This window comes from Nomascus leucogenys, chromosome 23 (assembly GCF_006542625.1).
Source record: "Nomascus leucogenys isolate Asia chromosome 23, Asia_NLE_v1, whole genome shotgun sequence".
Lineage (NCBI taxonomy): Eukaryota > Metazoa > Chordata > Mammalia > Primates > Hylobatidae > Nomascus > Nomascus leucogenys.
Genome location: NC_044403.1, coordinates 17466906 through 17538994, shown reverse-complemented (window position 1 = coordinate 17538994; position 72089 = coordinate 17466906). Strand labels below are relative to the sequence as shown.

Sequence of the window (72089 nt, the reverse complement as noted above, 5' to 3'; positions counted from 1 at the left end):
AGTTTTAATGTAGTGATATACCATTTACTTTACCATGTGCAAGTTTTACTATTGTTTAGGAAATTTTTCTGCATTTTGCAGTTGTAAAGATATCCTATATTTTATTTTATAATTTCTAGAGTTTTACCTTTTATATTTGCCTTAAATATACAACTAGTGGCCAGGTGCAGTGACTCACACTTATAATCCCAACACTTTGGAAGATGAGGTGGGAGGATCACTTGAGCCCAGGAGTTCAAGGCCAACCTGGGCAACATAGTAAGAGTTCCATCTCTGCAAAAAATTTAAAAATTAACCTGGCGCACACCTGTAGCCCCAGCTACTTGAGAGGCTGAGGTAGGAGGATCACTTGAGCCTGGGAAGTCAAGGCTGCAATGAACTATGATCACATCACTGTACTCCAGCCTGGGTGACAGAGCAAGACACTGTCTCAAAAAAAGAATATATATATATATATAATATATATATACTATATATATTACTATTATATAATATTATTATATATAATAGTTATATATAGTATATATACGAAGAGTAATATATATTTATAAAACTGGTAGCTGATTTTAGGGTATGATATGGGTTAAGAATCAAATTTATTTATTCCCTTATAGATAGCCATTTGTCCCAGGCCCGCTCATTGAATAAATGGTATTCTCCCCAGTGACTTTTAATTTCTGTTTCAAATTATTTGTGTGGGATTATTTTAGGATTATTTATTCTTTTCCATTATTCTGCTTATCTACTCTCATGCAAATGCCACACGTCCTAACTATTATAGATTTAATAAAAATGTTGAGTGTCAGGTAGGACAAATCTCCCACTCCTTGTTCTGCTGATTGATGATTACCTTGGATATTCTTTTTTCTTTGTTACTCTATCTTAACTTCAGAATCAGACGATTGTGCTGTTCTACTGTCTTTGTAGATTTGTAGATTTCATTGCCTTTATAGATGAATTGGAGGGAGAATTTTAGCTCCAGTTCTTTGTTTTTAAATTTACTTAAACATAATTCTTTTATATAATTTGACTTTAAATCTGACTTTAATTCTTTTCTGTTTTTATATGATTTAAGTCTGACTTTAATATTTTTCTGTGTTTACATGATTTGTAATTTTGGTTCAAATGTAAACAAAGAAAAGTAAAGAGGTAGGTAACCTGGAAGGAATTGTTTAAAAAAGAAGAAAAGGAGTTTTTGCTGTTGCTTAAACGATGTCTATATATTGTTGCTTAAAAGACAAATCCGTACATTGAGAAAAAAATAACTTTAGCTGGAAACAAGGAAAGTGTGAATCATAAAAGAGAGAGTGAGGATCAAAGCATATGCCTGACCTCCTTGAAGAGTGAGGTGAGGAAGAGGAGGCCGGGCTGGCTCCCGGCTGGCTCAGACTGGCTTAGGAACCTCTCAGCTGTATTCTGGAGCAATCCCTGAGGGAGAGAGCTGAGGATCTTGAGATAAATAGTGAGGGTGGGGTAGAATGAATTCATTATGTAAATAATAGTTGCAAGCCAGATGTTCATAGCTTGGGTAGCTTGGGTGTACCTTACTTGCCTGAGGCAGTTGTACAATGCATTTTGAGCTAGTTTTCATATCCTCAGGGGCCTTGCTATCAAATTCCAAAATTACTCCCTCTCCTTAGACAGCTTGCCTCACAACTGCTGAAAAAAGAAACCGTTAGGATGGTCTCATATTGAGGAAATTTTGGTAAAGTGTGTTACATGCAAACAGGAAGAGTGCAGGAATTAAGCAATCCAGATAATTACTGTCATGAATGTTGCATGGTGTGAAAAAGAGAAAAGATACTGCTTTTCAGTGTTTATACCAAAGTACATAAAATGAAAAAGGAATGCCACAGAGCTAATTTTTTTTTTTAACCCAAGCAGGCTTTTAACTGCTCAGATCCCATAAAAATCAAAAGGACGAATGTGACTTAAACTTGCTTTACTGAAGCACATTTTCACAACCTGGTATTTAAATTGAGCTTTGGGGCACTCAAATAATCCCACAGGCATGTAAAATCTGATACTATATCTGCATCTAAGTATACTGCTCTGGGATTTAGAATCCCAATTGGCAACCTGGGAAAACCATATTACTTACACTTGCTCAAATAGTCTCTAATTAGTTCTTCTGACCTTCTTGTATACTAATAAATGGCCCATTACAGAACATTAAAACTGAATCCTTTCTATTAAAAAAATGATTTCCTTGCAAGTGAACATGCTCTAGGTTTAATGTACAATGTTAGTTAACATTAGGTTGTTCTAATGTACAGTGAATGCTTTCCAGTAGGAAGTGATTGTAGCACTAATTAGGCTTTCTGGTTCAGTCAATTAGCTGAGAGGGGGGTGAGTCTTCCTACTGTGATCTAGATATTGCTTATATTCTTAGTTTGTTTTTGGTCTGTTACTTTGTGATCAAAAGAGCTGAAAACACTAATGTGAAATTGTATAATGAGCCTTGGAAAATTATGAGTCTGAAGAGACATTTGGATCACCTCATCAGATCAATTTTCAAGTTTTATTTGGTTGGTGGCATGAACAGGCTCATTTGATAGAACTTCTTTTGGATTCTGGCTGCACCCTCATTCCATCCAAAGCTGTGTGGCTCCCTTAGTACATTGTCACACATAGTAGGGGTCCAGGAGTTATGTTTTAGATTAATATTGTTAAATACTCTGGGTGGCCAGTGATGAAAATTTCTGAAACATTTTCCTAAGAAGTCAATAAACACACATTTATTGAGCACCCATATGTGGCCAGGATTGTGCATGAGCAGCTCTAAGCAAATGCAAAAGAAGCATTAAATCTGTTGGTAGGAAACAATACAGGGAAAATATTAAATATTTATTTGAAATTCCTATATTTACTCCTACCAACCTCAGGAGGAAGTGTTCTTTGCTTCTTAGCTAGTAATAGTTTTGGAGAGGAATATTGGATAAACTGAGAGTGGCCAAGTTACTTAAGAACAGGGAAAGCTGTTTGTAAGTTTCCAGTGGAAGCGTAGGATGCTGAGAATGAAGTTTTTGGTGTTGCAAAAAAAAAAAAAATAATTAACACAGGAACAAATGATTTCTCAGCAAGGCAGGCTTTCCTTTCTGCAGAAAGGGTGCTACTCAATAGCTGTCCAGCCACGAGAGCACACCGAACAAAGGAGACAGAGTTATTTATAATCTGACATGTCTGCCCTACTGTTGTGTCCAATTTCCATTGGCGGGAATAGGACCTCCCATTTTACACATTACCCAATTGGCTATTAGTTTAAAACTTTTTAAATTGGGTAATGGGAACAGAAGAAAGAAAGAAAAGGAAGTTGCCCAGGGATAGTTAAGGAAGCATCTCCAAATAAGGAATGGCATGCACTGTGGGCTGTGGCTTGTCTAGTTCTGTCCAGGCATGCTGGAGCAAGCTAGGACAGCTGATTTGGAATATATGTATATACTTTATATACTAATAGTGGATAGCAATCTTATAGTAAGAAATTGTGGCTTTTTGTAATCTTTGAAGAGGAACTTTCCCATTTCTCACAAGGAGGCTAGAAGTGGCCAGAGAATGGAGTGAGAAAAGCCAAAATGGTGATGAACTTTGCATGAGAAGGCAGAGCATGGAGCAGAAAAGAGAGAGAGAAGTTGCTCTAAGGAGTGGATCTTAGAGTACTCCTACAGAGTCAAAGAGAAATATATAGTGAATTTTAAATAAATTCCTACCTGGTAATATGTGAGGTAAACGACTTCCTTGTCTTTCCAGGAAGCCCTCAGTAAAAATATCTCTTTATGAAGTTTTTGGAGTCTGATTTGTTGAGAGGTTTGGACATAGGACTTAGACTGGTCTTAAGAACTGGTTACATTCAAATTATAGTAATATTGAAAGAAACATAACAGGATATACTCAAGTACTCATTTATCTAGCATAAACTATAAATATAGGAATTGTTTTTGCCACCAAAGTTGGACACATGATTTGAAAAATGTGATTTACCTGTACTTATTTAGTTGATTGGTAATTAAAATTTCTGAAATATTTATCTACTCAACCAATAAACATATCCGTTGAGCACTTATATGTGTCCAGAATGAACTGTGCATAACAAGCCCTAAGGAAATTTAAAAAGATGTGCTAAATGTGGCTCCTTGAAACAACATAATACAGATTATTTTAGGTAATTATAAACTGTCTTAGATTGGGGCTATCTCAGAAAACCCAGACCATAGGCTCACTAACTACATGCTATCAGGAGGTTAAGCAGGAGATCAGAGAAGGTTTTAATAAAGCAACCACGGCCAGGCGTGGTGGCTCAAGCCTGTAATCCCAGCACTTTGGGAGGCAGAGGGGGGCGGATCACGAGGTCAGGAGATCGAGACCATGGTGAAACCCCGTCTCTACTAAAAATACAAAAAATTAGCTGGGTGCAGTGGCGGGCGCCTGTAGTCCCAGCTACTCGGGAGGCTGAGGCGGGAGAATGGTGTGAACCCGGGAGGCAGAGCTTGCAGTGAGCCGAGATTGCGCCACTGCACTCCAGCCTGGGCGACAGAGCGAGACTCCATCTCAAAAAATAAAAAATAAAAATAAATAAATAAATAAATAATAAAGCAACCACTTTTTTTTTTTTCTGATTTTCTATGGTGGGAATTTTACTGAATTAATATTTATTGAGCACCTAGTAGGTGCCAGGTGCCATGCTAGGCCCCAGCACATAGAAAAGGCATTAAGCATGCCCTTCAGAAAAGCGTGGTCAAAGGAGGAAAGAGAGAGGGCAAGACATACAAACAAATATTATGGTAAATGAAATAAAAGTCATGATAGCTGTTACTGCAAGTTTAGCCTGACTGACACCATGACCTTGTTGAGCTAGGCTTTGGCCATCCAGGTGCAGAGGTAGGAATCCTGATGATTAGGCAGGGATAGCAAGTGAGGTCAAAGGAATTGGTGAAGGATGTTGAATAAATAGAAATGTACAAGGGACAGGAAGTAACTGCAGGAAAGAGATCTTCATTCCATGGCATGAAGTCTAGTAGAGGTTTGGGACTTAGTTGGTACCCAGCATTGCAAGAGTTTCCCAACTGCACTTCTTATTTTCAGTCCAGGCTCATAATTAGCAAGTGAATCTTCTTTAAAATACGGCACATACATGCTGTCCTCTCAAAGGTCTCACAGTTGTTTAAGAGCATAATTCCCGACTTTTTCTGACATTCAAGATCATCTACAATTTAGCCCCAACATACAATTTTGACCTACAAGAACAGCATTTTTATATATTACAACCACATAAATTTATCTCTCTTTACTCCTCCACAAATATGCTCAACTTTAGTCATGCTTGACTTCTTTATTGTCTCTGTGTCTTTTTAAAAAATTCCTAATTGCTAAAAACCCTTTTCTAATACTGTTCTTTCATGAAGTTCCTCCAGGTCCCCCTTGACTCCCACCCACAATAAGTGATTTCTTTCTCAGCTGAATATACATTGTAATTGGTTTCTCTCTATGGTATATTCTGTCTTACATTATTATTATTTACTTATATCTATGTTTTTTAACCTCTGATTATGAGATTCTTATTGTAATCAACTTTTGATCTTTCCTCTCCTCATACTCATAGCAACTAATATAATGTAAGACTATCAATTACAGTTAAAATAAACAAAATTGAGTGTTTGATGGAGTTGATAGTGAGAGACTTGAAGATCCAAAGCAGAAATGCAGGAGAGATACTGAGTTGTGATCCACTGGAGGGCTGATTGAAGAATCTCTCTTTCTCCTCTCCTCTTTTCCCCATGCGCTCTACTCAGAGAGGGAGAGAGAGAGAGAGACAGACAGAGAGAGAGAGAGAGAGAGTGTGTGTGTGTGTGTGTGTGTGTGTGTGTGGTGGTGGGGGTCTTCTTAATATGTAAATGGAGACTAGGAAATCTAAAAGTATTAGTAGCTGTGAGTAGGCAAAACCACTATAACCTTATTTATTGTGTAATGAGATGGACAGCTTCATTTAAACACTGTGAATAATAAAAAATGATTTTAGGGGGGATTTCAATATACAGTTTTTCAGCAGTTTCAATTAATGGATATAAAGTATTTTCAATGCCAGCACTTTCTGAGAATAAATTTTATCCTAAAGACTTGTGTCTCCTACTTGCATGAGAATTTTTTTTAACACAAAACTACTATTTTTTAAAAAACAAAATTATTTTGGGGTAGAGTAGAGCATCTGTGAATACAGGTAGAAAACTTGAATTCAGTACTTGAATAATGAAAGATAAGAAAAAGGAAAAAGTAGAAAGGAAGATGAGTATAAAATAAAACAGCATACTCATTCAAATCAATGGTGAGAATCTGCATTTGCTAATGTATTTCCAGCTATAGCTAGTTTACTACTCAAGGTGCTTTCCTCATGCCTGTAGAAAGTAGGTATCTTTTTGTATGTGGAAAATGAGGTTGAGAAAGATCGTGTAATCTACTCTCATTTTCTTTCTTGCTATAGCTTTTGCTCTTTTCCCTGAAGCACTCATTACTCTATATTCTTCCTATAGTCTATACTTCTGCTCTCTTGCTCTATTCTATACTTTTGGCTAATGTTTCTTCCCTAGATCCTGCTCTAAAACAGCAAGTTGTCCAAATGAAGATATTCTTATCTAATATTTACACAAATTTCATTTGTTCTGATCCCTTCTCCCTCCGCTATTCTGACACGGGTGTCCAAGGGAGAGAATACAGTCATGGGTTCTTAGTTTCTGTTTCTGGTTGGGCCGGTAAAGCCCCTTCCTCATCCTTCTTTTCTACTTATCACTAGAGACAGAAACTAAAAACCATGGCTTCAGGCTGCTAAAAGCCTAAAACAAAACAAAACAGAACAATAACAACAACCAAATAAGGTGGGTTGGACAAGCTTCATACAACATTGCTATTGATCTTCATTTAATCTGTGGTTTTTTAATCAGTATTATTATTCCTGTTTATCTGATTAGAGGAAAGAGGCACAGAAAATTTGTGAGATTTTCCCCAAGTTACATTCCGCTATGGGTTGAATTGTGTTTCCCCTCCCACTTCCCCACTCCCTACCCCCACCTTTTTAAACTGACATATTAAAGTCCTAACCCACAATACTTCAGAATGGGATCTTATTTGGAAACACATTTTGGATGTAATTAGTTAAGATGAGGTCATATTAGAGGAAAATAGTCCCCTAATGCAATATGACTAGTGTCCTTATAAAAAGGGGAAATTTGGAGACAAACACGCCACAGGAAAAACGCCATGTGAAGATGAAGGCAGTGATCAGGGTGATGCTTCTACATACCAAGGGACATCAAAGCTTCAGAAAACCATGAGAAGCCAGGGAAGAGGCATGGGGCAGATCCTTCCTTACAGCCTCGGAAGGAACCAACACTGATGATATCTTTATCTTGGACTTCTAGCCTCCAGAGCTGTGAGACAATTAATTTCTGCTGTTTAACCCACCCCATTTATGGCACTTTGTGATGGCACCCTTGGCAAACTAATACAGATTCCAATCCAGAACACTCAAGTCCTGTGCTCTTTCCACTACATCATGGCTGCATCTTCTGAGTGAATATTTCTTGGACTTGGGCCTTAAGGCCTAAGTCCTTAATGCAAAGTTAGTGGGAACTACAGACGTGAAAAGGATTTTTTTCTGCCATGGTGTCCTAGAAAGTTTTATTGAGAAGACATCATTTGCTAGAGGCCTTAATCAATAAGTTGGAGTTTACCAGATATAGGCAGATTGGTTAAGGTGAGGGAGTCTAAGTAGAAGAAATACCATATCTTGCATCCAAAGATAAGAAAGGAGGGACATAGTCGATTAAATAATGATTTGGGAGCAGTAGATAGATTAAGAAAAAGTCCTGAGTAGGCAGTAAAGAATGTAGAGGTTTTGATATTTTAGAAATATTTGTAGAGGATTGATATTTTTAGAAAAAAACAGTTCTTACCACAAGGATAGACTTGAAGGGAAGCCACAGGAAGCTGTTGTAATTGTTATGATTCTAGACCCAACTTATGCATCAGCCTAGCTCAACTTAGTTCCGCCAATACCCCAACCCAGACCTCACTTATTTGCCTCTCTTACTGGGCAGAGAGGCCCTAACAACATCCTTCACCAGGCCCATGAATCCTCTGTCACAGCCAGAGTCATCTCATCTCTTATAGTACCAAACTTCTTAGCACATGGTATGGTTTGGCTCTGTGCTGCCACCCAAATATCATCTTGTAGCTCCCATAATTCCCACGTGTTGTGGGAGGGCCCAGGTGGGAGATAACTGAATCATGGGGGTGGGTCTTTCCTGTGCTGTTCTTGTGATAGTGAATGTGTCTCATGAGATCTGATGGTTTTAAAAATGGGAGTTCCTCTGAGCAAGCTCTCTTTGCCTGCTGTCATCCACATAAGAAGAAACTTGCTTCTCCTTGCCTTCCACCATGATTGTGAGGCTTCCCCAGCCGTGTGGAACTGTAAGTCCAGTTAAACCCCTTTCTTTTGTAAATTTCTCAGTCTTGGGTGTGTCCTTATTAGCAGCATGAAAATGGACTAATATAATAAATTGGTACCAGTAGAGTGGGGTGCTGCTGAAAAGATACCTGAAAATGTGGAAGCAACTTTGGAACTGGGTAACAGGCAGAGGTTGAAACAGTTTGGAGGGCTTGGAAGAAGAGAGGAAAATGTGGGAAAGTTTGGAACTTCCTAGAGACTTGTTGAATGGCTTTGACCAAAATGCTGATAGCGATATGGACAATAAAGTCCAGGCTGAGGTGGTCTCAGATGGAAATGATGAACTTTTTGGGAACTGGAGCAAAGGTGACTCTGTTATATTTTAGCAAAGAGACTGGTGACATTTTTCACCCACCCTATTATCTGCAGGGATGTTGGGATTTCATTATGCCAGGGGTCAGATGATAGTACTTAAACATCAGAGACAAGATGAATTTTATTACAGAATTGGAAGTAAAGGTAACACATTGTGAAAGTCAAGGTTCCTTTACCTGCAGGATTCTGTGGCAATGGTCAATATGTCGTGGAATGACTAAGAGTGAGATACAGGAACAGGTAATGTATTGCTCACTTTGTATATAAAAAATAAAAATAAAGACAGTGGCAAGGAGAACTTAGTTGCTAACAAGGGAAAATTGAGTTATAGGCATTCAGAGACTCCTGGCTAGTGGTTGGTTCCTGGACTTGTCCAGCAAATAAGAGGTCGGGGAGGAATAATCCTAACAGAATAAGGACAAGACATTGGGAGGTGGGTCTTTGAGGACGGGCATAAGGTGAGTAAACCTTTGTTTCTCATGCTCACTAGAAAGCAACACCTCAGCACGGACTGTAAGTACCAAGGTGAACAAGTGGCCCTGTCCTGTAGTTATCATACAGCACTGCTCTTAGTACCCAGTACTTCTCTAGTGGGCCTGTAACCTGAGTGGCCATGAGGCAGAGATGGAGTCTAAAAATGAGTTCAACAACACGGCCTTCCTCTTAATGAAGGCTAATCTAGCTACTGGCAGTGTGGAATGCACAATTTGCCAGCAGGAGTGACTAATACTTAGCCCTGGATTGGCACCATTTTTTGGAGGAATGACCAGCCCACATAGTGCCAGGTCAATTACATTGATCCCCTTCTCTCTTGGAGGGAGCAATTCATCCTTACCAGAAGCAATAATAGATCAAATAATGTGAATTTGTAAATACTGGACGATTTTTGACCTATATTAGTGACTATTTAAGACCAAAAACATGATTCTGGACGTGGATATGGCAGACAGAACAATGCTCCTCTCTTCCCCAAACATATCTACATCCAATCCCCAAAACCTGTGAACATATTAGGTCCTGTGGTAAAGGAGAATTAAGGTTGCAGATGGAATTAAACTTACTAATCAGCCGACCTTAAGATGAGAAGAGTTGACTCATTACGGGTGTGGTGGCTCAACCTGTAATCCCAGCACTTTGGGAGGCTGAGATGGGTGGATCACCTGAGGTCAGGAGTTCAAGACCAGCCTGGCCAACATGGTGAAACCCCATCTCTACTAAAAATACAAAAATTAGCTGGGCATGGTGGCATGTGCCTGTAATCCCAGCTACTTGGCTGGGATTTACTGGATTCACTCCTGAGGCAGGAGAATGACTGGAACCTGGGAGGTGAAGGTTGCAGTGAGCCAAGATAGCACCACTGCACTCTAGCCTGGGTGACAGAGCAAGACTCCATCAAAAAAAAAAAAAAAAAAAAAAAAAGAGTATCCTGGATTTTTCAGGTGGCTTAATAGCTAATTATTGGGGTCCTTAAAATTGGAAGACAGAATCAGAAGAGAGATGCCAATGTGAAGACTCAGCTCAACCTTGATAGATAAAGAAGGGGATCATGCGTCAAAGAATGTGGGAAGCCTTTAGAAGCCAGAAACCGCAAGGAAACAGATTCTTCCTGTAGAGAAATGCAGAAAGGAATGTATCCTATTGACTTGATCCTAGACCAGTGAAATCCATATTGGACTTCTGATCTATAGAACTGTGAGATAATTAATTTGTGTTGTTTTAAGCCAGTGAATTGTGATAATTTGTCATAGCTTTAATAGAAAACAAATATAGTGAGTTTGTTTTTTCTGCCTGTAGTGCAAATCCCAGCCTTACATTCCAAGCCTTTACAGAAAGCCTTATCCATTGACGTGGTATGCCACACAACATTGCTTTGGGCCCAGAGATCCATTTTTTGGCAAAGGAGGTGCACCACTGGGCTCATTCACATGAAACTGATGTGTGTTCCTCATAACTTGTATATAGACAGCTTGATAACATGTGGAATAGGCTCAGTTAAGGCACCAGCTCAGGGGCAACTTTTAAGAGGTTGGTGCAATGTATGTGCTGCACCTACAACCTGAACATGGAACCATGTCCCTGATAGCAAGAATATTTAAGATGAAGAAAAAGGAGAGATACGTAGGATTTGTTCATTCTCACTGCACTTCCATTCTCCCACATGCCTCTTATCCTAGAAAAGTTAGGCTTTGTTAGGTTGGAACTAAAATCTCTACATACTGCTTAGCTACTTTAGGGTTTCCCTGCCAGTAGATCATCAGGCAAAAAGGAGTTACCCTATAGACTAGTCTAATTGATCCCAACTACTATCAGGAACTAGGGTTTCTACTACACAGTGGGGGTAGGATGTGGGGATTCACTGGCTCTTCCCTTGGTGCTTCAGTGCACTCTGATATTTGTTAACAGGCAATTGTAGCAATAACAGCCTGACAATGACAAGATGACTAAGACCTCAGATCCTTACAGAATGAAGGTCTGGGTCACCTTATGAGACAAGAAATCTAGATCAGCTGGAAATCTGGCTAAGGACAAAGAAAATCTAGAATGGGTAAGGGAAGGGAGAGGTGATGAATGAATGTCAATAGGGCTTTCGGATCAGCTAAAGCAGCTAGAAGTGAAGCTTGGGTTGCTAATCCTCTACATGTTGTTTTAGAAGATGGCAACTGGCTCAGTCTTGGAAGATTACAATTTTTTACCTCCCCTCCGCAGAAGAAGTAAGGGCACCTTGCTCACATATAAGATTCGTATGTTATTAGAGAGTGTAAGCAGAATGGAGTGGCACTCAGTGAATTTTATCAGATTCAATTTACGTGTCATTTCATATCAGCCTGACTCCCTTGCCTACCCACTCCAACTTCAGCCATTTGCCTTGCTTTCTATCTGGATTGGTCCCAAAGAGCAACTGCTCACACCATGCTGGGCTGCAGCCTCAGTCATCCCATCTCCTAATACCTCCCATTGTTTGTATCCTCCCCAGGAATTTAGGGCTGAGCTTTAGGGCAATCTTCATCTCATTCACTACAATTCTATGGAAAAGCTATAATAGCTCAGTGCTTAGGTCCTAGTTGCATGCATGCCTGGAGACTCTAATTTCTTTGGTGGCTGTCCCGGGTGAGAGAAAGAAACTATAATAGAAGTGTGGGAAAAATAAATCCCCAAGATGTGGACTTTGACCAATTAGAGATAGAAGACAGGATCAGATTATCTGCTTACTCTTCCTCTACCATAGATTTTTTTCTAGCAGTGCTTTCCTTCCACCTTGTGGAACTGAGGCATTGTCTAGGCTTCCTCAAGAAGCTGTAGCCAGTTCAGTAACAGATCATCTTATTTTTGCTTTTCCTCCTTTCTTGCGTCACTTTTCTTTTTCCTTCACTCTTCCTCTCAATAACATTTTAGCACTGATGCTTTGCCTTAAACTCTGATTTTTAGAAAACCAGGGATAAGATAATTTGCTTGAGTCATGCTGAAGACTTGAACTATAGGAGTCAATGAAGATGGTAAACAGGGGTAGGTACATTTGTAAGACAATTAAGGGAGATGAATTGTCCATATTTTCTATTGCGTGGGATTGGAATTAGAGAACTGAATGAGGGTAAGAGAGGCGATTATGAAAACTTTGAAGTTTATAGCATTGAAAACTGCTGAAATGATATGTTAACTGGGACTTCAAATATTAGATGTTTGGAGAGAAGATAATGAACTGAATTTTGAATATATTCTTCTTGAGGTAGCTGTGGGACATCCAGGTGTTGAAATCTATGTGGAAGTTGAGAATGTGTTCTTGCAGCTAAGGTGGCGGTGTTAGTAAATGAAGGGCTGAGGTCAGCTTGCTACAGTGTAAATTTTTTATACACATAGATTTTTTATGATCACATTTCTGGCAGACACGTAGGTGTGTTCAGCAGTGAATGTAACACCTTTTGGAAAATAAATCATCCAATAGCATTTATTTGAATGTCCCTTGCCCTAAAACATTTTAACGCTCCTGTCATTTATTTCTTCCAAATCATCTATCATTTATCCTTTCCTGGCTAAGGCCACATTTATCCACAGGGCTGGCTATGATGTGCTATCAGAGACACAAATAAGGCTGCTGTGTTTCAAGAAGTATCTCTTCTACTGTCTTGCTTAAGCTCGATTTTCACAGTTAGTGATTCTACTGTTGAAAGATGTAATTTATCAAAACTGGGTAGATCATTGGGGGTTTGGAGAGACTGAGAGTAAGCTTCTCTTTGAGTGAAGATTTTGATTATAAGGAAATGTGGATGTATATGTGCTTGTGTCTGTGTGTGTGTGTATGTGTGTTTGGGGGAAGCAGGGTGCGATCAGTAATGTAAAAGGGAATAATAATGTTCTACTTAGAGGTTAAGAGCTCAGGCTGTTGGGTCAGTGACCTGGGTTCAAACCCAGCTGTGTGTTACCTGGCTCTAATGCCTTGGAAAAGCAACTTCACTGAGATTCAATTTCATTGCATCCATAAAATTGGGCATAATTATAATAAATGTCTATAGGGCTGTTTTGTGAATTAAATGAGAAAATGGATGAAGGGTACTTAGTTTACAGCAAGCTCTCACAAATTATTAATAATTTTAAAGGTGTGGATGGTAATGCTAAAAATAAACATTACCATCTTTATAGTATTGTCCATAAAAGACCTTTTTTATAAGGTATAATAATTTGTAAATAAGTTCAGATTCAGGATCCATTTTTTTCTCTTAATTCATTTACTCTATAAAATAAATATACAAATTGATTTCAAGCACCTCCTTCCCCACCCGCTTGGGTGACTCATCTACCTACCTCACTTCCTGGTTCACTGGGAAAGTAGCTTCTCAGCGTCACGGTGCTCACTCATTTACTTGAAAGGTGCACTGTCTGCTTTACCTCAAGAATACATCTTAAATTGTCCACCTGTCTCCTCTACATGGCCTTCACAACGGCAGTAGCCTCCTGTTGGGACTCCTGCTTTCACTTTTCTCCCCTGCAGTCTGTTCACCTCTTGGCCCAGAGACCATAATTAGACCCCTTCAATGGATTCCTGTTTTGTTTTGTTTTTTTTTTGAGGAATTCTTTTTTGCCTTTATTATTATTTTTAGTTGACACAGAACAATTGTACATACTTATGGGGTACAGTGCAGTATTTTGATACATGTATACAATGTGTAATGATCAAATTAGGGTAATTAGCATATCCATCCAAACATTTATTATTTCTTTGTGTTGAGAACATTCAAAATCCGATTTTCTGGCTATTTGAAAATATATAGTAAATTGTTCATTATAGTCATCCTACAGTGCTATAAAACACTGTAGGGTGACTATAATAGAACTTAATCCTATTTAGCTGCAATTTTGCATCCATTAATAAATTTCTGCTTATCCCATCTCCCCACTATCCTTCCCAGCCTCTAGTAATCTATTCTACTCTTTACTATTCTACTCTTTACTTTTATGAGCTCAGCTGTTATAATCCACATGAATGAGAATGTGTGGTATGTGTCTTTCTTTTTTGCTTTTATTATTATTTTTAGTCAGTTTATTTCACTTAATGTCCTCCAAGCTCATTCTTGTTGCTTCAAGTGACAGGATTTTGTTCTTTATGGCTGAATAGTATTCCATTGTGTCTATATATTCCACATATTCTTTATCTAGTCATCCATTGATGGACACTTAGATTGTTTCCATATCTTGGCTATTGCGAATAGTGCTGCAATCAACATAGGAGTAGAGATATGTCTTTGACATACTTAGGTCCCTTTTTTTTTTTTTTTTTGGAAACATACCCAGTAGCGGGATTGCTGGATCATATGTTAGTTCTGTCTTTAGTTTTTTGAAGAACCTTCATACTATTTTCCATAATAGATGAACTAATTTACATTCCCACCAACAATGTGTAAGAGTTCCCTTTTCGCCACATCCTCACCAGCATTTGTTATTTTTTTGTCTTTTTGATTATAGCCATTCAAATGGGGATGAAGTAACATCTCATTGTGGTTTTGATTTGCATTTTCCTGATTAATCATAATGTAGCACATTTTTTCATAGGCTTCTTGGCCATTTGTATCGCTTTTTATGAGAAATGTCTGTTCAGCTTATTTGCTCACTTTAAAATAAGATTATTATTATTATTATTTTCTTTTTGCTGTTTTTTGTTTCTTGTAGTCTGGATTTTAATCTCTGTTGGATGAATAGTTTGAAAATGTTTTCTCCCATTCTGTGTGTTGTCTCTTCACTTTGCTGATTATTTCCTTTGCTGTGCAGAAGCTTTTCAGTTTGATATAATCTCATTTGTCTATTTTCATTTTCTGTGTTTTTGAGGTCTTCTTCATAAAAGCTTTCCCCTGACCAATGGCCTGAAGTGTTTCCCTTATGTTTTCTTCTAGTAGTTTCATAGTTTTGGGTCTTAGATTTAAGTCTTCACTCCCTTTTTATTTGATTTTTTGTATGTGATGAGAGGTAGGATCCCTGTTTCCTTCTTCTGCATATGGATATCCAATTTTAATGAATTCCTGTTTTGGTTAGAGTAAAATCCAAACCCCAAACCATAGTCTCCATTTACTCACACAAGTAGATTTCTTGCCTGGTCTCCCATCTCATTTTATATCATTCACAGGGCTTCATTCTGTTCCTCAAAACATCAAAGCCTTTTTGTTTCCTTCTTGGTCATCTTCTTTCTTGGGCTTTTTCACTAATCTCGTCAGGATGAAAAGCTCATGATGTGTCTGGATCATTCAAGAATGATCTTCCTACTGCAATTTATTAACACAATACCCCTTTCATTTTCTTCACAGATCTGGTATCACATTTTTAACTACCTTTTTATTATTGTATTTGTATATGCTTCTCTCTTCTAGCAGAACTTCCCAAGGCCAGACGGTTTATGCCTATCTTATCTTTATATCTTCAATGTTAAAAGAGCCTAGCACAGAGTAGACAATAAGTAATTGTTGAGTGAATGGAAGAATGAACATAAGGAAGAATTATTGCTCATCCACATCTCCATGGTTAGCAGAGTAGGACAATAAGGTGACAAGAAGGCCCCTCACATGATGATAATTTACAAGGTGTCTGTGAGCCTATGGGTAATTGAAAATAAGTAAATACAAAGGTTTTTAAAGTTGAGAAAGAAGTGTATAATAATAGCGAATACATTGAGCTTTGTTTATCAGGGATAGTTCTAAGAAATGTAGCTATATTAACTCATCTAATTATCACTGCAATCCTAAAAAGTAGCAACTATTATTAACATTCTTCTTTTATAGATGAGGAAATAGTCACACAGGAGTTGAGTTAGTTTTGCTCAAGATCACATGGCTAGCAAATGTCAAGGCAGGTAAATCCAAGCAGTTTGGTTTCAGAGCCCATGCATGTGACCACCCTATTTTAGAGTTTCTTACAGGTTCATCAATGTCATCTTTGATATTACATGATGAAAGCAAGGGCCATATCTTATAAATGTTTGTATCCACTTAGCCCTTAATCCATTGCCTTACCTGTGATTGTTGTGTATCAGATTGAATGAGATATTGAAGGGTCTGAGAATGTCAGCAGGATAGGTGAGAAAAGAAAGGTCCTAAGCTAAACATTAAAATTAACAACTTATTTGGGAGAATATTCTGCAGATTGGTAGGAAAAAATGATAAAGATTAAATTAAAATGTGGAACATGACGATAAATACAAATAACAGAGTTTTGTGGAATCCAGAAAAACAAAAAGCAGGGTAAGAATGAATGTGTTTCAGGAGTGTGGCATTCAAAAGAAAGAATGTAACTTGACAAGGGCCTATAAATATGGGATTACATTGGCAAACATAACCCCTTAGTGGAGAGGAATGACTCACCAGGCTTCACAGCTTGACAAAAGTATCATCTTTTGAGGCCATGTGATTTCAATTTCTCTGATTCCACATTTACCAAACAACCTTCAAATTTAAATTCGATTTCCCAGTGTTTCCTGACCTGGATAAGAAAGCAATAGGAACAAAAAATAAAACACAAACAACCTGTCTGTTTTAAATCAAAAATTTTCACAGAAAATTACTAAATTTGCTCTCCATTACCAATTTAAGTAAGGCTGCTTGAGTATTTAATCTACGCAAGCAATCCTTCTAGGCTGTGGGGGTGGTACAAAAATGAGTGAAACATCATCCCTGTTCTCAGTTTCCTTACAAAGTTGTAAGGTGAGGCTGTGTTTGTTTTAGTATAAATGTGGGCCTTAGTATCATCTGGAGGAGCTGACCATTACATTCCTTGACCTGTAGCAGTGGAGGGTCAAATCCTGGGCCCATATAGCTTTGGAGTAATGTGTCTCCACCAGAAATGCCCGCATTTCCAGAAGTGGAAAATGCTTTTTCTTTCAGAATACCTACCTGGCACCTGTTCAAACTTAATTCATGTTCCTCCTCTATCTTATGAACTGGTACTGACCTGTTCAACCAGCAATGAACATGTTCGCAACTACAGACTAAAATAATGCTTGGGCTTCTGTGATACTGACACCAAACACTGGTGACATAACCCCCTTTTTAGTTGTGGCCTTGGGAAAACTTAAGAGACAAAGATTGTGTGATCTTGGCAATAACTTGGAAGATTTTTATTATTTGCTTACACCAAAAACCCAGAATAAATAATTTAAACCTATTTTAGAGTGTTCCTTTTTCCATCAAGAATTATGTAGTTTGATAACTCTCTTCCTCTCTCTTATACACACACACATACACACAGATGAATGCACATATGCACACATGTGCATTGTAAGTGCATGAGGATGGGAGAAAGGAACATGGAGGTAACATTATCTGGAAAGACTTGAATGAATTTGGTTGCCACTGCAACCATCACCCTTTGTCCTACTTGTCTGTTCCTAACATCTTATGGTCTTTAGCATGATCCCATAAGCTTTGGTGCATGGGGCCCTCCTCAGGCTAGTGTTAATAGGTTTGAGTAAGGATACTCAAAAATTACATAAATTTTACATGTCAAGTAAGGTAAAGATAATAGGCATTGTAAGACAGACGGAGTAAAGTTTCTTGCAGAAAGGCTGTTTAATAGATAACAAATACAGTCTCGATGGCTAAAACACTGCTGTGTACTGTTGCAACTATGGCCTCAGCTACTGTGCTTACTAGACAAGGCTTCCAAACACTCGTCCAGTTTGGATTGAAATCAGTCTAAACTAAATATGAGATTTTTTTCTTTCCACCCGCTTTTCTCTTCCATGCTATTACTTTTTCATAGTTAATGCCTATGTGGAACTAACTCACTGCACTGTTTTTCCATTTGTGCTCCCCAAAGCCTCCTCCAGAGTCATAAAACCGTGAATAAGAGGAATTAGCAAACAGAAAGCCTATGATTTTAGAGTATCTGGGGTAAATGGGAATATAATTAGGCTTGTGCTGGTTTACAATTAGGAAAGGGATTATATCTGCCTTTGCTCACTATCTATGAAGGTAACCTGGAGAAATATGACTAATTTGGAGGAGAATTATCACGTTAGCCCATAGCTCTAGGTCAGCTTCTCTCTCTCCCAGCTGTGGTAACCCTACAGGCCCCTTCTTAAAGAGAAAGCACTGGCTACCACCCCTGCTGCTTTATAAATGCTCTCTCCAACCTGGAGGGATTGTGCTCACAGCACAGTGCAGTTTTCATTTAGAAATGGGCTTCCAATTGTGTAGACACACCTCATTAGATAAGCCCTGCCTCTAGAATCAGGGACTTCGTACAGGTGGTAAGTACTGGGGGTGGGGCGGGAGCCCAACTAACAAGTAAATGAAGAAAAGCTTTGATTTTTACTCAAATAAATCAGGGAGGGCAACATTCTTTATTCCAGGTCCCCTGCACCGTGCAGTTCTGAGGTTTGTTATTGCTATTGCTATTGCTATTGTTTTATTTCATTTCATATTTCTTCACCCCAGGGTAGGAAGTCACATTCTTTGCAGATAATGAGGGTGCGATTAGATATGGGTTTTGGCTTTGTAGAATTATAGAAAAATAAAAAAAGCCTAGTATATTGTTTTCCTCCTTAAGGCTCCCACTCCTATGCTGTCCCGTCATTGTCAGGTGTGCCATTCGGAAGTATTCAGTTACATTTATTTAAATGTTTTCTTTTATCAGCCTCTGCTGAGGATATGTTTGGCACTTTGTTTTACTTATTGGTTTATCCGATGAGTTGTTTCTCAGTTGTCTAAGGAAATATGTGTGCTGATAACTGCAGCAGGTGTTAAATCGTTTGGCAAGGGTTGTCACTTGGAAGAGAACCAGCCCAGCTTGGGCCACGTCCTGTGGTAGTAAATTTCAGCTCATTGTAGGTTTCTCCTGCTCATTGCTGATTTACATGTCAGGAAGAACATCTTAGGAGGTTCTATTGGATTAGATGACTCTGTTGCCCTCAGAAATATTTAATGAATCAGTGCCTATTAGAAGACCAGATTAGAGACAATTGCTCATCTATTTTGCTTTTTTCTCTGTTTTTTTTTTGTATTGTTTTCTTTCTCTTAGCCTTTTCATCATGTGAAAGAGAATTGCATCATAAACCTGCTGTGTACAATTAATATGTGATACTGTACTTGCCTTTTTCTGGATACCTTTTTATGTTTCATGATTAACTTTGGCTAACAGCGGAAATGGGAGAGAAGTGTCCAGAGAGGGATGCTACTAAAAAGGCTTTATGTGACAAACCATATTGTCAAACATTAACAGAAAATACACCACTGCAGAATGATGGCAACATGCAGAGAGAAAGCACCAATGGCCATCACAGATAGTATTATACATGTAACCTCCTTTAAGTTCTATTTATTTATTTATTTATTTTTTTGAGACAGAGTCTCACTCTGTCGCCCAGGCTGGAGTGCAGTGGCGCAATCTCGGCTCACTGCAAGCTCCGCCTCCCAGGTTCACGCCATTCTCCTGCCTCAGCCTCTCCGAGTAGCTGGGACTACAGGTGCCCGCCACCACGCCCGGCTAATTTTTTTTATATTTTTAGTAGAGACGGGGTTTCACCGTGGTCTCCATCTCCTGACCTCGTGATCTGCCCGCCTTGGCCTCCCAAAGTGCTGGGATTACAAGCGTGAGCCACCGCGCCCAGCCTAAGTTCTTTTTTCACAGGTTATTGTTCTGCAAAGTACATTCTGTATTGTTATTTGGGTAAATTAATGGTTTTTAGAGTTAGAAAATGTTCCTCAGTAAACTCAGTGCCCCCTTTCTACATTTGATGAAATTACTTTTATTTTAGCTTTAGCTTTCATTCTATGTCCTTTTCATTTGACCTGTTGGTAAAGTGAAATCTTGTTTCATTCTCATCACTGATTGTCACTAATGATGTTTCCAGACCTGTCAAAGATTGACGGTATTTTTGAATTATACCACCCCATCTGAAATAACCACCAAGTAGCCTACCGCCTGAAACACACATCCCATTTTATTCAAAAAGCATTTCCTCCAAGTTGGGAATTGTGATACAGTCTTTACTTGCTCACTTAAAACATGAAGATATTACAATGTTTCCAGTCATTCTCAAATTATACTCTGAAAGAAAATGCCCCTGTGCAGTGTTTCAAAGGTTGTATAATCATAAAATTCACCTTCTCGAAAACACCAATTCTAGCCTTGAACTAGACTGGTTTGGATCAGAATCTTCAGGTGGAGTGGCCCGGGAAACTGTAATTTTGACAAAACATTTACTCTTACTATCAGGCAAGTTTGGGGATCTCCTCTTTGCATCTATGAACTGTCTGGTACAGGGGAAAGAGAATAGTCTACAAAGATAGGAAGATACAGGTTTGAGGCTGTGCTTTACCATTTACTAATTTATGACCTTGAGTGAGTATACTTCTCTGAGCTTCAATTTGCTGATATGTAGATTAGGCATAATATGGCTTGTGAGGAGCTGATATTGAAAATAATTGACAGCCAGCATGGCATGGCAGCAACCAATCAGAATCAACACTGGCCAGAGAACCGTGCCAGGAATCAACCTTTTGATTGCTGGATTATGGGGCTTGGGAGCAGGTGATGGTAAGAAAGCCTGGAAAACTTGGAAGTCAGGTGGGAGGTTTCTGGGAGACTGGGGCAGTGGCTATTTACTAACCCGAGAGAAAGCATTGCAGTATTTTCACAGCTGGGAATGCTATATTCATATGCCCATCAGCTGGCTATCAGCCCTGCATAAATGAAAAGGTGGTTGTACATGTTAACATAAAAACACAGTTCCTAGTCGGCTGGGCGCGGTGGCTCACCCTGTAATCCCAGCACTTTGAGAGGCCAAGGCAGGCGGATCACGAGGTCAGGAGATCGAGACCATCCTGGCTAACATGGTGAAACCCCATCTCTACTAAAAATACAAAAAATTAGCCGGGCGTGGGGGCGGGCGCCTGTAGTCCCAGCTACTCAGGAGGCTGAGGCAGGAGAATGGCGAGAATCCAGGAGGCGGAGCTTGCAGTGAGCCGAGATGGCGCCACTGCACACTCCAGCCTGGGTGACAGAGTGAGACTCTGTCTCAAAATAAATAAATAAATAGGAAAAAAAAACCCAATTCTTAATACTTAGTGAGTATTTAACAGATATAAGTTACTATTATCTTTTATGGTTTTATTACTTATATGGCACTTGTTATACCTGGAGTATAGGGCTGAAGAGACAAAGACCAGGACCATAAATTCATAGACACCCCCAGGGCTTCTAAAATAGGATTATAAGCAGAGTATTAATCTAGCCATAGGAGGACAAGGATATGAATATAGAAAGGGAATCTGAAATTGGGAGATGAGTCAAAGGGGAAAGAACAGACATGATATAAACCAAGGTTAGAGTGAAACTCACACGTTATCTTAAGCAGAGGTGAACAGGTAGTTATTGTGGGGCATACAAAGTGGACAACTGGCAGAGATAAAAGACGAAGGTATTCAACTATTCAATAGTAGATGTCAAGAACCCAGATGTAGGGATGGGGATCAAATTAGATGTCTTAGTCAGTTTGAGCTGCTATAACAAATACCATAGACTAGATGACTTAAACAATAAACATGTATTCCTTGCAGTTCTGGAGGCTGGGAAGTCCAAGTTCACGCCAGCTGATTCTGTTTGTGGTTAAAGCCTTCTTCCTGGTTTTCAAATGGATGCCTTCTTGCTATATCCTCCTTTAGTGGATGGAGAAATCATCTTTCTGGTGTTTTCCTTATACAGGCACTAATCCCATCATGAGGGTTCTACCCTCATGACCTAATTACCTCCATTCCACATATGATTACATTAAAGATTAGCCTTCAACAAATGAATTTTGGTGGCATGCAAACATTCAGTCTCTGCCATTATGTAAGGGCCCAGCTAATAAAGGTGGTCAGGCACAGAACACAGCCTTGGGGAAACTTGGTTGCACTAGTCACAGTGTTATGATAGAAAATAAATTGATTTAGTATGGAGATTAAACTTCTTAAATACAAGTCCTGAAATTATTTGTGTCTAAGGACTGGGCTGATCACAGTGTATAGATGAAGGCTAAGCAGACATTTTTCCAACTGCTACTCTGATCTGTATGGGAAGAGCCAAACAATGCTAGGGGATACTGGGAAAGGATTGGGTGAGAAAGAAGGCAATGACTTGCAGAGGGGCTGGCCTGGGAAACAGAAGCCAGCAGGCATGGAAATTGCCTGTTGGGGATGTCATTCTTTGTCAACTCACACTCACCAGTAATTCCTGCCTCTAGCCCATTTCTCTCTCATTCATTGACATCTGCTCCCCAAGTCATGTAACTGTGTGGAAGCATATATGCATTACCCCAGGAAAGGATTATATACATTTATTAAACGGAAACAGAGCTAATTGTAGAAAACTTAACTTTAAAAAAAATACAAAATACTACTCAAGGTAATAAGTGACAGAAGTGTAGCCTGCAAATCTGTCATTGAACCACTGCTGGAAGGAAGAGGAATCCAGCTGCTGGCACCTCTGTGGTGCCAAATTTGAGAAAACTTCATGTTTTGTAACCCACAGCAGTATTGATTATTTTCTGCTGCCTTCTGTGGGAACCAGAAATAATTGTAGCAAGAAGGCTGGCTATGGGCAAGAAGAAAAAGGGGTTTCCAAGTAGCTCAGGAAACACAAGGGAGGGGAGCATCTATTGGCTGGAACCTCAGGGTCCCGGGTTACCTTTTGAAACCTGCCTCTTCCTCCACAGAGCTCTGGCCAATGTTGATGTGGAGTAATGGGGAACATTTCTTCATTCCATTATCAGTAAACTCCAAAGGGAAGTCTTACCAAACTGCCTCCTGGTTGCTGTCATTTCTAAATTTTAAGCTGGTGACTAGAGTTACTCATAAAGTGGGTACTTTGTACTCAATGACTTAAATAAATGCATATTTATTTATATCTTTAAATTAGTTTCTTTAGGCACCTCCTATTCTAAGAACTGTCACAGTTAAGCTGAAGAGGGTGAGCTCAAGCTGGAAAGATAGTTGCTGTTTCTTGAGTTTAAATTAAATCCTTGACATTATAAAGCATTACAGATACATTACCATTGTCGATTTTGTCCTGTTCATATGTTTTTGCTATTGCATTATTCAGAATCAAGTTAAAAATTCTTTTTTATTGTGTTTGAATGTTTCTAGGATGTGGACAGATCAATATTTCTAGCCTGTGCACACACTCTACCTAAGGGCTGTGAGTCATATTTGCTTTGAAAGAAATAGCACTTAAGGACTGTCAGTCAAGTCAGTTGTAAGAAACATAGAACTCTTTAAGAAATACTCTGCCTCCTCCTCACATCTAAATATAGCTAACCGGTTGGAGTGTCTAAGACAGATAGTGAAGCTGTATTTTTAAAATGGTGCAATTGCAATTAATCAATGCAAATAAAAAGCTCTCAAGGTCTTTTTACCTATACATATCAAATATATAACTTTTATTAAATTAAAAATTGTATAACATGATGAGTAATGAATATGCATAAGGAAATGACCCAGGTTCTTTAAGTCATTTGTAGGTCAATATTACAGTATTTTACTTTTATGGATCCCTATAATCTGGTTGAGAAAGCACTGGGCAGGATGTGTGAAGATGGGATTTCTAGTATCCACTTGGCCACTGCTTAAGTGCATAAATCTGGAAAAACTACTGCCTTTGTCTCTTTCTTCCAAGGTCTGAGTTTCCTTTCAGACTATGGGTTAACAGCTATGTATTAAGAATTAACACTGTATATTCAGGTTCATTTCCTGTGTCTCTGTGAGAAGTTGGAGATAATATCAATATAGCTTGATATAGAAACAATCTTCCTTTAACTCTACAGCTGGTTCACCCAATTACAATCTGTTTAATGCTCTTGAAAGTAAATAAAAGCAAAATTGTTCCTCTTGTGTCTAATATCTAATGGCACGACAACAATTTATCCAGTGACTACTTACCTTAGGCTCATCTCTGTGCTGGGTGTGTGTATATTTGATCTGCTCCCTGTATGTACTTCTATTTACCCATCACATAATTTATATTTGGATTCTTCTGGCACACTACTGCCAGGAGTGCCAATAAAGGAGCCATCCTGTGCCCTAATATCCTTGATTATATTTGTATCAGTGTCTACAGAGGTTACATCAGCAGAGGGAACAATGGACTGTACCATTAAATTAGCACAATTTTGCAGCATCGCCTGGCAGAAGCTCACATTTAATCCAAGAGGTTATCCAACCCTATCCAATATGATTACTCTATAAATATTTGCCCAAGCTCAGCACCAGCCGTTACATCACTAATCACACACAGGTTTGTTATAGCGAAGACCCCCAGTGTCAGCAATTTGAAAAACAAAGCTAATTAGTTTTGATTTAGGGATGAGAAGACTTATTAAATTGAAAGCGAACAGTTTACTTAGTATAGTGGCTATTTAGAGCACATATGAATATGAAGGATATTTATTGTTGTTTGCATAGGATTTTGAGTAGGAACGGAAAGACTAAGCTAGTAATTCAGAGATATGTGATGGCCAATGGCTGCAACCAGTGATGGCTGGGGGACTTGCAGGGTGGGGGGTTAAGGGGAGACAATAGAATTACCCCCTTAAAAGTACTACTCCAAACAAACATACATCTAAGTAAATGGTATATTTGCAACCAGCTTTAGGATAAGTTCCTGATTCCCCTTCCCAAACAGAGCACTGCCCCTAAACTTCTCCAACAGAGAATTCTGGGACCAATGCTAGTATTGGTCCAAAGGTGGCAAAGAAGCCCCTTACCCCTACATCTCTCAGCCACCAGCCTACTGTGACGCTTGAATTTGTTGGTTTTATTCTTATGTCTGTAGCCTTTAAAATCTGTTTTAAATTGCAAAGATTTTAGTAACATATAACCCTAACACCACGAAATAGTGCAGTACTATTTATTTATTCTAGTTTTTGAAAAGCAATGTCATTCGATGAAGAAGATATTTACCCTGAGGAAAGAAAGAGAACTAACATTAATTGAACCTTTGATTGTGCCAAGCACTGCATTACCCTCTTTAAATATTCTCTCATTTAATTTAATACTCATAATAATTTTATTCGGTAGGGATTATTATTTCTTCCTTAGAGATGAGGAAACTGGTACCTAGTGGGGTTAAATAACCTACCTGAGGTCATCTCACACTGACTTCGGTTGACAGCCAGCTTCTTCCACTAACAGTTGAGATCTTGGATAAGTTGCTTCCCTTCTCTGTGTCACTTGCCTTTTCTGTGATGTAAGAGGAGTGGATGAAATCACTCATCTTCCAACTTTTGCGACTGTACAATTTTATTAGTAAAAAAGAAAAAATTGAGCATGTGCCCTTTAATATATTGACTATTTTAAATAATAAATATGTAGCATTTTGAATGCACTCATTTAAGAATTTCTTTCAAATTTCACACTAAGAATATACACAGACCTATAAATTTTAATAGATTTTCCCCTTGTCTTCGATGGATCAAGATTCCTGTGCACCCTCCTTTGGAGACTACTAGAATAGATGGCTTCCATGGTTCCTACAAGTTCTATAAATGTATGATTGTAGGGTTTCCGGTCAGCTTTGTAAATCACAGAAAGAATGCACTGATAAAAATCTTATTGACATAGGTAAATTCTGATAAAGAAGCCAGAGAAGACTGGAAAAACTCCACCAAGAAACTAGTTCCACTGGGAACCATGAGTAAGGCAATTTGAAGGATCTGGAAACTCAACAAATGAGAAAGAAGAAGTCAGGATCACAGACTATTGATATAATCAAATAATAATAATAATAAATACAAGAGAATACTTTCTATGTACCAATGTGTCTGGAATTGTTCCTTCCAGTGGGTTCTTGGTCTCGCTGACTTCAAGAATGAAGTCACGGACCCTCGTGGTGAGTGTTACAGTTCTTAAAGATGGTGTGTCCGGAGCTTGTTCCTTCAGATGTTCAGATGTGTCCAGAGTTTCTTCCTTCCGGTGGGTTCGCTTGACTTCAGGAGTGAAGCCACAGACCTTCGCAGCGTGTTACAGCTCTTAAAGGTGGTGTGTCCGGAGTTGTTTGTTCCTCCTGGTGGGTTCGTGGTCTTGCTGACTTCAGGAGTGAGGCCGCAGACCTTCGCAGTGAGTGTTACAGCTCATAAAGGTAGTGTGGACCCAAAGAGTGAGCAGCAGCAAGATTTATTGTGAAGAAGGAAAGAACGAAGCTTCCACAGCATGGAAGAGGAGCCCAGTGGATTGCCCCTGCTGGCTCCGTGGCCAGCTTTTATTCCATTTTTTGGCTGCACCCACATCCTGCTTACGGAGAACTGATTGGTCCATTTTACAGAGTGCTGATTGGTCTGTTTTTACAGAGTGCTGATTGGTGCGTTTACAAACCTTTAGCTAGACACAGAGTGCTGAAGGGTGTATTTACAATCCTTTAGCTAGATGGAAAAGTTCTCCAAGTCCCCACTCGACCCAGGAAGTCCAGTTGGCTTCACCTCTCACCAGGCCTTGTTTTAAGCACTATTTATTTATTTATTTAACCATGACAAAAATCCCCACGAGGTAGGTACAATGATTATCTCTAGTTTACAAAAGGGAAAAATGTGGTATAGAGAGGTCAAATAACTTATTGAAGGTTGTGTGTGTGTGTGTGTGTGTGTGTGTGTGTGTGGTATATAAGCCATCTATCTCATTTCATTTAATACTCAGTAATTTTATTCGGTAGGGATTATTATTTCTTCCTTAGAGATGAGGAAACTGGGACCTAGTGGAATTAAATAACCTACCTGAGGTCATCTCACACTGCCTTCTGTTGATAGCCAGCTTCTTCCACTAACTATTGAACTGAATTGGTTCCTTCCGGTGGGTTCTTGGTCTCGCTGACTTCAAGAATGTAGCCGAACTGAATGTGGCAGTTCTGAATATAAGGTAGAACTGAGATTCAACCCCAGTCAACCAACTGGTTTTAGAAATAAATAATAAAAGGAAGGAGAGGAACAAAGAGTCATAGAAAATTGCTATTTCTTAGTGGACATTTGTTCATGCCTTTAGAATACAAGCATCTCTACCCCATTCTTAAAACTCTTCCCAAGTTTCCCAATTGATAGGTGACTAAGATTCACTTCCATCCCTGCCTCTCCAGGTAGGCTCATCTAGTGTAAGACATTCAGTGTATTTCACCTAATTTTAGAGATAGATATCAGATCCAATTAAAACAAATGAGGGTCAAGAAGGTTTAATTCTGTGACTTAGTATGCTGTTAGAGTCAGATATATCTTCCAAACATGAGCAGAGAGTTTGCCTGGAATGCAGTCAACACCAAGGAAGCAGGGCAGAGAAATGGGGAGAGATCCTAATTTCATTTTATGACACTTGATTCAAGCCCTTACAGAAATTAGATAAACCTGTGGGCCACCTAATTATATGAGTCAATAAATCCATTTTAGTTGAGTTTGTATTGGGTATTCTCATACCTGCAATATAAAAAGTTTTAACAAATATACAGAGAGAAGTCAGGCAGGGAAAGATCCCAACGTCTTTGAGATCAGCTTCAGGATGCAGGTAGTTACCATGCTCTTTCATATTCAGACCATGGCAGCTGACTATTAGATGGATCCAGGATGGCATTGCAGACATTTTCTTGTTTTTCTATGTGCAGAGAAAAGTCTGGTTGACCTTTGCTGGCAGATGAATTATTGCCTACTTCATGGTTTTGCCTAAGACCCACCTAATGACTAACAAGTAAGCAGAAGGATGTGATCATAATCAACTAAATCAAAACCAGAAATCTTGAAGGATTTATGATAAAAGTTGTAGTAATAGACTCCACAAAATCATTAATTGCAAACTCCAATAAAAAATATTCTTGAAAAAATCCCCTATATAAACGTTTCACTTTTTTTCTCAGTCCATGTCAATCTCCGTATTTCTGATGATTCTTTTGCTCATATTGTCCCTGATATGGCTTCCTTCCCCTGACTTTCTATCCAGTGGTACCGGGAAGAGATGTTCTTCAAAAGCTTTTTTTGTTGTTGTTTATTTTCACCAATGTTGATCTTTCCTTTTCCTAAGCCACTGAAGTTGATATTACCTGTTCCACTTATAAGCATGTAGTTATTTGTTGTCTTAGTACCTTGTACGCTTGTGTGTGTGTGGAGGAGAAAGCAAGAGAGAGGTATAACCCCACCTGATTCTTAGAGGACCAAGATGGAATGAACTCAAGCTCTATTCCCTGTACATCGAGCAAGACAGAGAAAACAGAAAAATGAGGGGAGAGCCTAGGTTTGTTGCTCAGCCTGAGGGTGGTAAATTCAGACACAGGCATGTGGAGGCTGGAGTGCTTTCCACTGCAAAATCAGGCCAAATGTGGAATAGTCAGGAAAGATGTAAGGATCTTCAGGTTCAAATAAATCTTCACTATCTGTCAAAGGAGAAGCAATATAAGTGATGAGAAGATGGCTGAACAACAGGCCAGACATCGAGGACAAGCCCTGAGGAGGTCCGGAGCATAGCCATTGAGTGACAGGGGTTCTTGGTAGGAAAGCCTTTCTTGGGATCTGGAATGAAGCAGGACCCTAGACTTTGAAAACTAGGGGTAAGCAGAGTGTAGGAGCTCTAGGATTCAAATGGGACATATGTCACAATCTGAAATTAGGTCCAAGAAATGTAATGCTCTAAAATAATCATGAAGAAGAATTAGGAGAGTGATACAATAGGCAGGTCCTTAGACTAAGAACATGTAAGTTCTAGTTACTAGCTGAGTAATGTAGGACAGGTTACAATAGCCTCTCTATGCTTCAATTTCCTCTCCAGTTAAAAGAGGGAGCTGGACTAGATGAACCCCAAGATTTCGTGGAGATGCTTCAGGGATTTCCTAACCAAAGAATTACTCATTTTCTCCAATCATTTAATATTTTAGGCCATCCAAAAGACTTGCATATTACTGTAAATTATTTTAAATATTAAGGTTATCTTTAAGATTTTATTTGAACACAGAATCCTATGGGAAAATATAGTTTGAAAACCCCTTGATCTAATACTAGCAGAATGTATTTCAGTGATATGAATATGAGGATTGAGATATCTATTCTAGCAAGTAATCGTAGGTGGTAAGAAATTTGTAAGTTTTGTTGTTACCACTTGAGAGGATCTTGGGAGTAAAGGGCCTAAAGTACTGTTGGTAAAGGACATAATACAATATTTGTATTTCTGATCACATATATTTATTATTGCATTGCATATATAAATAATATATATCATAATGAACATTTTCAAAAATAGGGACATGGAAGAATATGGATACATAAATATACACATATTCATGTATGTATGTATATGTGTGTGTCTGTATGTTTAGTTTTTCAGCAAACTTAGGGCCATGGTTTATATTCAAGAGTGAGTTAGGATGGTCTAGTAGGAGTGTTAAAATTACAAAGTAATCAAATTGCAAGATAAAGTAAACATGTCATAAAATAGGTAAATACAATTTGCTACAAAAGTTCAGCAGAGAATGACATCACCTTTAACTGAGTGAGAGCTTCAGAATTAAGAAGCAGTAGGAGCTGGGTTAGGCTGTCTGGATTTTAGAGAGACTGATGTAAGAAGGAAGACACTCTCGGCCAGGACAGAGGACAGGTATGGCAATGGGAGTAGGTGGAATGTGTAAATTAACCACCTCCACACATTTATCCTCTCAACCTATTCTACTTTCCCTGCCTCATCATGAATTTCATATACAGTCAAGATAGCAATAATTTTTCTACTGGCCCCATAATACCTATTTTGTCCTTCCTAAGCCCTTGTTCACAGGGATTGTGAAGGAGCTAGTCTTCATGGTGTTCACAGGAAAGGTCCCATCACTGTTAACGTGGCACATCCTATTTACAGATCTCATTTGAAGCAAGATGCAATTCATTTTTTTTAATCAGGATAGGAGCTTTAAACTCTATCCCTATATTTCCAACCCTCTTTGAATAAGAGAACAGAAGAAAAGGATTTTGCTCTTACAAAAAGATGGCAGACAGGGAGGGCATAATTTTTCACAGCCAGTCAGCATTTAAAGATGATATTGAAAAGAAAAACATTTCTATATAAGTCACATATAGACTTCCATAAACAGACTGCCCTATGAGCAAATCTCCAATTAAAGATTGAGACTTCCCAATACTGGTTCTGTAGTAAGATGTAGCATAGGTTTCGTTGGCATAAAAAGAGTAGAACACACAGAAGAAAAATCCACTTGGACTCAAGTTATTGCCAGTTATTGAGTTATTGAGTCAAATGATTGCCAGTTTCTTCCCAAGGAGAAACTGGAACTGTGATTGAAACCTGCTATATGTTGATTGTACATTAGTTGTTTAACCAAGGTGTGGCTGTGCTTGAGGGACCCCTCTGTTCTCAACTCATCTGTTGAAGTCCAGCTCCGCACTCTCATGATTCGCTTAGGCCAATAGACTAGTCTTGCCTAGGTCAATAAAAAGGAAATCAATTCCCTAAGACTTTACAGAGAGTGGCATACTTTACTAAAGACAGTATGGGGAAAGGAGAGGAGGCTTATATTAGACATTATGTCTAAAAACTTAATAAAAATCTCCATTAGAAAAGAGAGGCTGGGAGGTGTGAGTGGGGAGGACAAAGAGAAGTGAGTTAAAGGGTGCAAACATACATACAAATTCAGTGTTTGATAGCAGAATAGGGTGACCATAGTTAAAAAAAATATATTGTGCTTGGGATATGGGCACCTTAAATACCCTGCTTTGATCACTATGCATTATACATATTTAACAAAATTTTACATATACCTCATAAATTTGTGCAAAAAAACCTTCCTTCCTTTAGTCACGTCTATTCTTCTTCTGAGGTCCCATCTGTTCTGCCTCTGAAGATCATCTTACTCCCCAGCTACCTCATCTCTATCACAACCCTTTCCCCAGCTGCTTCTGAAGTCTCACTGGCTCTGCTTCATCAGGTTTCTATTCCAGCAACCATCTCCTCTTTTTATCTCCCTTCTCTCTTATCTAGACCTGGCTAAACTCTCTCATTTTCAGTAGCCACTTTCTTTTGAGGGTGCCAGGGATTGCAAATTACTGATTTTCGTAGGTAGAAATTTTGAATTTTCCTTATGTAGCCTAAGGAATAATGTTTATTTTCAAGATGTCTACTTAGTGATTCTCAACAAATATTTCACATTCTCTTCAAAGAGGGAAGCTTGAGTGACATAACCCCTTCAGGTACTGTTAACACTGAGTGCAGGTGACTCTTACCCAGCTCTTACAGTCAAAATCTTGACATCCCAGACATTGCCAAACTAGGTAGAAGGCCCATTCCATTTCACAAATACTTCAATTTTATTGCAACATGGCACATTCTAGAAATAAGATTGGAATGGTAGACTAGGCAGAAATCATTAAATTGCTTAAATTCCGGACAATGGGAGCCACTAAGGGTTTCTAGTGGAGGAGTGGCTTATTCAGAGCTGTGCTTCAGAAAGTCCAAACAGACAGTCCAGGGGAGGCTCTGTGGAAATGGAGGGTGATGAAAGAGAGGCTAAAACTACAGAATCGAGTTAGGAAACTATAGTAATATTTCTATGGTCACTCAGAAGGTGTCCTCTGAAAAAAACCTGAGATAATTATCCTAATTCTACCATAGCCTGGAAAAAGCATTACTTTCACTCTGGACAATTTGCTATTTCTTATTTGGGTTTCCACCTAAGAAGGGAGTAGCTTATAAAGCAGACTGAGTAGCTGATGAGCAGAAAGACAAAACTTCTCTTTTTTACTGATTAAATTGGAATTCTGATTTATAATTCAGCAATAATAAATATATGAGTATGAATTCATTCTGAAGACTTGCATAGGCCAATAAAAAGGAAATATTTAAAATTTTTTCACACTTAAAGACAGAGACATCTGTGAAGGCTCAGAATTTCAGCCCACTCACCTTCTAGTCAGTCATACTTCCCGCCCTCCCTTTATTTCTTAATTGCCATATAACATTTTAAGGTCATTTCATCTGTTCTTCAGTTTCCTATCTATGAAAGGAAGATAATACTTATCCTAAAGTGTTATTTTGAGAATTGAATTATCAGTAGAAGAGAGGACACTAGAAAAAAAATTGAAGTGTTATAAGAATGTAAAGGGATAAGAGGTCAACTTCGTAAACAGAAATTGTTTGTCCTTGTGTTTCTGAGTGGGTCATACATGGCTGTGCTGAAAAGACGAAAGGCATTTAACTTATATAAAATGTATGTCCCTGCCTATTGATAATGTGTGACAGTGTTCCACTCCTGGGCTTTGTAAAACGTTGGGAAACACTGGTATTAGATGTATAATGTTTCTAGGATAAAAATTGTAATTGAGTATAAATTGGTAACTCCATAAAAGTTTTTGCAAGTGGTTGGAAAAATGTCCAATTGAGGTGAGTCAAATCAGAATTTCTCAATTTGGGGTAGGTTGTCCTCTGTTCATCATAAAAACAATTCTCCTTACCACTTAATAATCTCAGTGCGCCTTTCCAGCACTTATGCCGTACTTCAGCCTTGCTTGAAAATTTGTACTGTTGCTACCACTGATGTATCTGTTCTAGAAAGTAACAGGCTTTCATTTCCAGGACTGTCAAATCAGAAGTTTTCCCAAGAACACAAAGATTCACACTATTATTGCACATCATAGAACTCATGCCTGTAGCTTGAAAATAGAAGTCTTTGGTGTAGGCATTTGCTTGTTTGACAGTTCTGTTCTAAATTTTGAAACTAGTGGTACTGTAAAGTGCCTGTCTGACAATGGTGTACCAGACCTTAGTCATGCAAAATAATTACTGTTCATGGTTCCTTAGCTGAAGTCAATAGCTCCCTGCAAAACACAACATAATGCAGAGATCTAAAGTTACTAAATCGAAATGGAGAAAAAGAAGAATTTTAAACAGATTTGGAAGAAAAAAATAGATTCTACAAGATTTACCAAGTGATGTCTTGCAGCATATGGAAGGCTCTAATCTTTCTAAAAGAAACTCCATGATAGAAATGATAACTTTTATTAATCCATTCTGGTAATTGTTGTCAGGAAGCTTATGTGAGTTCAAAAGAATGAAAGCCGTTGTGAAGATGTTAGCAAATAGTGTATAGTGTTTATTTTCTTAACTTGAAATCATATCTTCAGGTTTGCTTCTGCGATTTTGGTATTTAAAGCCAGCAATACATCACCTATACTAAAGGGATTGATTAAATCAACTTAAAGAGCTACAGTTTTGGAACTAGAGTGGCAGGATGCTCTCCCTGGACCTTTGGTAAGCTCCACGAATCAGTGTAATGGTATATCCTGGAAAAGTCAATATTAATCCAACAAATAAATAATTTAGTTTCCATGTTGCCTGAAACATTTGCCAGGGAATTCTGGGAAGATTGCTTCTTGACTGCTTGAGCGAAAAGGATAACCTCCTTCTTAATCGTTGGTACACAATTGCATTTAAGACTATCCCCCTTCTGGGAAAAACAAACAATAAAATCGATTGTTTCCCTGGAAGAGGCAAAAACACAGAAATAAATTAGAATTTCACAGACTCCTTTATGACATGTTTACCTACATTTACCTTCAACATTTTCAATCTAATATTCAGGTGGAACTACTTGTGATAGTTATGAAATTATCTTCTTATTCTTTTATTGTCAACTTCAATGAAGTTTATAAAATTTTTTTATTTTTAAAAAATGTTACTTTTTTTTTGGCCAGGCGCGGCTGCTCACGCCTGTAGTCCCAGCACTTTGGGAGGCCGAGGCGGGTGGATCACGAGGTCAGAAGATCAAGACCATCCTGGCTAACACGGTGAAACCCCGTCTTTACTAAAAACACAAAAAACTAGCTGGGCGCGGTGGCAGGCACCTGTAGTTCCAGCTACTCGGGAGGCTGAGGCAGGATAATGGTGTGAACCCGGGAGGCAGAGCTTGCAGTGAGCTGAGATCGCACCACTGCACTCCAGCCTGGGCGACAGAGCGAGGCTCTGTCAAAAAAAAAAAAAAAAAAAAGTTACTTTTTAATGATACACAATAAATGTCCATATTTTGGGGGTATATGTGATAATTTAATACATTCATTAATTTGTAAAGATGAAATCAGTTTGGATGCCCTTTCTTTCTTTCTCTTGCCTAATTGCTCTGGTCAGGACTTCTAGTATTACGTGGAATAAAAGTGGTGATAGTGGGCATCCTTGTCCTGTTCCAGATCTTAGAAGAAAGGATTTTAATTTTTCCCTGCTCGGTATGATACTAGCTGTGGGTTTATCTTATATGGGCTTTATTATTTTGAGGTATGTTCCTTCTATACCCAGTTTGTTGAGGGGTTTGCTTTGTTTTGCTTTTTAGAGATGGCAGTCTCACTATATTGTCCAGGCTGGTGCCTCGAACCCCTGTGCTCAAGGGATCCTCATATCCCAGCCTCCTGAGTAGTTGAGACTATAGGCATGTGCCACCACACACTTGGCTAAGGGTTATATATATATATATGTGTGTATATATATATATGTGTATGTGTATATATATATAAAATAATGTTGAATTTTATTGAATGTTTTTCCAGTATCTATTGAAATGATCACTTTTTTTATTCTTGGTTCTATTAATATGATATGTCATGTTTATTGATTTGTGTGTGTTGAACCATTCTTCCATCCCTGAGATGAATCCCACTTGATTGTGACAAATTATCTTTTTTAGTGTGTTGTTGAATTTAGTTTGCTAGTATTTTGTTGAAGATTTTTGCCTCTATGTTCATCGCTGATATTGGCCTGTAGTTTTCTTTTCTTGTCTCCTTGTCTGCTTTTGGTATCAGGGAAATCCTGGCCTCATGGAATTAGTTTGAAAGTGTTCCCTCTTATTTATTTATGTATTTATGTATTTATTTTTGAAGAATTTGAGTAGAATTGTTCTTCTCTAAATGTTCAGGTAGAATTCAGCAGTGAAGCCATTAGGCCTTGGGTTTCCCTTTGATGGGAGACATTTTATTATAGCATCAATCTTGTTACTCCTTATGGGTTTGTTGAAGTTTTCTATTTCTTCCTGGCTCAATGGTGATAGGCTATATGTGCCCAGGAATTTATCTCATTTCTTCTAGATTTTCCAATTTGTTGGCATGTAGTTGTTCATAATAGTCTCTAGTGATTCATTATATTTCCATAGTCTCAGTTTTCGTGTCTCCTTTTTGCTTCTTTCTTTTCTTTTTTTTTTTTTTCAGACACAGGGTCTCACCTTGTCACCCAGGCTGGAGTGCAGTGGCACAATCATAGCTCACTGTAGCCAAAAACTCCCAGGCTCCTGTGATCTTCCACATAGCACCCTCCATGTAGCATCACCACACTTGGCTAATATTATTATTATTATTATTGTAGAGATGAGGTCTCCCTATGTTGCCCAGACTGATCTTGAACTCTTGGCAGCAAGTGATCCTCCCACTTCAGTCTTCCCAGTGGTGGGATTACAGGCATGCGCTACTTGTTTCTCATTTCATTTATGTGAGTCTTCTCTCTTTTTTTCTTAGTCTAACTAAAGGTTTGTTGATTGTTTATCTTTCGAAAAACCAACTTTTTATTTTATCAATTTTATGTGTTTTTTTTTTAGTCTCAATTTCATGTGAATTTCTGCTCTGTTCTTTATGATTTCTTTCCTTCTACTTATATTGAGGTTTGGTTTGTTCTTTCTTTTCTAGTTCCTTGAGGTGCATCATTAAGTTATTTAAAGTCTTTCTACTTTTTTGATATACATGTTTATTGCTATAAACCTTTTTTCTTCATTCTGCTTTTGCTGTATCCTATAGATTTTGTTATGTTGTATTTCCATTTTCTTTGTTTTAAGAAATTGTTGTTTCCTTCTTAATTACTTCATTGACCCACTGGTCATCCAGGAACATGTTGTTTAAGTTTCATGTGTTTGTGTATTTTCTGAAGTTCCCCTTGTTATTGATTTCTAGTTTTATTCCATTGTGATCAGAAAAGATACTAGGAATGATTTCTACTTATTTGAATTTGTTGAGACTTGTTTTGTGGTCTAAGAAATGGTCTATTCTAGAGAACTCATGTGCTGATGAAAAGACTGTGTTCTGCAGCAGTTGGGTGAAATGTTCTGTAAATGTCAGTTAGACCTATTTAGTCTAGAGTATAGTTTACCTTTGATGTTTCTTTGTCAATTTTCTGTCTGGATGATCTGTCCATTAATGACAGTCAGGTGTTGAAATCCCTACTATTATTGTATTGCAGTCTATCTCTCCATCTATATCTATTAACGTTTGTTTTATATACTTAGGAGTGCCAGTGTTGGGTGCATAGATATTTATAATTGTTTTCTCTTGCTGAATTTACCCCTTTATCATTATACGGTGACCTCTTTGTCTCTGTTTGTTTTTAATTCATAGTCTATTTTATCTGATGTAAGTATAGTTACTCTTGTTCTTTTTTGGTTTCCAGTTTCGTGCATTTTAAAAAATGAATTTGTTATTGAGATATAATTTATATATAGTGAAATGCACGAATCGTAAATGTATAGGTCAATGAGTTTTGACCAATGTATACTCCCATGTAACCAATACCCTGAACATTTCCATCACTCCAGAAAGTTCTTTTATGCTTCGCTATTGTCTGAATGTTTGTGTCTCTCCAAAATTGATGTTGAAACTTAATCTCCATTGTGATGGTGTTAGGAAATGGGGCCTTTTGGGGAGTGATTAAGTCATGAAGGTGGAGCTGTCATGAATGGGATTAATTCCTTTATAAAAGAGGTTGAAGGGAGCTGCCCTGCCCCCTCCATCATGTGAGGAAGCAGCAGGAAGGAGCAATCTTACAAGCAAAGAGCAGCCCTGGCACACACCAAATCTGTTGGCACCTTGATCTTGGACTTCCCAGCCTGCTGAACTGGGAGAAATAAATTTTCTGTTGTTTATAAATTACCCAGTCTAAGGTATTTTGTTATAGCAGCCTGAGCAAACTAAGCCATGCTCCTTTCCAGCTAATCACTGCCCCCACTCCATTAGAAACAAACACTATTATCATTTTGATTATGTTACATTCATTTTGTTTATTTTTTAATTTAATGTAAATGAAATCATACTCTTTTGTGTGTGGTTTCTTTTGCTTGGTGTAATGTTGAAATTTAGTTAGATATTTTTGTGTGTATCAGTAGTTTCTTACTTTTTTATGTGACGTATTAGCATTTCCTTGTATGAATATATGGCAACTTGTCTTTGCTTCTTCTGCTGATGAACATTATGGTTTTTCCAGTTTTTGGTAAGTATGAATAAAGCTATTAAAATCATTCTTGAACGATCTCTTTGGTGGCCATATGCTTTCATTTCTCTTGGGTGAATACTGTATTTAGAAGCAGAATTGTTGGATTATAAAACAGTTCTATGTTTATTTCATAAGAAACTATGAGACAGTTTTTTTACTATTTGATTCCATTTTATATCCTCACTGGCAATGTATGAGAGTTTCATTTGCTCCACAGCTTTGCCAATGTTTGATTTTGTTTGTCTTTAATTCTTGCCTTTGCAATTTTTGGGAAGAAGCAAATCGTTGTGGTTTTGATTTGCCTATCTGTGAAGACTAATGACATTGAATACCTTTTCATATGCTTCTTAGTCATTCATATATTTTCTTTCGTGAGTGTTCAAATATTTTGAATGTTTTCTATTTTTAATTTTCTACGTTTGTCTCAATTATTGTCCTAGGGGTTCTTTTGCATACAAGTTCTTTGTCAGATACATGTTATTGGGAATATTTTCTCTCAGTCTCTGGCTTTCCTATTTATTTTCTTAATAATGTCTTTTGATAAAGTTCAATTTATCAGTTTTTTTGTTTTACAGATAATTTTTTGTTTCCTGTCTAAAACATCTTTACCGACCCCAAGGTCATGAAGATAATCTAGGTTTTCTTCCAGAGGCTTTATAGTATTAGCCTTGAGGTCTATGATTCAGCTTGAATTAATTTTTGTGTATGATGTCAGTTAAGGGTCAAAGTTCAATTTTTTTACCATGTGGCTATTCAGTGGTTCCAGCCCCTTTTGTTGAAAGCTTTCCTTTCTTCATTGAATTGTCTTGGCACCCTGTTGAAAATCAATTGACCAATTAAATATAGTTCTATTTCTGGATTCTATTCTATTCTTTTGACCTACTTGTCTGTCCTTATACCCTTACTATACTCTCTTGATTAGCTTCAAGAATTTTTATCATTTTTTAGTTCTGTTCCTTTCATCATGGCTACTTTTGCCTCTTGCCAATATTAGCTTGAGAGTTTATTTCAGCAGTTAGCACAGCTTTCAAGCTGCTTTGTATCTCAGAGTGTCTAACTAAAAAATAGGAAAAATAAGAACTCCCTTATAGGGTTATTGGGAGAAATAAAGAAACTAGTATACATGTTTAAAATGTACTATAATTCTAAAATAATCCTTAAGCGTTCAGAATGTTGCTTATTTTTATTTCACTTTTTGCTCTCTTGACCTTAAAACATATTCTTATGTATGTTTACTGAAATCCCCCAGTAAGTTTCAGATTGTGGCAGGGCACCTGTTCTGTGGATTTAGGGAAAAACAAAGGCCCAATATAATTGAGGGGAGTGATAGGCGCCTGTTTTCTTCCTGTTTACAGTAAGCCTTAACAGAGGGTGATGGCAATTCTTTCTGACATTTTTCCTTTGTCTGTTTTAAAAACAGACAAAGGTATTACTGGACTTCCAATGCTTTGCTCTTCCAGATATTTCTAATTTGATCCCCTGAACAGTCTGCTTTTTTTTCTCTCTATTGTGGTAACTCCTTTTTCAGATGAATGACCTTTGCTCTCCTCACCCCAAATCAATGACCTTTTAAACTGTTTTAATATTTACTAGGGAATTACTTGTTCTGAGGCTTGGATTGAGTTTCTCTAAAAGATGGTATTCTAGAATTTAAATGGTGGTGAGAGGAAGGGTTGAAAAGCTGAATCCATTCTTTTACCCAGACAAAACTAAGCTGAATAACAACTCTTTCTCTTTCTCAATCACTTAAGAGCCTATAACAAAGATGAATAAAAAGTGTCAATTATTTTACAACTTTTACCTGTTACCGCCCTAGTTCATACCCCAACTGTCATTCTTATTTCTAAATGGAAACTTTCCTTCCACAAGCTTAATGGCAACTTTTTACCTTTTTGGCCTTTGTGTTTACTGGATTGTAAAATCCTGGAGGACAACTCTATGACGTTGTTTATCTTAGTTTTGATTTAGCATCAAACCAAGTACATTGCATTCATTTAATAAATGTTTATTCAATTAAACCAAGTGCTGATATTCTACCCAATACAGTGTCATATATATATATATATATGCATATATATATATAATATTGCCTGATACACACAAACACACACACACACACACACACACATATGTATGTAACAGGCAATAATTGTTCATGATTTAGTGATAGTAGGAACTCAGTATTTTTTCATTGATCAATTAATAGTTTGAACACATTCTAAATTTAGAGCATTAGATGAGTCAAGTGCTACTTTCTTTTTTAAAAAAATGTTAGAACCGGCGGGGCGCAGTGGCTCACGCCTGTAATCCCAACATTTTGGGAGGCTGAGGCGGGTGGATCACGAGGTCAGGAGATCAAGACCATCCTGGCTAACACAGTGAAACCCCGTCTCTACTAAAAATACAAAAAATTTTGTATCACATCACATCACATCACAGCCGGGCGTGATGGCGGGCGCCTGTAATCGCAGCTACTCGGGATGCTGAGGCAGGAGAATGGTGTGAACCCGGGAGGGGGAGCTTGCAGTGAGCTGAGATCACGCCACTGCACTCCAGTCTGGGCTACACAGGCAGACTCCGTCTCAAAAAAAAAAAAAAAAAAGTTAGAACCATTCAACTAGCATTCTGTAGACCAAATTATCTAAACAATAGCTCTCCTCTTCCTTTTTCTGCAATGCTATCCATAAGATTTGGCCTGTATCACCTTATAATAAATGAAGAGAGTCTTAAATTCTTATAATACCAAACTCCTTTGGAGAGAATTCAGAATAGATTTATGTCATCTCAAATTCTATCCTATTCCAGTTAGTGTTACAGACAGATTCTAGTACACTTTACAAAGATACGTGAATAAGTAGAGTTTTGAAAGATACAGACATAAAAATGAAGAACAGATGCCTTCTGATGCTAGATTTTCCAAAACTCCTATTGTTATGCTTATATAGAAATCATTCTCAGACCTTCCTTGGATTAATTTCTGTTCCTAGAGCAAACTGGTAGTTATTTCTTTCTTTAATATAACATGAACTTGTCCATCAAATCCTAGAAAGTTAGTCCTAGGAATATCCTTTAAAGCCTAAAGGAGTAAATTAAGAGCAAAAAAAGGAAGTAGACCGTGCAACAGGTGGTGAGTGTCTGAGATATAGCACTAGGAGAGAAATAATATAGATTGAAAACAGAAATCCTTAAACATTTCTCGTATAAACCCATGAAAGATAGATCCATAAATATTGTGGGGACTATGGGGACTAGGAAGCTTGGAAGTATCCCTAATCTAGATATTGATGGTAGGCTAAATATCTACGGCTTCCCTAAACATTCCTCTAAACCTCCCTGTAAAAAAACACACTAACCTGATTGTGTAATGAACTGATCCAGTACAATTGCCTCCAATTTCATTCTGGACCCTGAACAGGAGGGAACATGGTGACAAAGCAAATTGTCTGGTATCATGAATTTGGAACACCGTAAGTAATCTTTACTGAGGGTTACATTCTGTCATTGTCAGCCTTTTAAGGAGGCCTTGCCACCAGCGCAGGGGAGGTGAACTCTAAGGGAAGGTAATTTTGTCAATGCCTGCTAATTAGTTTTACCCTGGAGATTTTAACTTTCTACGAAGTTTTTAAAAACAACTTCCAAAGCTTTGCGTGATCTTTTTCATCGTTTTCAGGTAACTAAAAGTTAACCGCCTTCCCTTTCCTTCCCCTCTCCCAATCCTGAAATGTTCGAGGATTCAGAGTTCCTAGACAATGGCTAATGTTCCCCTTCCCACTGATTAGGGGAGTTGGCATTTCAGAAACCAGAGCTTCTAAGGGCGCCAAATAGAAGGGCTCAAAGGGAATCAGCAGGCTATGGTTACTCTGGGCGGGTAAATCAGGTGATTTAGAGGAGGGGTTTGGCGAGGTTGGGGTCGGGCTTTAAACGTGGGAGGGCTAATTAGTAGGAGATTAACTGGAGAGGGGCGGCGCCTGCGTCCGGCCCGCGCGGCCACAGTCCCAGCAGTGCGCGCGACCCGGCGGCGGGACAGGCTTGCTTCTTCCTCCTCCTCGGCCTCACCGTGCGTACTGGGAGGGGAGAAGGGGACGGCATGCAGAGGGTGGCGGGCAGGGAGGGCCAGGGTGGGTGGCAGAAGACTTGAGGGGAGTCTCTGCCAGCCGGAAGTCCTTGGCTCCACTTAGAAGCTAAACGTTGGCTTTTCAATCGATCGCTTTCGAAAGAGAATTGTATTTCTGTCCCCGTGTGGGTAAGTTTTCCCATTTCTCAAACTCCAAGAATGAAACGAGAGAGTAAGTCTTTTCATGCTTGAGTGATGATTTCCAAACTTTTCCTTTTCAAGCCAAAGTAGCCTCCTCTTTGAAAGGGTCCCTTGAACTCTGGGGAAGGAGGAAAAGGCACGTGCAAGTTGTAGTAATGGAGGAAGTGCCTGTAGTTTGAATGACTGCTGTTCTCCCCAAGAGTGCAAAAGCCTGCGGTGTCTCAGGTCTCATGGGCATAGTGGCCTTTATGCCTACTGTAAGGCAGGATTTGCTCTTCTGAGTTCACTTTGATAGGAGAAACATCAGCAAGTTTTAAAATAATAGTAAATAATACTACGACTAATAATGCTAGCTATTGAAACAAGAGGATGTGGGTTAGATGATAATATTTTTGTGTGATATCATAGCCAGTGACAAGAGAGCTACGGGTGAACCCCTTGGGAGGGTTCTCACTTGTGCCCCACTTCCCCAGTCTGGAGGAGGAAGCCATGTGGAAGGAGAAAAGGAGAAGGGAACTCTGTTTTCGGGAATTAAGGTCTCATGTATTGCTTTAGCTGGCCTGGGACAGAGGAGAGAGGAGTGCATGTAAATCTTCTAGTCTCTCTGCTTCTCTTGAAATGTGGCAGTCTGGGCTCCACATTTATTCTCCCTATTTATATTCCCCTATTTCTTCTCCCTAATTTATTTCCCAGTGAGTGCTGAGTGGGTGCCCAGCAAGCATTGCTGTATGGCACCCAGGCCTCCAGTGAGCAATCCTTAAAGCCCAGTTTTCCTGGGGTCCCAGCCTGCTGTGAATCCCAGCCTACACCTACCTTTTGCATATGCTCTTCTTGGCCTTAGGATTGTACTGGACTTTGTTGTCCAGTACTGTTTCCAAAATAAGAGGGCTATGTGTGCGATTATCTTTGGTAATTAAAAAAAAAAAAAAAGACAAATCAGTCCAAATTTGGATATTACCCTCTGTGGCAGACAAGTAAAATTTTTCTACGGGTTTGTTTTAGAGTGGTGTGTATGAATCCCTGAGACTGGATGAGGAGGTCAGCACAGAGAAAGGCCTTACCCCACCACTCTCCCGAGAGGCACCAGCATTTCACCTGCAGCCTCTGGGCTCTGAACCCCACTTTGCATGAGACCACACAGTGGGCTGAGTGTGCAGCCGCCATGATGCCTTCAGGAAATGCTAGAATTCACCTAGAGTTCCAGATTAATGTATCCGCAACATGGCCACCGAATTATCTTTTTTCTTTATCTCATGCGTAGTGCTTGTTAGTTTTAGAAGGTACAAAATTGCAGAGTCATGGCCCTGGGATGTGTGCCTAGATTATTCATGTGTTTCACAATATTGATGTAGAAAGGCCGGCCACCTTATCCTGAGAAGAGAACTTTGCTCATTTTGGCCAAAAGCCTATAAAGGGAAAGGGAGTCCCTCAACTGAGAAGTGAAGATTCTTCTCTGATAGATAGTACGGGGGTTTGGGGGAAGGGTAGAAAACAGGAATGAGATTTGACAAGGAAAGGCCTCCAGAAGACCAGAGGTGTTGAGAATTCTTAGGCTTGATGGTGGGTAGCCCAGAGGTAAACAGTTGAGAAAACTAAGTTGCAGTCTTGGTCTCTCCACTGTGAATTTGGGTCATATTACTCACTATCTTTCTGGGCCTCAATTTCCTTATATACTAAAGGTAGAAAAAAATATTATTTGCTCTACCTCAGGGTTTTTCAGGTCAAGCGAGATAAAATATGCAAAAGCTTTTTGAAAATTCTAAAATCCTCAGTGCCTAGAACAGCGCCAAAGTCGGAGCTTTTTTATTTGCCAAACACACAGCATTTAACAGGTCCCAGAGCTTTTTTTTTTTTTTTTTTTTTTTGAGACGGAGTCTGGCTCTGTCGCCCAGGCTGGAGTGCAGTGGTGCGATCTCGGCGCACTGCAAGCTCCACCTCCCGGGTTCACGCCATTGTCCTGCCTCAGCCTCCCGAGTATCTGGGACTACAGGCGCCCGCCACCATGCCCGGCTAATTTTTTGTAATTTTAGTAGAGACGGAGTCTCTCCGTGTTAGCCAGGATGGTCTCGATCTCCTGACCTCGTGATCCGCCCGCCTCGGCCTCCCAAAGTGCTGGGATTGCCGGCATGAGCCACCGCGCCCGGCCCCGCTTTTCTAACTTTACTCAGTCAAGGCTCACAAGAATCCGGTGAAATAGGAGTTCTTATTCAACTCCTTTTACAGGTAAGGTGAAGAGGTCCCAGAGAAGTTAAGTCACAGTTACTAAGTGGCAGGGTCGAGATCCACCCGAATGCCAATCTAGCTCCTGAGTTTCGAATACTTGATACTCTACCCCATGTCCTCTTATGAAGAAGTCACCTCCACATTAGGGGACAGAGCTCTGGTCTCTGGCAAGAGAGGTCGAGATATTTATTACCATGCTGGCCAATGAGTGGAGAATATAATGAGCAAACAAACCACTGTGCGAACATGATTCGTCATTGTAAATATTTTCTATAATGCATAACCAAATTAGTGTTTTTCCCTGCTTACTTTTCTTAGATTATTTCTCCTTCATTCCTTGAATCCTCAAACCACTTAACATTTCATCCTGTTATTTATTATTATACAGGACCACTTTTCTCCCTCCTGACAACCTTTCCTGGTAAAAGGCTTTCAGTAATTTTGTTTTGACTGCAGAGCCAACCGTGATAACGGCTCCAGTTTTGTGCAACAAACTCATGGCAATTTATTGATAAATCAGCTTTGGGGGAAAAAAAGGTTTACACCAGCACTGCCTTAATCCATGCTATAAACAACTACTATTTGTTAATATTCTTACCTTAACTGCTCGTTACCTGGCTCTTGGGTACCTGTGAAGTGGAAGATGTTACCCTGGAGAGATGGTTCATTGACTCATCAGGTGTGTGTCAGAGGCTTGGTGCTGGCTTGTCTCCCAAACCCACAGACTTGAGGAGTTAAGCCACATTCTTCGTGATCGAGAAACTCTGTGTGAAGTGCGCTGTGTGTTGTTCATTTTTAAAGAAAAGGCCTCCCATTGCCCTTTTTCCCAGCCACTGACTTCTTTGTGTACTTTCCCACCAACAGTCCTGGGAGGCTGCCATATTTTTCTCTACTCTTTCAATGCTGATTTTCACTGAGGGGGAAAAAAAAAGTTCTCTGGATTTTTGTTCCATCAATAAATAAATTTCATTCTGGGAACATTAGTAGAGGCCTATAGAGAATGTCTTAGTTTTAAAATTATTGTTAAGTAACAACTTTCTATTTGATAAACTTACCTTAATTTTAAAAAACTTCACATGCTTACTGTATTTCTTCAGATCGCTGTACAGAGGCCTGGGACTTAGGGATCCTTTATTAAGCTAATTACTTTACTAACACTCTGAAGGATAGTGCAGTTTATTCATGACTTTCACCCCTTCAATACTAGAACAAAAGCAGACACATTAAATGTTACTGAAAATATTATCTTGCACTGAGAGCTAATCTAACATACTGTGCTTTCAAGACTAGAGACTTGTGGAGGCTGATTAATTTGCTGTCTAGGGGATTTTTTAAAAACCTTGCGCATGTAGTTTCTGTTTGCCTAAATCCAAGCTGTATATTTTTAGTCTAAGAAAACAAAAATACGGGGGCCAGGCTGGCTCATGCCTGTAATCCTAGCAGTTTGGGAGGCTGAGGTGGGTGGATCACCTGAGGTCACGAGTTCAAGACCAGCCTGACAAATATGGTGAAACCCCGTCTCTACTAAAAATACAAAAATTAGCCAGGTGTGGTGGCGGGCACCTGTAATCCCAGCTACTCGGGAGGCTGAGGCAGGAGAATGGCTTGAACCCAGGAGGCAGAGGTTGCAGTGAGCCAAGATTGCACCACTCACTCCAGCCTGGGCGACAGAGCGAGACTCCATCTCAAAAAAAGAAAAGAAAACAAAACAAAAATAGGAGTTACTTAGGTAGCTTTGATTTCTTTATCTGCAAAATGGGAATGATAATCCCTCACCACATAAGTGGAAAAAGAAAGAAGATGACAGATATAAGGGGTGTCTACTTGTGCCAGCCACAGAGTGGGCATTCACTTAATGTCGATTGAATTAGAATTAAGCAGAATTAAAGAGTTGAGAGCAGAATTAATCAAGTCTCTTCAAAGAGAGAGTACAGTGTAGTAACTGTATGGGGTGTTCGTGTCCCACTTGGCAGCTTAACAACTGTAATTCCCTTTTTCTTTTGTGAAATGGGTATAGTTATGACAATTGTAATAGATTAACAAAGGTGATGAAAGTAGTGTACATAATGTACATAGTATAGTTGAACAGATAGCAAACTCTAATAAAGCTAAATAAATATGTATGTGGTTTTTAATCACATTCACCAGCAACACAAAGATGGCTATATGACCAATAATGATACATATAAATGTATAGATTACTGGTAAGATGGATAGAAAGATTGCATCTGATAGATGTCAGGCTAATAAGGACACATGCAGGGGTTAAGCTTTAAAGGCAGGAATGGACATCATCTAGAAGAGATAGTACTGCATGCCAAGCAGGATAAATAGCGTCTAAGCTTGGGTCTGAGAAAAGATGTGTGTTTCTGTGGAAGAGAGAGAAGTAGATAGCAGGGCTGATGAAAGAACAAGAGGAGGTTACAAAGAATAATGGCAGAGGACTGGAAATTTACATTTTAAGCTTTACCCTAAATTCCTACCTGTTTTGACTTCAGTATCACCAGTGTCTTGGCTTTCCTCTTCAGCACATTCCCAATTATACTTCCAATTCCAGACACAGATAGCTACATTCCTCTACTCAACAGCTTTTAGTTGAATGTAACTTTGGAATGTGAAATGACTCGAGGATCATGTAAAGCTAATTCTCCTTCCCTATTACACCCATGAAAGTACCATATATGGTAATTCCTTACCTTGCATTTGCAAGCCTGTTTTTTTGATGTTTCCATTATCCTGCTTCTCCTTCTTTACCTGTCTTCGAATCGATGATGACGGTGATCGTGATGACGATCGTGGTAAGGATATTATAAACTTTATTGAGGGTTTTTCTTGGGCTAGTCCATATTTTATCTCCATTACATTAGACAACAACCCATTAAGTTAGAAGCTATTACTATTTCAATTTTTTTTTTGGGGGGGGAGACAGAGTCTCGCTCTGTCACCCAGGCTAGAGTGCAGTGGTGCGATCTCGGCTCACTGCAAGCTCCGCCTCCTGAGTTCATGCTATTCTCCTGCTTCAGCCTTCCGAGCAGCTGGGGCTACAGGTGACCGCCACCACGCCCGGCTAATTTTTTGTATTTTTAGTAGAGATGGGGTTTCACTGTGTTAGCCAGGATGGACTCGATCTCCTGACCTCATGATCCACCCGCCTTGGCCTCCCAAAATGCTGGGATTGCAGGCATGAGCCACCACACCAGGCCTATTGTTTCGATTTTAAGAATGAAGAAATTTAGTCTCAGAGACTGAATCCCTCAAGCAAGGTTAACAGCTAAATCGTGGGACTGGAATTCAAGTCCTAAAGCCTACAGTTTTGAATACTATTGAAATGACAACGAGTTGTAAGTTGGGTCTCCAAAGCAGGATACGTAAGAGCTGAGGCCTTCCTAAGTTCAGTGCTGCTACTAGGTGCATAGCTTGATGTTTCCAAAGAGATCAATCTGTGACCTCTGGTCTTTTGCTTTCAACCTACTTATAGTTAATCTCAGTGCAAGTATGTGATGTTAGTCTATGTTTAGGGCATTTTTGCTATTTATTTTTGCTTATACTGCACCCTTTTTTCAAGTAGTACTTGTTTGATGTCTTCAAACTTAATAATATAGAACTAGATAAAATATAATATTGCATACTTTTTTTTTTTTGAGACAGAGTCTCTCTCTGTCGCCCAGGCTAGAGTGCAGTGGCGCAATCTTGGCTCATTGCAACCTCCACCTCCCGGATTTAAGCAATTCTCCTGCCTCATTCTCACGAGTAGCTGGGATTGCAGGCACACGCCACTGCGTCCGGCTAATTTTTGTATTTTTAGTAGAGATGGGGTTTCACCATGTTGGGCAGGCTGGTCTCAAACTCCCGACCTCAAGTGATCCACCCGCCTCGGCCTCCCAAAGTGCTGGGCTCAGCCCCTATTTACTTTGACATTTTAAAAACTAAACTATCATTTCTTCTGCAAATAGTCCAAAATATTTTTAAGAACAGTATAGTTAATGCTGCAACATAAGAACATCAAATGATCTTCCAGTTACTTTGGGTATTTATGTCTGCTTTTTCTCATTCTATTTAAATCTTTTTAAGATTCCAGACCAAAATTGAAAAAATGGTTGACCTCACCCAGGTAATGGATGATGAAGTATTCATGGCTTTTGCATCCTATGCAACAATTATTCTTTCAAAAATGATGCTTATGAGTACTGCAACTGCATTCTATAGACTGACAAGAAAGGTAAGAAATTTGGAGGTAATATTTTCTTACTTTAAGAGTTGGAATTCTGGAGAGCAGTTTTCTTAATTTTCTTTTTTTATTTTTGGTAAAGCCCAATAGCACACTGTTTTATGCTGTAAGTGAAGTATGCAATCGTTTGGCACAGATGGATCTGATGTATTTATGAAAGAGTTGCTTTCTCCTAGAAACTAGTAAATGGTTTTTTCATTATGGCTTTTACCTTTTTATCATTCTGCTAAGCAGATGAGATATTCTGGATTATCAGTTTTCACGGAAACTTTCTTTCATTTTGGAATTAATTTTGTCAATGAGGGTTTAGAAAACAATCATTTTCCAGACAGTTAACTGGTATTTTCAGCTCTAGTACAGGTCAAGGGTATGATTTTGGTAAAAAAAAAAAAAAAAAAAGAAAAAAAAAGAAGAAAGGAAAAGAAGAAAAAGGCTGAGAATTAAAGTTCTTACTTTCAAAGTGAGCCTCATATGATATGAGCCTTTTGAATTTTGTGTACTTCTGACTTTTTAAGTGGATACTATTTCTACCCAGCATTATAAGAATGACTTTTTTTTTTTTAAGTGCAGTTGTGGGGAAGGTGGTAGACAGATTCTGAAGCATATATTCTGTATTCAAGCAGGGTTTATGCGTGCTTGAAGTGCATAGAGCAAGACTCCCTTTACAAAGTTAAAATACTTTCACCGGTGTAGTCCCTGTGCCCATTCAGCAACTTTTTCCTGGAGACCATCTGTTTCTCTCTTAGGATCTGTCCTGAGTTTTGTCCTCTAGAGCCTTGATTTTATCTACAGGTCACAGTCTTCCCTAAGGTGTTTCCTTGTTACTATCTTTTTTTTTTTTTTTTGAGACGGAGTCTCACTCTGTTGCCCAGGCTGGAGTGCAGTGGCAGGATCTCGGCTCACTGCAACCTCTGCCTCCCGGGTTCAAGTGCTTCTCATGCCTCAGCCTCCTGAGTAGCTGGGATTACTAGGTGTCACCACATCTGGCTAATTTTTGTATTTTTAATAGAGACGGGGTTTTGCCATGTTGGCCTGGCTGGTCTCGAACTCCTGATCTCAGGTGATCCTCCCACCTTGGCCTCCCAAAGTGCTGGGATTACAGGCGTGGGCCTGGCCTACTATTTTGAGGTATAATGGAAGGATGTTTGCATTTTAATGGAGGGCACATCTCTCATACGCTGATGTGTTGCAGCATCAGGGCAACAAAGTGGCTGTCTGCTTCCAGGGCCACACTGACTTCTAGACACAGAATGTCACCAAGGAAATGTACGGTCTTATAAGAAAAGATGAAGGGAATTCAAATTTGGAGAGTGCCGGGAGCCACATGCTTTTTATGTGTGCTTGGTCATGGAGTCATTTTACACAATTGTTAGCATTGTCAGGTGAAATGAGGATTCATCTTTCCATTTTATATAGAAGGGGAACTTAGAGGTTAAGTAGCTGTCTGAGTCCATTTGGGCTGCTTTTACAAAATGCCATAGACTGGGTGGCCTAAGCAACAGACATTTGTCTCACGGTTCTGGAGTCTGGTAAGTCTAAAATCAAGATGCCAGCAGATCTGGTGTTCAGTGAGGGCCCAGTTCCTGACTTGCAGATGGCCATCTTCTCATTGTATCCTCACATTGGCAGAGCACAGACAGAGAGAGAGAAGGAAGCAAACTCTCTCCTTCCTCTTCTTATAAAGACTTTAATCTAATTCATGAGGACTCCACTCCCTTCACCTAATTACCTCCCAAAGGCCTCATATCCCAGATACTATCACATCGAAGATTAGGCTTTAATATACAAATTTTGGGGGGCCACAAGCATTCAGTCTTTAGCAATAGCTTACCCAAGGTTACATACAAATAAAGAGTGAAACTGAGATTCAAACTGAAATTGCATTAAACCCAATTTAATGCTCTTTCCATTGTAATACATTTATTTCTTTATTCAACATATATTTATTGTACATCTAGTGTGTGCTAGGCACTTATTTAGGGGAGCATGACGATGAACAAGACAGACAGGCCTGACCTTAGGAACTTTATCTGGAATATTTATTCCAGATAAAGATGTTGAGGAAAACTGATGGGCAGTATCTCAGCCCTGTGCATCAGTTCTCTTCAACATCTTTATCTCTAATATAATGTTAATATCATATTAAGAAAAAATAGAAAACAAATGAGATTAATTTTGCAGTTTGTGTTTTTCTCTGCCATAAATTATTAAATAGTGGCACATGCTTAAATATTTTTTAAATGCAGATTTCAAGTTTCAAGGGATGGGGAAGCTATTTCAAAGAACATAATAATTGCAGGAAGCAATACATGAATGTGTACTTCTTATTCCTAGGAATGCAGTTCAGCATCTCAAATTTCATTATACAGTATTCTTCAACCCGAAGTTTTATCTGGTTTAGAAAAAGAAAAGAGGTACACACGTTCTGACAAAGTACAAGACACATTTCCCATCCCTTACTCTTTTATGCTTCTTGCCTGTTCTCTAAAACCTTCGGCAGGTAAACATATTACTTTCAGATGAGCCAATCACTTGGAAATGTTAATACACTTGAGGGAAGGTATGTCAACATCACTGTGAAAAAGATACCAGTGAACCATAGTAATAGTCACTGCCTTAGAATTATGCCTTTCCCCATATTTGCTTCCTTTTCACTATTTTTATTCACTGGTTTTTGTTCAAGTTCTTATTTATGCTTCTCTTTTTACAACTTTGCATTGTTAATAAAAATTCAGTTTTAACTATAGATGCCTTCTCCTCTTGTGTTTGATTTATTGCTCCAAATGGGCCAACCTGGATGTCTATATTTCTTCCACTAAAATGCAAATAACTTACTAGGTAGAATATCCCCACATTATTTGTTGGTTTGTTTGTTTTCTTTTTTTTGAGACAGTGTCTTTCTCTGTCACCAAGACTAGATTGTAGTGGTGCAATCACAGCTCACTGCAGCCTCAACCTCTTGGGGTCCGGTGATCTTCCCACCTCAACCGCCTGAGTAGCTAGGACCACAGGCATGTGGCCCACCACCATGCCCAGCTGTTTAAAACACATTTTTGTAGATACAGGGGCTCCCTATGTTGCCCAGGCTGGTCTTGAATTCTTGGGCCCAAGCAATCCTGCCTCAGCCTCACGAAGTGCTGGAATTACAGGTGCGAGCTATTGCTCCCAGCCAGTATTTGAAATAAGCTTTTTTTCTTGGTATTTGGAATAGGTTTTTGCCAATCCAGAAGACTGTGTAACATTTGGCAAAGGAGAAAATGCCAAGAAGTATCTTCGAACAGATGACAGAGTAGAACGTGTACGCAGGTAAACCATGTCTCTTGAAATTACTTACTTTATGAAACAATTTTGGTCAAGGAGTTCAGTGAAGACATCTCAGAGTCTTGGAGACTGAGGAAAAAAGGTGAGACCTCTTACCTACTCCACGTGACAATTAACAGAAAACTGGACATCTGAAAGTCTCCAAGTATCACTGCAATTGTATGTATTGCCAATTTTGCAATACTGTACTTTTATCTGTACTTCCTTGCGGTTAATGACATTGCTTTATATAGGGATGTATCAAAAGTAACGGCAAGGAGGTGGTGAAATGGGAATAGTAGATTCTTGCAGTTTTATCATCTTTCTCCATAGGTGAGACTGTCAACTCATGTAAAAGGTTGAAGAATTAGGTATTTTTGCATAAGATTCAAAATAAGAATGTTGACACTCAGGAGGAGTAGGAACCTCTTTCTCTCTGTCCCTCTCCCCACTGCCATCTCTTTTTAGATATTATGTTTTCATGTACTGGGAATTCAATGAGCAATGAAAAGCAATAAGCCAAGATACGACTGGGGTACAATTGTTCCTATCACCCAGGTAGTGGGCATAGTACCTGTTAGTTTTTCAACCTTTGTCTCCCCTTCTCTACCCCCTCTAATAGTCCCCAGTATCTATTGTTGCTATCTTTGTGTTTATTACCCAGTGTTTAGCTCCCACTTATAGGTGAGAACTTGTGGTATTTGTTTTTCTTTTCCTGTGTTAATTCATTTAGGGTAATTAATTGCCTACAGCTGCATCCATATTGCTGCAAAGGACATGATTTCATTCTTTTTTTTTATGCGATGGAGTCTCACTCTGTCACCTAGGCTGGAGCGCAATGGCGTGATCTCGGCTCACTGCAACCTTCTTCTGGGTTCAAACCATTCTCCTGCCTTAGCCTCCTGAGTAGCTGGGACTACAGGCATGTGCCACCACGCCCAGCTATTTTTTTTGTATTTTTAGTGGAGGCTGGGTTTCACCATGTTGGCCAGGCTGGTCTTGAACTCCTGGCTTCAGGTGACCCACCCACCTTGGCCTCCCAAAGTGCTGGGATTATAGGTGTAAGCCACTGCGCCTGGCCCAATTTCATTCTTTTTTTTTTTTTTAACTGCTGTGTAGTATTCCATGGTGTATATGTACCACATTATCTTTATCCAATTCATATTGATGGGCACCTAGGTTGCATTATCCCTTTTTTGATTCTCTGTGAAAGTCTGAAGCCCCTCCCAAGATTTCTGCAGATTCTCCTACGGCATATCATCTCCAGATTAACTCTGGATCTGGGTTCCCGCTTCTATGCATGTTTCCATATTCTGCAGTTCGTTATGCTGGATGTTAATCCAGCCGTTTCGTCGGTTCCCTTCAAAAATTAACTAAAAAAAAAATGTGGCTAAAAATAGACTTGAGTAAGTGGAAGTGCAGAGGCGTTTACACTGTGGCAACACAAACATTTTAAGTTGTATGTTATTTCTCTGTCAGACAATGGCCTTCAGCATCGTCTCTTTGGGGAATATGCCCCGTAGCTGGACCTCCTTCACGCAAGCAATGCCCAGTGTTACACCATTTTTGAGGCTCTCCTCTAGCCCCACAGAATCTTCAAACTTTTCAGCGCTAAAATTAAAACTACCTTCTTGCTCATGCAAAACAATTCTACCCCCAAGCTATTGATCAAGCAAGAGTGTTTCTCTTCTAAGAAAAAGTCTGTGCAGATACTTAGCACAACATTTCACCTTCTATCTCACCTAGTTATATACTTGTTAATTCAGCAGCCCTGCTGAGTAAATCAGTGAGTCTTGAAAATGGGTTGTGTCAAGAATATGGATATAAAATAGTTTCAGGACAAAGAATCACTGTGGAAATTTCAAACAATAGCAGAACAATATCGAAGGAAAAATTATGTGTTAGACGAAAAAAATTTAAAAAAGTGAGTGAAGCTTGAAGTTTTCAAAACCACTGAAGAGACATGAAAATGTTTAAAGCCTTGTCTGGTCCTTTATGCACTTCCTCTTTTAGAGCAGGCAGCCGCCTGCATGATGCTAGTCATGACCCTGTATTTATAAAATTGTCCAGAACTGGAAAGTGATGAGAAGCAATTAGACCCTCAGTAGTATTAATAAGATTGAAATGAAAATCTAAGTCTCTTGTGTGAAAGCGTAACAAAAGATATTTTATTTGGGGATTTTAGATTCCTCCCTACTACTCTTTCCGACCTTCCACCCTTACGCCCTGCCCATGGGATTGTACTTTTAGAGGAAAACGACGCTATCTAAATTGATCCGCTAGTCAGGTTGCAAATCAATGTTAGAAAGAACAATTGACCCTAGTTCTGAAAAGGTTCGGAGTCCTGGAGGAGGTGCAGCGACTGTGTGCACAAGCGTCCCCTGGTGATGAGACACTGGCTTTTCAGCATAGTAAGAGAAGAGCGTCTCCAACAGAGTGGAGTTTCCAGTTGTATAATGCTTTTTGAGATAGTAACTGTTTAATCGAAAAAGTGCCTAATAACACACTTTTGGAGATCCTTTTCAGAGAGAGTGTTTCCAGAATCTTCCCTTTCCATTTTTAAGCTACACTTTTTTTTTTTCCCCTCTCTTGTTACTTCAGTAATTGTAAAGATGTTACGATTAGCGTGTTTGAATGGCAGAGCCAGAATGGGGCTAAAAATGAAGTGAAAAGTATGCTTTACCACGTGCAACAATTGTGAAAATTAATACATACACATATGGAACAATTAATTAAAAACTTAAAGTAATATGTGTTGAAATACCAAGATATGTGACTTAAAGTCAGTTATTTGAGTTCTGGACAGACAGAAACCAGTGGTGGTTAGAAAGCACTTGACATATTTATTTATTTATTTAATATCATCTTAGCTTGTCTAGGAAGCATTCAAGACCATATACATTCAACAGAAAAAGATAAAAAGAAAGTTGAAAGGCAAACAGGCCAGCTGGTGAAATACAGGGAGTCATTCGAAAGACAAAATAAAGGCTTGAGGTTGGTATTTAGGGACAGGAGAGACATTTAGAATATATTCCCTTTAAAGGTAGAGAATAACCCTTCACTAAGAGTGTTCCATGGAGTGTCCAAGTGACACTTGCTGGGACTCTGTCAGGAGACTGGAACATAGGCTAGGGGTTGAACTGGATGATGTCCCTCATGGCCCCAGTGTATGAACACACATATATGGAGAGATTATTGTGTATGTATCATTGTCATTTATTCTATTGGGATGCTATCAAAGAGCTTTAAAACTGGGTTCCTGACCTTCAGGGGTTTATAATATTCCCCCCATCCCCACCCCCAAAAGACCCACATGCATATAGTAATAGGAGAATGATATGAAGCCATGTTCCATTAGTTCCATGGAATATTTCATAAAGGAAGACCTTGAAGAGTATTAGGATTTGAAAGGAGGAAGAGGAGAGAAGAAGTCTTGTCAATTTGGGAAAATTCCTTTGTGAGAATGTGAACACACGGCTGGCTGTGTGCTGAGGGTGAAGAGCTTTGGCTGAGATGAGGGCGTCAGGAAGAGCCTGCTGTGCAGCTCCTTTTGTAGTTGTTCACAGCCTGACAATCCCCAGATGCATGTAGCAATGGCAGTCCAGGTCAGGTGGATGCTGGGATCCAAGTAATTCTGATCTGAGGGAAGGAGGCGTGGCTGTGACCTCAAGAGCACAGAGATGGTGGGAAGGTCCGTCACAGAGCAAATGTGTGCCAGGGAATGTCTTTCCAAAGGAGAAAGAAAAATGGGAAAATGTAATCATGGGGAAGAAGGGTAATAGACCCAGGTAGAAAGTGGTCTCTTAGGAAGATTGATGTCCACCTGGTGATAGATTTTGGCAGCTGTTCTTAAATGGCACTAACGTGAAGGAAGCTGCTGCTCCAGGAAGGAGTCTGTTGTTGGAGCAGAGGGGAGGGTTAGGACGGAAAGGTGACAGTGCACTGCAGCAGGTGCTCACAGAGAAAGCTGGGGAACTGTTTGCCTGGAACAGAGTCTCAAAAGAAGTACAAAATACAGCATAAATTGGCATAAATATGAGGGTCTGTGGAAAACAGGCCTTATTAGCATAATGAGGAGTGTTAATTTTGAGAACATTTTGAGGGCTGACGAAAGAGAAAGAGAATTCAAAAGGGAGAATAAGATAAAGAGAAAATGAGGCTAGAAAAACATGCAGGAGCTAGAAAGGTAAAGGAACCCCTGCCCCTTGACCTTCCTTCCCTCTACTTGCATCGTCCTCTTACTGTCCTTGACGTTCTTCTCTGCTTTAACATTCCATTCCACTTGTCAACTGCTTCACACAAGCATAGAAGTGAACAGTGTTTTCCAGAGACTCTCCTTTTTCTAGTTTCTTCCTCAACCTTAAAATTTCTGTCCTTTTGGCATGTTGTGAAGGAGAACACTAACGTGCCTAAGATTGGAGGTGACGATATCTCTGTGATGCTACAGGAGAAATCACAGGGCCAAAACAAATACTCAGTGTCATTGAAAAAGTGGGCCCTTCTTTAATAGAAAATGGTATTCCTGTCTTTTCTTTCCCATCTCATTCTCAGTAGTACTTGTATTGTTCCATGAAAGAGAGGGCACAGGAACACTCACACCTTCCTCTCTTTGCTTTTATTCTGTATTGAAGCCTTTTCAAGTCATTACTTATCTGGGCTGCTGCTGTCTTCTTCATGTTTCTATGTAGTCATCGTCTTTGTGAGGCAAGCTTAGAGATAATCTAGGGAAGACAGGAGAAAGGAAAGGAGAGGAGGAAAGTGACCATCATTGAGCAGGCGATATGTAATAATTATATGTTTAATGCTATGGAAGAGAGTAACGTAAAGCAGAAATAGTTTTCATTTTGAAATACGTGTCAATAGCTGACAAACTCTATCAAACTCTCCATCTCTAGCCTAGATTCTAAAGCAATTTCTAATTCTGTAGACTTAAGGGACATGACATTTTAAAATTAAGTATTTTTAAAAATGTTGCTGGGCATGATAGCTTGCACCTGTAAACCCAGTGTTTTGGGAGGCTGAGGCTGGAGGACTGCTTGAGACCAGGTGTTCAAGACCAGCCTGGGCAACATAGCAAGTCCCCATCTCTAAAAAGAAAATTTAAAAAATTAGCCAGGCATGGTGGTGAGGCCTGTAGTCCCAGCTACTCATGAGGCTGAGATTCAGGAGTTTGAGGCTGCAGTGAGCTATGATTGTGCCACTGCACTTCAGATGGAGCAACAGAGCAAGACCTCATCTCTAAAAACAACAATAGCAATGACAACAATAATAGTAAAAATGTCAAGTCCATAGTAGATGTGTTTTGTATTCGGTCTTAGCCAGAGAAACTCAAGATGCCATGGTTTGGAGCAAAACTGTGGCTAAAACATGCTTTTTGTTTTCTTCTGGCTCTGTTAGAAAGAAAACATTTAGGAAATTCTCTCTTTCTCTCTTTCACCTATCCTACTTTTTGTGTGTCCTTTGTAGTTTTGCACCATCATTCCTAACGAATTTATTTGGCATTTGGAAGATAGGTTAGCCAAAATTTTACTATATTTGAAAGGCTAGTTATGTATTCTGTTATTTAGATATAAGAGCATGAGATTCTTGATATTAAATTGGTAAATTAATTATTGGCAACCTAGCAGTTTGGATTGGCAAGGATTCTCTCAATAATCATTTGGTAGAGTAGCAGAAGCAAAGGAGGAGTCTCAAGAAAAATCAACACCAAAAGGCTTTTCTTCCTTCAGGGAAAAGAATTTTTATAAAAAGAATCTTGAATTGCTAATTGTTATGAACCTCATAAGAAAAAAGTATTTTGTATTTACAAAAATGAAATGAGTTCTATTAGATAGATGTTGTTTTGATATTCTAGGAACTACAAAATGCCTTCTGTGATATTTAAAGATACACTAAAAATAAAAAGAAACAGAAATAATGAGAGATTCTAAATAAAAGTCAAGTGGGTAAGGAAGCAAGACAATTTGAGAGAAAAAAAAAATCTTACTTTGAAATTTAAGGATCCGTTAGTGCTCAGATTTAGTTTTTAGAAGAGAGAGAAAAAAGGATACATATCTACTGTTTTGAAATTAGTGTCTTTAATAGTTATCTTTTTCCACAGAGCCCACCTGAATGACCTTGAAAATATTGTTCCATTTCTTGGAATTGGCCTCCTGTATTCCTTGAGTGGTCCCGACCCCTCTACAGCCATCCTGCACTTCAGACTATTCGTCGGAGCACGGATCTACCACACCATTGCGTATTTGACACCCCTTCCCCAGCCAAATAGAGCTTTGGGTTTTTTTGTTGGATATGGAGTTACTCTTTCCATGGCTTACAGGTTGCTGAAAAGTAAATTGTACCTGTAAAGAAAATCATACAACTCAGCATCCAGTTGGTTTTTTAAGAATTCTGTGCTTCCAATTTATAATGAATACTTTCTTAAGATTTTAGGTAGGAGAGGAGCAGAGGAATTACGAACTGGGGTAAACCCATTTTGAATATTAGCATTGCCAATATCCTGGATTCTTGTTTTACATTTGGATTAGAAATTTAACATAATAATTCTTAAGTCTTTTGTCTGATGTTTAAAGTACTTTCTTATAAATTTGGATCATGTTATGATTTGTAACATTCACACAACACTTCACTTTTGAATCTATAAAAGAATTGCATGTATGAGAAACCTATATTTCAACACTGTTGAAACGGACATATGAAATAATTTAAAGAATGATTTTGTTTGGTTTTATTTTTCCCAGCATTTTGTTTTCAAAAGTTTCAAATCTAGGGTAAAGTTGAAAAATAGTACAAAGAACCACTCTATACCCTGCTTAGACTCACCAGTTGTTAATATTTTGCATATTTGCTTTCCTTCTCTCTCTGTTTTCCTTTTCTCTGAAACAGCTGAGAGTAAGTGGCAGATATAATGACATGTCACTCTTTAATACTTCAGCATGTTTTTCCTATTAACAAGACATTCTCCAAATAACTGCAATACCATTATTACACCCAAGACATTTAGTATTAATATAATAATATTTCATATATAGAGTCCTTATTCCAATTTTTTCATATTTCCCCAGTAATAGTCTTCATAACTGCTTTATTTTTGATCCAGGAATCAAAGACCAAACATTGCCTTCTGTTATCATTTCTATTTAGGTTTCACTTAAATGAGAGAGTTCTTTCACTTTCTTTCTCTTTTGTATGACCTTGACATTTTTTGAAGAGTATAGACAAGTTATTTTACAGAATGACCCTTAATCTGGATTTGTTTTATCTATGATTTTCTCATTCTTAGATTCAGATTAAACATTTTTGGTGGTGTGTCCTTCACACTATAAAACATCAACAGGCATATGATATCAGTTTGCCCTGTTATTGGTGATATTAAATTTGATCAATTTAGTAAGGTAGTGTCAACAAAATCTGTCCATTTTAAAGGGATCCTTTTATTTTTATAATCATATGTGGGGTGATAATTTGAAACTGTATGCATATCCTGTCTCCCCACAAACTTTCGCTTAATAGATTTAGCACCCGGATATGTTTTATGGTTTCTACATATAAATATGTAGCACGTAAATCACACAAATTTAGATTTTTTTGGTCTTAAATGGAATGTGTACTTAAGTCTCTATAATAAAGGGTAAGCTTTTAAAATATCCGTTTTTTTCATATATATGCCATCCATCTAATTTATATTAGTTTTTGATTTTCATATCTTTTGATGCATTTTAATTTTAAATATGTATTTCTCAAACAGTACTTTTAATGACATTTGTGAATTGTTCATTTAGATGTGCCACTCAAGAGAAAAGTCACTGTGTTGTATTTTAGGTTTCATAGTTTGAGCAACTCTGAAGTCCATAAACAAAACCTATTAGGCAATTGACTACATAGAATTCCATACAAGTTTCTTTTTACTTCTTTTGCTAATGTTAAAAAGCAGCTTTGCATGCTGTGGATCTTGGCCTTAGGAACTCTTTGTGGTGTAATTAATAGAAAAGATCATGAGCTCAGGAGGGAAAAGTCTGAAACCCGTGAGTTGGCTCTGCCTGCATGAACACACACACACACACACACACACACACACACACACACACACACACCCTGCTCTGGATTTGAGCAACTGACTTATGCTGTCTGATCTGCAGTTTCCTCAAACTTTACCAGATTTTTTGAAGGTCATATGCTTTTCTGTACGTGGAGCCTTTGAGAAAAGTATATTCTAAGCCATTAAGTGTTTCATATGTGTGAATTATTTCAGTAACCTCTCAATCATAAAGATTCAGATAACTGAATTCCTCCTGGTTTTGGGTCAGATCTTTGTTGAACCATTATCACGTCTTCACTGTTTTCTCAAATTTTCTTCTCACTTGGTAGTGCTTCTCTAAGTAGAAGCAGAATGGATTGTGGTTATTGTAGCAGTTATCCATTTAGCTACTAATATTTGATATTCATTAGTAGACAATTATTAGGGGAAAAGGACATTTAAATTTTATATTCTCAGAGGTATGGGAACTATGTATATGAACAGAACACACTTAAGGAAAAATGAAAAAATCTAGGGATTACCCAATTCAGTTTCTAAATGTAAGTATAAGTTGTAAAAACAATTTAGAATAGTTTCTAACTATACTTTTACTCATAAGAGAAGCTTTAGATTCAGGGGGATTTATTAGAGAAACTGCTTTTATGAAGGAGGGTGGATGAAGGGGAAAGCTATTTACTGGTCTAGACTCCCGTGCATCGAGGATTTCCCACCTGACTACAAGACAGAATTGGCTCTAGAGTGAAGTCTGTGTGCTAAGTGACTTTAACTTGTGATGGGACTCAGGTGGAATGGTACAGCTTGCCTTAACACTACTTATGAGGAATAGGATGGGTTTGTTTTCATGTTTCTGCTACTTAATTTGAAAACAAAGATTGTGGTTATCTTTGTATCTGCATGCATATCTGTGTACACACACACACACACACACACACACACACACACACACACTACCATCATCAATACTAACCATTATGGATGCTTAGTAATTAGATACCATTGTTACTTTTTCAAACACCACCATCTCCCTTCATTCAGGCCTCATTCTGTCCTCACCTTTCCTAAGGCAACTCCATCACAAGCAGTTCAAGGTCCACTGAAACTGGAACATATTTATCTGTATCTATTACAGAGTCATCATCTAGGGCAATGATGGGAGTTTTGGGGGCAGGGTTCAGCGACTCTCAAATGAAATTGGAGAGGGGTAGATTTTACCAGAATTACTATAGCAAGGGCAAACGTATATTTATATAGATATTGAATCTGTATTATATTGGACAAAACTTTATATTTTTATATAAAACTACATGACGTAAAATCTTCTTAATAGGTGGGACATCTGTAAGATGCACTGATATTGTCTTGGGCATGTTGATGGGTGGGGGTAGGTCATGAGATATTTATGTACATCGAAAGCCTCTGTGGTTTAAACAAGGCTGAGAAATCCTTGTTGAATTAATGTCAAATAGACAAGTCCTTCTATTTCGAAGACTGAGGAAATGACTCTTTCAGGTCACAGGAGATCTTAGGCCCAGAGAGGCAGATTCAGAAGAACCTACATATAAATGAGACTGGAGTGGAAATGAGAATGGCAGGAAATGCATGGAAACAGACTTGTAATTTTCCCATGGCCTGGTTGTCTGAATCCCAGAGGTTAGTCCATTCTCCTGCTTTGGTCAAGCTGCCCTGGAAGCCTCTCTTAGGCTGCTGTTGGTTCTCTCTACAGGATCACTGCTAAAGATCCCAGAGTCACTCCACGTCCCAATGTTCTGCACATTGCTGTATGTTAGCTTGTGTGGCCAAACAGCATGTTTGGTGAGTGTGGGTTTAAACCAAACAGAGGTAGAGGAGTCAAATATTAAGTGGCGTAAGACTAAGATAATCTGATACATCCATTATTCACTTCAAGATGGAGAAACTAAAAACCTTACAGTTTATTGGCCACAGCACCCCACATTCAATTCACCTTTACACTTGGAATGACTGCAATTGGGACTGGCAAGTCTGATGACATAGGACCCTCACCACCGTGGGTGCTTGGATAGGTATAGTCAATGCTTATCTTTGTATTTTTTTTTCCTGTTTCTCGGGCTATCCAATCATTCTTCTGACTGACACATTCTCCCTTTCACTATATTAAAACACAAAGAGGCTACTTCTTGGATCTTACAAATCAGGAAGTGACTTGGCATGTCTATGCTGAGTTTAGCTAGGAGGTTAACGATCAAAAGGTAATTGTACAATCTCTGATCCCTAGTTATTAGGGAGACCTCTCAAAACCCCTAAGCACTGCTGACTGCTACCTTCCTGATCTAACATTCAATGATTGTAAGGCTAGAAGTTTTGCTAGGCAGTGAGGAGAAGGGCATGGAGTTTTGGACAACCAAAGTGTTAACTAACGCAGTAAGGCCCAGTCCTAGGGAATCCTAATGGGTTCTATAAACCATTCACCTGAGAGCTCTACTTTATAAATAAAGAAACCAAAAAGAAAGTTTTCTGAGTTGCATAGTTGCATCACACTGATTCTTCACAGAGGCAGATGGTGAGAAGTGAGGCAATTTGCCTTGGGAGTCTTTACAATCCATTTAGAAACAGCAGCACAAAAATCCTATGATCATCTCCCCCCTGCCAGCCCGAAATGTCAGCCCTGTGGGAAGCTGATAGGTGTTCCTGCCATCAGCCAAAGTGGCATCTCTACATTCATACCTTTCAAGGTACTTTATTCACTATATATTCTATGTAAACTGTTGGATTTGACAAGGAGGAGTTGTTGAAGGCAGACTACTGGGAAGGGGCCCTGTTGGGTTGAATTTGGCACCAATCTCTCATACTTGACAGCTCATGTACAAGATTGTGGATGAGCTATAGGACCTATGAGCCTCCTCAGTCAGCAAGCGCAGGCCCAAAGTCACATTTAATTCAGAAAGCCCTGACAGCCCTGCATAAAATGTGAGCGGTAAAATGGAGAGATAGGAGCTGTGTGCAAGAGTAGACCATTTACGTTATTTCCTTTTACTGAAGTTTTGGAAAACATGAACCAGGACAATATAGCCTCTGATATACCACAAAGAGATCTGTATTAGTAACTTCAAGAAAATAATCCAAGTAATCCACACTTTAAGCCAGACATAATTTTTAATGACCCAAAACTAAGAGGGACATCAGTGGAGAGTTAGAGGCTGCCTAAAGTTCTTAGTCTTTTAGCCTAAGTCATTCATATCTATACCTATATCTTTATAGAAGCAAAACCACCCAAAATAAAGAGAATAGTGAAGGACTGAACCAGTGTGGTATAGTGAATAGATACTGGATTTGAAAAACACCTATGTCTGAGTCTTGAGTCTTGAGGTTTTCTGGCTGCCTGAGATAATGACTGAGGCTTTATGCCCCATCCTTAATTCTAAAGTGGCAAAATTAATACTTTACCTACTGTATTAATAGCCACAATAATTCTGCATGATAAGTCATCCTATGACTCAGTGGCTTTGACAATGATTCTGTAGGGTTGAGCTGATGTTGACTGGGTTTGCTCATGTGTTTGCTGTCTTACAGGTTAGCCAGGCGGTCCTGCTGAATATGTGTTTCTGGGTTCTCTAAGGAATCTGGAAATTGGCTGAAACTTGGCTGATTCAGAAAGATCTCAACTAGGGTTACTTGGGCAACTCAACTCTATCCCATGTGTCTTATCCTCTAGTACAGTGTTCAGCAAACTATGAACCGTGGGCCAAATCCAGCCCATGGGCTGTTTTTATAAATAATGTTTTATTGGAACACAGCAGTACTTACTTATTTTTATATTTCCAAAAGCAACTGCTTTTGTGTCACAATGGCAGAATGGCATAGTTGAATTGTTGCAGTGGAGACCACATGGCTCACAAAACCAAAAATATTTACTCTCTGGTGTTTTACAGAAAGTTTTCTGATTCTTGCTCCAATAGATTAGCCTGACTGTACTATCATGGCATAGGAGCAAGAGAGGAAATGGAACTGTGTAAGTCTCCTTTCAAGAGTCTGCAATCATTACATCCACCAACATGCCCTTGGCCAGAGAAAGTCACAGGGCTGGCCTCAGAATTAAAGTGCTAGGAAATGGACTCAACCACCTCAGGGAGATGAACTGCAAAGTCACATGGCACAGGGGCACGGATGCACAGAGGAGTGAATATTTAGGCCACTTATACAATCAATCTATTGCACTTGTCTGCTTTGTTATGCTAGTATGAGTTTCAGTTCAGATACATGTAAAAGCATTTTATAAACTTTATGACATTATGCAATTAAAACAGCATTTATTCTAATGTGTCATAATTTTATCAGATTAGTGGTAATCTGTGATATGCTCAGTATGAGAGCAATAGTTACAAACTAAGTAAAAAACACAATTCAGGGTTTGTGAACTTGGCCTTCTCCCTCTCATTTGCAATGTGCTGCCTTAGAAAGACAGATGGGACAAGGAACAAATATTTGGACAGCCTTATCGCCTCTATAACCAAGTTGGTTCCCAAACTGTGCCCAGTCTGTTCTCCTGAAATTATAATATGCACCCTGCTCCCAACCAAGTGTTTCATCAAATTTAATCAGTTTCTGATTATTCACATATTAAATGTAGACCAGAGAATATCGCTGGCCCAAATGTAAAATTTTTGTGTTAGTGTTTGCTGAAATAATTGTATATTATCTTCTATGGGTTGTATTAATCATGAAAATAAAGCTGTGCTAAGTTCTTGTTTGAGCTACCCAATTTATAACCTGATAGTGAAAGGAATATAATTTACTTTTTCTTTGTAACTCGTCTTTCATGACAATATAGTTAGAGGTAGGATCCTAGAATTGATTCTAATAATAGTTTTGCCACTGACACACATGAGAAACCCAGGCAAGTCACCTACTTATGCTCTTCATTTCTTCACATTTAAAATGAATACATTGAATTAAAACAATTTTTGAAATATTCTGTGACTCTAAAAATTCTATTTACTCTGGAGGCAGGTGTTGGTCTACTCTTTCTCCAGTGATAAAATATGAATATCAAGATGTGGAAATAATTATAGCAGAAAGCTTATAGCCTCTATTAATGAGGTCAAGCTCAATTTGAGTTAAATAGCATTTTGTGGGTTTAATGTCTCAGAATGATAATTAATTTTCTCTGAATCACCGATGTGATGTCACCAAAATGAAATGATTGTTACTTTTCAGAAAAATTCAATAAATGCATTGAATTACCTCCATTTAATAATTTTCTTCTATTAATTCTTCTTCAGACATTGAACATACTATCACTTGAATAGACCAGTAACTTGTACTAGTAGTTGATGGTAGGACAAATAGAATGCTTGGAAGTAAATGAAACAGGGTTCTTTGCTCTAATCATTATTCTGGGTTCCCAGAATCTTGACTTTATAAATTAGTTAGGTTCCACCTAGTCCAAATGTGTACACATAAAATAAAAGAAAAATGTTTATTCATTTCTTCATAAAGATATATTTATTGAAGTCCTCATATGTGCCCAGCACTATTCCAGATGCTTGGTATACAACAAGGACCAGAGAAAAAGTTTGCATTCCAAAGGAAATTCTTTAACTTAGGGTTTGTAAAGAAAGAAAGATGGTGAAACGAGTGAACTCATATTATACCAGAAGTCAGTCAACTATGATCTGTGGGCCAAATCTGACCTGCCACCTCTTTTTGTATGGCCCACAAGCTAACCATGATCAATGGTTTTTACTAATGAACATTTGCAATCAATTTGATGACTAGAAACACTAACCTTGAACTCCAATTAAGCAAAATGTTAATCCCTTGAATAAAAATTCTATTCTTCTCGTTAGTAGATCTTTTTTACAAAAAAAGGTACTTCATTATTTTTATCTTTTGAATATCATCAGTTAAAAAATATGGAAATTTGTTTTCATTCCTGTTTTGTAAGTACTTATGTAACATACTTGATTTTTCCTCTTAGCTCACAAAGTCCAAAATATTTACTCTGGCATAAAAACAGATACATAGATCAATGGGACAGAATAGAGAACCCAGAAATAAATCCATGAATTTAGTCAACTCATTTTTAACAAAGGTACCAAGAACATGCATTAGGGAAAGAACAGTCTCTTCGATAAATGCTATTGGGAAAATTGGATCTCCATGTGCAGAAAAAGGAAACTAGACCTCTATCTCTTGCCATATACAAAAATCAAATCAAAATGGATTAACAACTTAAATCCAAGACCTGAGACTATGAAATTATAAGAAGAAAACATTAAGGAACACTCCAGGATTTTGGTCTGGCAAAGATTTCTTGACTAAAGCCTCAAAAATACAGGCAACCAAAGCAGAAATGGACAAATGGTATCACATCAAGTTAAAAAGCTTCTGCACAGCCAAGGAAAAAATCAGCAAAGAGACTACCTACAAAATGGGAGAGAAAATATTTGCAAATATCCATATGATAAGAGATTAATAACAAGAACATATAAGAAGCTAAAATAACTCAGTAGCCAAAAGCGAAGTAATCCACTTAAAAATGGCTAAAAGATCTGAATAGACATTCTCAAAAGAATACATACAAATGGCCAACTAGTATATGAAAAAACACGCAACAGCACTAATCATCAGGAAAATACAAATCAAAACCACGATGAGGTATCATCTCACTTCAGTTAAAATGGCTTTTACCCAAGACGGAGAATAACAGATTCTAGTGAGAATGTGGCAAGAGGGGAGCCCTCTTACACCGTTGGTGGGAGTGTAAATTAGTGCAGCCACTTGTGGAAAACAGTATGAAGATTTCTCAAAGAACTAAAAATAGAATTACCATATAATTCAGCAATCTCACTGCTGGGTGTATATTCAAAAGAACGGAAATCAGTATATCAAAGATATCTGTACTCTCACGTGTATTACAGCACTATTACCAATAGCAAAGATCAACCTAAGTGCCCATCAAGAGGTGGATGGATAAAGAAAATGGGATGTGTGTATAATATAATATTCCATTATATATTATATGTTACATATATTATGTATTATATTTTACATAATATATATTACATATTATATAATATATCACATATATTATATATCACATATTACATACTAGATAATATATCACATATTACATATTATATAATATATCACATATTATATTACATATCACATATATAATATATTACATATATAATATATTACATATTACATGCATGATATATTACATATTACATGTATAATATATTACATATTACACATTACATATTATATATTACATTACATATTATATAATATATTACATATATAATACGTAATATAACATATAATATATAATATATATTGCATATTATATAATATATTACATATTATATATTGTCATATATTATACATACTATGTGTTACATAATGGAATATTATATTATACAAAACAAAATATTATTTGGCCATAAAAAAATCCTGTCATTTGAAACAACATGGATAGAACTGGAGGATATTTTGTTAGTGAAATAATCCAAGCACAGAAAGACAAATGTCTCATGTTCTCATTCACATGTAGGAGCTTAAAAAAATAACCTTATGGAGATAGGGAGTAAAATGGTGGTTACTAGAGAGGTTGGGAAGGATCGTAGGGGTGTGGGGGATAAAGAGGGGTTGAGTAATGAGTTTGAAAATATAATTAGATGGAAGGAATTGATCTAGTGTTTGGTAGCACAATAAGGTGGCTATAGTTAATAATAATTTATTGTATATTTCAAAATAACTGGAAGAATGCAATTGGAGTGTTCCTAACACAAAGAAATGATAAATACTTGAGGTGATGAATGCCCCAATTAACTTGATTTGATTATAATATGATTGTATCAAAATATTATATGTATCCCATGTGATAACTGTTATGTATCCATATTCATAAGAATAAAAATAAATAAAAATTTTTAAAAAGAAAAATAAAATAAAGTATTTACTCTGGCCCTTTACAAAATTTGTCAACTCCTGATCTATACAATTTAATAAAAAGCATATAAATGGATACTGAAATTTCTCTCATTATTTTTCACTGACTAACTGGTGCCAGAATTTAATCAAAATGACTAAGAACACCACTTTATTTCAACATTGGTCCTCTTATATTTGGCCCAAATTATCCATTTTTGTTTCGAATTATTACATTCTATATGGCATGGCATATGTGGGATATTCAGTAATTTTTCAAGAATTTTCTCAGTTGTTAAAGGATTGAAATATTGTTAATTGTCTTCTATGAAAACGTAGCTTCTTATAAGCATGTTTTGAGCTTGTATGTGCTTTCCCTAGTAGCTGAATTTTTTTCCATGAGATCAGTTCTCTTGACATTACTGTGATGGAAATTGAGGTTTTAAAGTCCCTTTGGTTGGAAAAGTGTATTTTTGTTTGGAGTAGATATACAGAAATCATGATACATCCAGTGTAACACCATTAAATCACTCACTTCTCAGAAACAGTAGCTAAAACCATTAATGTTTAATCACTTCATAGCCAATGCCAAGTAGTTTACATTAACAGGGAGCAGAATATGCTATGGCCAAATGAAACTAAATGGAAAACTCGGAAACAGCTGATGATGTCTAATTTAACATCTTTGTTTTTTCCTGGGACATTTATGCTCACGGTGGTGATTTTATATTGCACACATATAATATAGTCATGGTTATTGCTTTTAAAATTGCTCCTAGTTTCTTTGATGGATTTAAATTTATTACTGTTTTATGGAGAGATAGCATATTGTTCCACCAGGAGCATCACAGTGTCTCATTGCTCTGCCACACAAACAAAATTTAAACCCACCCAAATCCAAAAATCACCCCAAATCCCTTTATCCAAAACAAAAGCAATAGCCATTATGTTTAGGAACCTGAATTAGCATTTTAAACTATATTTTAAAATATGAAGAAGAAAAATTTCATAGATTACTATTTTTAGGAACCTACCCCAAAGATACATTAGATAAATGTATGAAAGTACTTGCAAACCAGGTTATTTATTGAAGCACTATTTTTAATAGTAAATGATTGCAAATAATTCAAATATTCACTAACAGAGAATGGTTACGTAAACTATGAAGATTAACACAATAGATTATTATGCAGCTGTAAAAAGAATTAGAAAAATCTCTATATGTTACTATGGTTACTGTGGAATAAACTTCAGGAGATATATATACTCTTGCATGTGTGTGAGTGTGTATTTGTGTTTATGTTTTATTTAATTTATTATTGGTTTGTTTTAGAGACAAGTCTCACTCTGTTGCCCATGCTGAAGTGCAGTGGGACAATCATAGCTCACTGTAACCTCAAACTCCTGGGCTCGAGCGATCCTCCCTCTGCAGCCTTTTGAGTAGCTAGGACTACAGGAATGCACCACCATGCCTGGATAATTTTTAAATTTTTTGTAGAGATAGGGTCTTGCTATGTTACCCAGGCTGGTCTCGAAATCTTGGCTTCAAATGATCCTCCTGCCTTGGCCTTTCAAAGTGCCAGGACTGAAGGAGTGAGCCATTGCACCCTGACCTTATATTTTAAAATCAATGAAAAGACAAATCATAAAGTTTAGAAAAAATAGTTAACTATAGAGGGAAGGAGGCAATAGAATAAAAGGAAAAGAGATAGAAACTATTTTTTAAAAGTATCTTGTTTTAAAGATGTGACTTTGAAAACATAAATATTTTACATAATGATTAAATTAATTAAACACAAAGAGCAGTTCCTAAACATTGAAATTAAAAAGAAACAAAGAAACCTCAATGCGTATTCTATTGATGGCATAACCTTCCACAAAGGAACTATCCCAAGTGGTCTTAAAACATAACAATTTGATTGTACATAAATGGTAGGACAATAGAATATAAAAACAATTTTTTCAGTAATGGTATTATTATTGGTAGTAGTGTCGATATTGTTCTGAGGCTGTAATCTGCGTAGTGTGGCATGAAACAAATGAGTAATTATATCAGCATCACTGAAAACCAGGATTTGGGGCATGGCAGAAAGAAGATACACATACGAAATCAAGTAAGTAGAAACTCTGTACTCCTGAATTTGAATTAGAAGTATTAGTTTTAACTGATGATTTGTTTTATCTAAAACAAAACAAAGATAATTATTTTTATCTACATCTACTGAAAGGAATTAGCAAGCAGATGCAGGCAATGTGAGATGAACCTGGAATATAACTTACCATATTAGAAAATAATGATGCTATTCAATACAACTAGCATTGTGTCAAAAGGACTCAAGACTAAATGAATACCAATACCATGCCAATAAATTTCAAGATGTGAAAGATGTTTAAATCTATGAGCTCATAAGATATATACACACACAACACCCACACACCTATATGTACACACACAGATTTTATACATGTCTATAAATGTATTTTATGTGTGCATGTGTGTGTATAGTCTTTGAAGGATATTAAGAATCTTATTTTTTAAATTGTTTAGAATCAAACAAACCCTGAGCATTTATCTTGCCTCTTCTATATAAACTTTAACTCAGCATAACCAATAGCTGATGAAGAAGAAATGTTTCCTTGTAGAAGCAAACCAGTGAATAATTGAAGAAATAATTTATCTTTTCAACATCTAATGAGTTAATGGATTCAAGCAAATATTATCCACGGCTGCTAACAACACAAAAAGAAGACAATTGGAAATTAGTTATTACTGAGGGAAGTACCCAATACCATCTATGAAACTGTGTGGACAAAAACGCTGACAAAAATCTCCATGAATCTCTAATTTTGAATACAAATTTAAAGAAAATGCAAAGGATTAAAATAGACCATGATGAAGTCAGAAAAATCATTCAGACAGAGAAAAACACTCCATGACCAGAAACCCATTCCTTCCACAAAAGCTTGCAGGTAGAGATTGACTGACCAAGAGAGCAGAGACATAGAGAGAACCTAGAGATTGAAAGAAACTTGAGCGATTCGTCAGCATTCAGTTGCAATGTATGGATGTGATTTGAATTCTAATTCAAAAACCAAATTAGAAAATGGTAAACAATTGGGGAAATGCGAACAATGATAGAATATTTAATATTAATGAAATATGTTAAATATTTTCAGATATGATAATGGCATTGAGTATGTAAAAAAAGAGTCTGTTTTTAAAGAAATACCTCTGAAATACAGATGATATAATATCATCTGTATATTAGATGATATTATATATATCAGTATCATCAGAATAAAGTAAGGTTAGCATGAATTGTTAATTGTTGACAATGCGCAATAGGTATGTGGATAATTACTATATACTGTTCTCATTCCTTTTATTTATGTTTGCAATGTTCTAAAATTTAAAGTTAAAGCATAGAGTGTAAAGTTGAGCAAATTCCTCCAAGACCTAAATATAGCTTGTCAAAACTTACATGAATTAGATGCTGCCTGTTGAGCTAATCCTTTTAAAATATTTTGCACTCCACAGAGGAAGGTTTTATATATAAGTCTGAGTTTTGTTTTTCTGAGTTGTTTTCAGTTGGTCCATGTGATTACATTTTTATACATGGTAAAAATTTATATATATTTTTCCAAGTCTGAGTTTTTTCTTTCTTTTCTTTTCTTTCTTTTTTTTTTTTTCTTTTTCTTTTTGAGACGGAGTTTTGCTCTTCTTGTCCAGGATGGAGTGCAATGGCGCGATCTCAGCTCACCGCAACCTCTGCCTCCCGGATTCAAGTGATTCTCCTGCCTCAGCCTCTTGAGTAGCTGGGATTACAGGTATGCGCCACTACTCCTGGCTAATTTTGTATTTTTAGTAGGGATGGGGTTTCCCAATGCTGGTCAGGCTGCAGGTCTCAAACTCCTGACCTCAGGTGATCCATCCGCCTTGGCCTCCGAAAGTGCTGGGATTAGAGGCGTGAGCCACCGCACCCGGACCTGAGTTTCTTTCTTAAAGCTTGTGTTAAGATGTTGCCATGTGGGGCCAATATCATAATATAACATACTATTCTGTGTGTGTCTGCACATGTACAATAGAGATATTATTTTAAAATATGATTACAAATGATATAATCTCTTTCTTAAAACTTACAGGTTTTTGTTGTATTTTTTTTTTTTCATTAACACTATGCCCTGAGACTTTATTACCAAAGGGAAGAGGAGAGGAGGCATTTTCTATTCAAGAAGCCCACAAATAGGAATTAGCACAGGTGCAACAGGGGGAATTCTTCATTGAAAAGGGACGAAAAGTAGAAATTCCTCTGGTACAAAAAGAGGGGATTCAGAGAGAATGGATCTTGGGCTGGGATACTGCTGGGGTGCCCTGAAGGAACTTATGCCTTCGTGAGAATATAGGGACCCTGTTGAAGGATATGCCCCATGTAATTGATTTAAATGTGCCCTCCTGCCCCACAAAAGGTATCCAACTTCTAACCCTTGAAACCTATAAATGTGACCTTCTGTGGAAAAAAGGGTTTGGGCAGTTATAATTAAGTTAAGGTTATCTGGATGAGATTATTCTGGATTAGACTGGGCTCTAAATCCAATGGCAAATATTTATAAGAGAAGAGAAG

At 38.1% G+C, this 72089-nt stretch overlaps 1 protein-coding gene across 2 annotated transcripts; it reads left to right on the top strand.

Annotated features, from left to right (window-relative positions):
• Nucleotides 1-41474: 41474 nt before the first annotated feature.
• On the top strand, nucleotides 41475-58230 carry MGST1 (microsomal glutathione S-transferase 1). Of its 2 annotated transcripts, none has more exons than XM_003265555.4 (4): nucleotides 41475-41566; nucleotides 48059-48206; nucleotides 51427-51521; nucleotides 57616-58230. In XM_003265555.4, exons 2-4 carry the CDS (start codon nucleotides 48081-48083, stop codon nucleotides 57860-57862), a joined length of 468 nt encoding a protein of 155 aa, XP_003265603.2. In that variant the 5' UTR covers nucleotides 41475-41566; nucleotides 48059-48080; the 3' UTR covers nucleotides 57863-58230. The 2 variants fall into 2 exon arrangements, with proteins under 2 accessions (XP_003265603.2, XP_003265604.2); XM_003265556.4 differs by lacking the exon at nucleotides 41475-41566 and adding an exon at nucleotides 41639-41752.
• Nucleotides 58231-72089: the final 13859 nt, after the last annotated feature.

What these genes read in the sequence shown, in the direction of transcription:
- MGST1 (XM_003265555.4), top strand. Translation starts at nt 48,081, where the DNA reads ATGGTTGACCTCACCCAGGTAATGGATGATGAAGTATTCATGGCTTTT. An exon ending in TCTATAGACTGACAAGAAAG is followed by an intron (nt 48,207 to 51,426) that starts GTAAGAAATTTG and finishes TATTTGGAATAG; the next exon opens with GTTTTTGCCAATCCAGAAGA. An exon ending in AGAGTAGAACGTGTACGCAG is followed by an intron (nt 51,522 to 57,615) that starts GTAAACCATGTC and finishes CTTTTTCCACAG; the next exon opens with AGCCCACCTGAATGACCTTG.